This window comes from Anarhichas minor, unplaced genomic scaffold (assembly GCF_050575085.1).
Source record: "Anarhichas minor isolate MPS153535 unplaced genomic scaffold, ASM5057508v1 ptg000030l, whole genome shotgun sequence".
Classification (NCBI taxonomy): Eukaryota; Metazoa; Chordata; class Actinopteri; order Perciformes; family Anarhichadidae; genus Anarhichas; species Anarhichas minor.
The window spans coordinates 7,136,719-7,207,725 of NW_027466476.1; the positions used below are offsets into that span (position 1 = coordinate 7,136,719).

General features: G+C 39.8%; 6 protein-coding genes and 1 non-coding gene across 7 annotated transcripts in view; 1 reads left to right on the plus strand and 6 right to left on the minus strand.

Annotated features, from left to right (window-relative positions):
• Positions 1-2,267: 2,267 nt before the first annotated feature.
• trnas-uga (transfer RNA serine (anticodon UGA)) lies at positions 2,268-2,341 on the minus strand. The gene has a single exon. It is a non-coding gene; the product is annotated as a tRNA-Ser (tRNA).
• A 7,551-nt stretch (positions 2,342-9,892) lies between these two features.
• Positions 9,893-42,204, plus strand: slc4a5a (solute carrier family 4 member 5a). The gene is given in 27 exon segments (XM_076104675.1): positions 9,893-9,960; positions 11,357-11,517; positions 12,873-13,031; positions 13,497-13,601; positions 14,434-14,489; positions 16,036-16,193; positions 16,302-16,389; positions 17,359-17,513; positions 17,865-17,993; positions 19,126-19,300; positions 20,716-20,849; positions 21,203-21,540; positions 24,164-24,342; positions 25,740-25,853; positions 26,357-26,518; positions 26,708-26,886; positions 27,086-27,158; positions 27,816-27,884; positions 28,470-28,643; positions 29,029-29,143; positions 38,737-38,906; positions 38,996-39,107; positions 39,214-39,352; positions 39,445-39,499; positions 39,610-39,867; positions 39,947-40,063; positions 41,506-42,204. Coding segments are annotated over 27 exon segments (3,885 nt in total). The 5' UTR covers positions 9,893-9,907; the 3' UTR covers positions 41,764-42,204.
• Positions 32,684-37,415, minus strand: ogfod2 (2-oxoglutarate and iron-dependent oxygenase domain containing 2). Its single transcript, XM_076104704.1, has 7 exons — positions 37,154-37,415; positions 36,988-37,044; positions 36,372-36,482; positions 36,179-36,278; positions 35,778-35,902; positions 35,101-35,358; positions 32,684-34,297 (listed from the first exon to the last, which is right to left on the minus strand). Exons 1-7 carry the CDS (start codon positions 37,286-37,288, stop codon positions 34,031-34,033), a joined length of 1,053 nt encoding a protein of 350 aa, XP_075960819.1. The 5' UTR covers positions 37,289-37,415; the 3' UTR covers positions 32,684-34,030.
• Positions 42,205-43,920: 1,716 nt separating the features above from the next.
• LOC142964604 (uncharacterized) lies at positions 43,921-52,979 on the minus strand. Its single transcript, XM_076104999.1, has 7 exons — positions 52,707-52,979; positions 51,512-52,540; positions 50,352-50,528; positions 48,834-50,185; positions 48,284-48,338; positions 47,787-47,963; positions 43,921-47,641 (listed from the first exon to the last, which is right to left on the minus strand). Exons 1-7 carry the CDS (start codon positions 52,876-52,878, stop codon positions 46,227-46,229), a joined length of 4,377 nt encoding a protein of 1,458 aa, XP_075961114.1. The 5' UTR covers positions 52,879-52,979; the 3' UTR covers positions 43,921-46,226.
• An 884-nt stretch (positions 52,980-53,863) lies between these two features.
• LOC142964158 (uncharacterized) lies at positions 53,864-56,338 on the minus strand. Its single transcript, XM_076104353.1, has 2 exons — positions 55,896-56,338; positions 53,864-55,773 (listed from the first exon to the last, which is right to left on the minus strand). Exons 1-2 carry the CDS (start codon positions 56,065-56,067, stop codon positions 54,809-54,811), a joined length of 1,137 nt encoding a protein of 378 aa, XP_075960468.1. The 5' UTR covers positions 56,068-56,338; the 3' UTR covers positions 53,864-54,808.
• Positions 56,339-57,073: 735 nt separating this feature from the next.
• Positions 57,074-59,581, minus strand: LOC142964159 (uncharacterized). The gene is made up of 2 exons (XM_076104355.1): positions 58,849-59,581; positions 57,074-58,743 (listed from the first exon to the last, which is right to left on the minus strand). Exons 1-2 carry the CDS (start codon positions 59,018-59,020, stop codon positions 57,794-57,796), a joined length of 1,122 nt encoding a protein of 373 aa, XP_075960470.1. The 5' UTR covers positions 59,021-59,581; the 3' UTR covers positions 57,074-57,793.
• A 110-nt stretch (positions 59,582-59,691) lies between these two features.
• LOC142964605 (uncharacterized) overlaps positions 59,692-71,007 on the minus strand; it is a 15,317-nt gene continuing 4,001 nt past the window's right edge. Inside the window, 11 exon segments of the mRNA XM_076105000.1 lie at positions 59,692-61,150; positions 61,282-61,454; positions 63,687-64,659; positions 64,802-64,978; positions 65,098-65,125; positions 66,100-66,243; positions 66,245-67,065; positions 67,513-67,708; positions 69,535-69,565; positions 69,969-70,053; positions 70,056-71,007. The exon segment at positions 70,056-71,007 is cut by the window's right edge and continues 161 nt beyond it. Of these exon segments, the coding sequence (XP_075961115.1) occupies positions 60,063-61,150; positions 61,282-61,454; positions 63,687-64,659; positions 64,802-64,978; positions 65,098-65,125; positions 66,100-66,243; positions 66,245-67,065; positions 67,513-67,708; positions 69,535-69,565; positions 69,969-70,053; positions 70,056-71,007 (4,668 nt within the window). The 3' untranslated portion in view covers positions 59,692-60,062.

Sequence of the window (71,007 nt, forward strand, 5' to 3'; positions counted from 1 at the left end):
AATAGCCGTTCTCTAGTGTTCTCCGCTCTATGATTTTGCACAATGTGAGGAGAAGCAGAGGGGTTATGATCGAAACAATCGACTGAGCAATCTTTAATTTATTTGTTGCTAAGAGCTGAGAGGGTTTTTGGAGCAAAAGTCATTTGCCATTTTGAAAGATTAAAGTGTCCCCCTCTCACGTACTAACTCAGTTGGAAATCATCTGTCTTCTGTGTTCGATAGATTCAAGAGTTATTTTGTTATTGTAATTTACTTTCTGTTCGTTGAAGCTATATTTTTACTCAACATGTCCTCTCTTCCGCCATTACAGTCACTGATTTTCTCCCAGAAGGCCTTTTGACAACACAGAGAGAAGGGTGTGAATTGATAAGAGTTGAGTATATGACCATATCATACATCTAAAGCAATGAGCATGTTTATATTATAATTGTGGCACTACCCTAAGGTCAAAATGGGAACTAGAACCCAGTATCTCCTGTTTACTTGACAGGAACATTAACAAACTAAGCTAGCACGTCCATGAATATATTTTACACTGATAGTAAAGCTCAAATAATATCAAAGACATGTCTGGTCTGAAATGATGAGGATGTTAAAGATTGATTCATTAATAATCAAGCACTGTGTGGCATTGCAAATATTTTTTCGGAAGGAAATGGATTTTACATGTTTGTTAAACTCCAACAATTCACACATTGAGTTTTAATCTGCCTATACACATAGTTTTTTTTGTTTACAAGAAAACTCCACAGGGCACGCTCACAATCTCACCATGCTGCTGCAGTCATGTAGATGTGTACTCCAGGACCCTGTGACTTCACTGTTGGGTGTGTTTCAGGCAAATAGGCTTAAAAGAGGATTCACAGAGCCATACCGCATCATATCATCGGGGTACAACACATGCGCGGTAAAAGCACTTGCCGAAAGGATCACTAGTTGGCACACGATCATAGAACATGAGGATGATTGATTCGTTACACTGGGGCATCTGCATGGAGGGTGTCAATGGAAGGTTGAGAATTGCAATTCATGCTAAAAAAACAGGTGGCCCACGCAGCTCTGGGTCCCTGCTCCCAGGCGCTAGGAGACTACAGCCAGGAGGAGAGCAGATGGCCGCTCTGGAGACGGAGATACAAGGGTTTGCACTGGCTGAATTCCCATTGGTTTGTGGCCGTCACTCCTCCGAGTTCCACATTTTGGCCATTACCATCTTGGATTTTGGCCCAGTGCCATCTTGTTTTTTTGCAACCAATGAACAGAAGTGACCATATTTGGGCGGCGGAGGAGTGACACCGTGATAGAGATGTTGTATAGGGCTATGATAGCGACCTGTCAATCACAAGGTAGCCACGCCCTTAGGCATATTCTGCTTTATGGTCTATTTCATTCTAAATGGGACCATAATTTACAAAATTGACATCATGCTGTATTGAAGAAGACTTGGAACTAGTGATTGAGACAATAAACTCATATTCACATTATTTACTGAAGTAATAAATCAAGTGAGAGGTAGGGTCATTAGAAGTTGTTCTTTTTGCAACCAGAGGAGTCACCCTCTGATGGCCAGTAGAGAATCAGAATCAGAACCATTTATTGCCACGGCATGTTGCACATACAAGGAATTTGACACGACGGGTGGTGCCTAACTTTAAACAATCAACAACAATCAACACAGTGCAAAAAGTAGAAACATATTAAAGAGAGAATGCAAGTTTAAGGCACTTCTACATTGGCTTCACTTCTCAGATCCTGAGATTACTGCCTGCTATTGCCCAAGCTGCAGAAGCTAGCTGTAATCAGCTCTGGCTGCCATGTTTGTCAAAGATGTGTAGGGGCTTTTGTCATTGATGGGCGTGGTTCCATCGCATTCCCATGCCCACTTTTTTTTGCATTTTTCAAAATGATGTAGTGGGTGGACTTAGGCTGGGTGCTGGGGGTGAAGTCACACTTTGACTAATTAGTTATTCTACCTAAAATAGCAGGGGATTAACACCAGAAACTTAATTTCCGAGATAATTTCTGTAACAACCAAGTACCGCTGGGAACTCAGATTACCTTATCTACAATACAGGCATTTTGACTAACTAAGCAAAAGCAACTCCTACAGTTGTTGCTCCCTTTTGCAAGAAGACAATGAGTTGATATGACTGTAAAAAACACCGGATTTAAATGAAAAAAAAGAAGATTTTAGATGAAGAGCTCACTATGTGAGATTATTTTTGACAGATGATGGGCAAATAATGTTTCTCGGATATTCATTGATAATTAGGCACTGCTGGGATTTGAACCCAGGATCCCCTGTTTTCAAAACAGGTACTTTGAACCACTAAGCCACAGCACCTCCTACAGTAGTACAGTAGTCCCTATTGCAAGAAGACAAGGAGGCTTTACAGATGTGAAACAAACTTGAGTTTGCAAATGTAATTTGTGGAAGGAAATGGATTTGACATGTTTGTTAAACTCAAGAATCCATAAAATGAGTTTTAGTGAGTAATACTGAAAACATAACTTCTGTTGTTCACAGGAAAACCTGGACGCCTTTAAGTTCTCACCATGCTGCAGTGATGTACAGGTGTACTCCAGGACCCCTGACATCACTGCTGGGTGTAGTTTTAGATGCATGTGCTTTGATTTGAAAGCTCAAACCAGATCAAAGAGCTCTTTCTACAAAGCAAGGAATCTCAGTCAGTATATGTATGTCCTTTGCTTCGCTGGAGAATCATCTGTTTTTATCCATGACCAAGAGTGAATTTCACTGTCAGTAGCCGCTACTTGGGTATGCTTTTTCTTTCCAACCAGAGTGTATTTCACCGGCGTTTCTGACTTTTGGGTGTGTTTTATTTATAGCCAACAAATGCTGAGACCAGATGTCTATAGATATCAGGGTGTGGGATAGATTCAGTCTCAGAACACGGGTATAGTGAGGAATGTGTGTTCACTTATGGATGGATTGAAGACCTGGACCTTGATGCCATCCATAAGGGAACCCACATTCCATGCCTTTTTAATGTTTTCTGAGATAGTGTTGGTACTGCAAATACATGCTAAATCTTTGCTTCACGTTGTCAGGCAGACATTAAGGCACATCCGACGAATGCAGACACACCCAGTTCTGCATGGTAAGTATGTGGCTTTTATCTAATATAGATAGACGTACACAAACACAAACACACACAGCCACAGCAACACCAGCATAAGCACTGTAAAAAGTAGATCTTTTTAATTCACAGATAGCCGTGCTCATCTACTGTCATTGTGGACTGAAAGCTTTTTGGCTTTCTTTATTTTTCATATCCGGTAAATACCAACAGTTCTTATCCAGGAATGTTGGAAAAAGCCTGATATAAAATCTAGGATATTATAAGATATTGAAACGGTGATCAGGTGATCAGATAAGGTCTCACAGTGTGTTTTTACAAGCGGCACCCTGTAATTCTTTATCACTTCTTTCATGCTATATATTAACCAGCTGGTACAGTATATTGAGAGTTTTTCCATTGGTGGTTGGTGTCAACTGTATTCTGAAACAATTTTGTGCCTGGGGCCCTCTGCTGAGTCCTAGTTTTGATCATTATTGAACCAGCCATGAGAGAGAGAGACACAGAGCGAGAGATAGACAGAAATAGAAAGGAGCTTTCCTCTTTGCTGAGTTTGTACCATTCGATAGTTAGTTGAAGCTCCAGTGGCATGTTTTCATTGATGCGACCCAGCGAGCAGCAAAGGCCTTTTCTGCTTTCACTCATTCCAGCTGACAATTAATCCAGGTAGGTTGTCTTACCCTTTTGTCCTATTGTCCCATACTGTTTTGTTATGTTTTGTTTTCCTCTCTCTGCACCATTGGTCGCTTGTCTTTCTGAGCTCTCTGGTCTGAATGGTGCTTTTTCATTTTCTCAGCCTGTTGAGTCAGAGAGGACATTTCGATTCTCAACTTTACCTTCCTTAGCGCTGAATGAAAATGTCTGTCTGTGATGGAACGGGAAAACAAATATAGACACTTTGGAGAATTGTGGGCTCTCGAATATCAACTTCAGACCGATATTCCACTTAAACATATATGTCTGAGGCCTGAATGTGTCAAGTTGAAAGTATCAATCAATTATTTTCATCAATAAGAGTTGGGTGTGATAGTTTAATGTTTGATGGTTTGGTTCCCCTGCTTAAAAACATACAGTGGCATGTGACCATTCTGTTAAGTTTTTCTGAAACAGTTTGACCACATTGTCTTATGTGGATGAAAGTTAATTAACAGACTTTTAAAAATGCTTTGAGAAGTTGATGAGGCATACAGTAATTTCTTTAAACTTACTGAAGCATTAATGAGCACCACTTATCCTAATAACTGTAATCTCTCTCACTGTATCTCCACATACACGCACACACACGCACACACACGCACACACAAATCCCTCAAAAGTTTTAGGTCTTGTGCAGCTGGTTAAAACTGCTAAGTGCTATCTCTGATATATGTGCAGATGTGTGTGTGTGTGTGTGTGTGTGTGTGTGTGAGTGTGTGTGTGTGTGTGTGTGTGTGTGTGTGTGTGTGTGTGTGTGTGTATGTTTATCAGCTTGTGGGGACTCTGATTACACAGTGTCATTGTGGGGATTTGTTTTAAGGTTAGGTTAATATAATGTCCCCAAAAGTCATGAAAACACAACTGTGTGTAGGTATGTGTGTGTGTGTGTGTCTGTGTGTTCATATCTAGAGTGCTGTATGTACCTTATACGTGTGAGGAGTTCACATACATTTATGCTTGTTTATTGTGCATGAATGTTGTGATTTGCAGAAATTTGGAAATGTTTGATGTTTGCACGTGTGCATGTTTATGCGTGAGTGTGTGTTAGTGCGTGCGCATATCTCTATCAAGCTGTGTGGGGGTTTTGGAGGCAGGGCGAGCCCATCGATCAGGTCGTGAGAGGGGCTGCCTGCAGCTCTCGCTCCAGCTGCCCACTGGGTGTGAAGGACACTGATGTGACAGCACTAATTACAGAGGCAGGAAGCCAGCGCTACAAACATTCACAGCAGCAGCTCAACCGGGCTCTGCTGGGCTAAACCCATCCTCCACCAGTCACTTTGCACATCTCATCCCTCTGGGATGGATTGCATTTTAAGAGAGTCATTGCAAAAAAGAGACATTATACCCAAAGCCAAGTGAAAAGAAGCACAGGTTTGACTTATGGGATGTAGAAACCAGAAATACTTAATACTTACTAAATACTAATCACAGGGCACACTCAGTAGTGAGACTCAAGTGAATTCCTTTGCAATTTTAAAACAGAAGAAACCTCGGTAACAAATACACAATTTTATTTTATTATGTGGTGTTACTTCTAGCATTGTACAATTTTGGAGCCATTTAAACTAATTAAGTGATTGGGATGGATTTCTCTAGGTATAAAAGTAAATTGTATATTATAACAGCAGATGTTTGTGCACTCCGAGAACTTTCTAGTTTATTAACGGACCAAGAATGACCACTTCACTTTGCTTTACATTGCTTTATTAAAGCTCATTTAGACTTACAGCCAGAGACACAAAAATACCCCAAATGATGTCTGAAGGCAATTGAATGGAAGCACATTAACCGCAACAGCTTTATACGGTCATAATATGTCAGACCTGTCTGTTAGCTTGTGTTGAAGCCCTTTCCACTAGCAGGCAAATTTGTACTAAAGCTTTAAATATATTCAACACAATTCTCACGTTTCACATCTAAAGGACATATAGGCAAATTCCAAATGGCATTTTGCTTACAATTACAGTAGCTTAGTGGACATAACGCTGTGAAAGTATGCTCTCTCTAACCTGTCACCAGCAGGAACAGGGTGGCCTTAAACTTTGCTGGTGGTGTTCAATGTATGAATCATTGCCACGTGCGATAAGTTACCCTCACATTTGTTTTCCATTGATTATGGCCTCTCTTTTAATTATTTCCCCATTGATCTGCACAGTAACCCAACATGCAAACATGCAGGTCATTGAAAAAGAGCTGCTGCTGGAGTGTTCTATGTCAGAAATAAAGTATTGATGATGCACGCACACACACACACACACACACACACACACACACACACACACACACACACAAGTCACTCAAACACACATGCAGAAATGACAACACTAATATACAGTGTCCATGAAAATGGAAACACAAGGTGTACAGGTAAACACACACATATGAGCATATATTGCCACTGTGCATTCTAGAGCAAACACTAGTGGTTCTCAACATATTTTGTGTCAAGGACCTCTGATTGATACACATTAGGTCACAGACCCCATTAGATTTCACTTCAGGGACCTCCAACTGAAAAGATTTTGGTTGTTGGATCTGATTAAGACCCGATTTCTAGAGTTGCCAACAACAGTTGAGGAGATAACCTTGGAGGAATGATCAGAATAGTCACTTTTATGACTCTTAGTCACACTGGGCTCACTAGTTAAATAATCTAATAGTGAAAGTAAGCTATTATCTGTTTTTCTGGGGACCCTCTGGAACTCCCACAAGGACCCCTGGTTGAGATCCACTGCCATACACGCAGACAATTACATACCACACACACACAGTCTAATGCTGCACATACCTGAAGTCTTTCAAAAATTGTCTTTCGTCCTCTATACCAGGATGGACCATGGAGACCGAGGAATGGGCGTCTCTCACCTTCGCTATGAGGAGGAGGAGGGTGAGTGTGTGTGCACATGTGTGTGGTTCATGTCTATGGAAAATCCATCATGGATTTGCCCTCTGTTACAGTAATAGAAACAGGAAATGACGCCATTACGCCCACTTTGTCTCTTACTATTATCATGAGACAGTTGATTCATCACACTAACTTATAGTTTCAAATTTGTTCTGAGAGTTTGTGTGGGTGAATGCTGTTAATGGACTAAAAATAAGGAGTGAACATTGACATGAGATTGTGTGGTTTTGTATGAGTCTGTATTTTGGGGGGTTTGGGAGTTGCATATCCTTGTTTGTGTGTTTTCTGTCTTCACACTGAACAGCAGGCTCTGTTCTTTTTACAAACATCCAATATTGGTTTGCGTCTCCCCGTTGTTTAGTTATTTCACATGGGGTTTAGTGTGCAATTAGTTTTTAGAGCGACACTCTAATTGCCTGCAGATGATCAAACTCACAGAATCCAGGTTTGTTTTTGCAAAACAGGGATTTCAGGAGCCAAATGCTAAGTCGAAGGAAAGCTGCTACCCTGAGTGATTCTAAATAGACTTGATTTGCTTTTATCTGTCAATGAGCAGACATGGTGTGAAACATAATAAATTCAGAGTTTGTTAAAGTTGTTGAAAACACTTCTCTGAGTATGAGGAATTAATGAATGATCTAATTAAACAATCTGCCAGTGTTACTCGCTGTCAGTCAACTATTTGGAGGCCTTTCATGAAGCATTCATTTAAGTCACTTGTTTTGGAAAAACTGTGCTCTCATTCTTTGGGTAAATCCGTGTGCTACAGGAACCCATATTGGCACTTTAGTTTTGCATTTTACAGTATTCATGTAACGATCCACGAACCGTATTTGTCCCCAGACCATCAGTCCATCTACATAGGTGTGCCAGTGCCTCGGGGATATCGGCGAAAACGCAGGCGAAGACGCTCTAGTCGTGAGGCGGCTGACATGGACAGGGACAGACACTACAGTCACCACAGACAGCCAGAGCACAGCCGCTACAGAGACATAGAGGAAGGACTCCTGGATTCAAACGAGCAGAGTCTCCAAGACATCAACCGCACAGGTAAGTCAGTGCCCAGAGAGCCATAAAGTTACATGAGAAGATAAGCAAGAACCACAAATTGTTATGACGTGAGGCCTGATCAGTTTTCCCATGTATCACTCTTCCTGTGTCTGTTGTGCTGGAACATTTTGATTAGCTGCGCTGTGTCAATCACCAACCTCTATTAGCCACAAACCTTGCGAGACTAACCATTAATGTCGTGTGTGAATCTCAATCCACTAGACAACTTAAAGACAACCTTTTTTTCTACAAATAAGTTCAACTAATACTTTTGTACTTGTTTTAAAGGGACACTCCAACTATTTTACATGTCTAAGGCGGTTTACTTAACCTGGTTAGTGTTATTCAGCCTTAGATAACAGTCCTATAATGTCTACTGTGGCTCTGGGGGGGTTTTTATCAAATCTGAGAAAAAAACAACTGATGATTATGTCATCTCAGGTTGGGCTTTAGATACACATTGTTATCATAAAACCTGTGGCATGTAGAGTTTGACGATGTGGTCGCGTAGAAGGCAGTAGAAGTCAAACAATTGACACTACTTGTTGCATTATGGGAATTATAGGATTGAATGTCTTTAGGATTTGAACCTTATAGGAACCAAAAGTCGGGATATCACAGCCTCTGCTTTATTGATTTTTTTACCATTATTTTTTAAATCGCCTCTTACGAGTCCGACAACTTGATGGAGTGCAATCTTACACTGCTGGAATGCCCACTCAGAACCGCTGGGGACCGATGTGGTCTATGACCAACCAAACATTGAATCTTTAATGAATTAGGTGCTGACATTGTGTTACCATGCGCCTGTCTTAAAGTTAAGCATAATATAAAACTGTTTCTGACTGTAAAGGAAAATGAGTAGCCTCTAATACAACTTCTGCTAATATAGGGAAGTAGGGCTGCACTCTTGTAGAAATTGTTCCAGTGACGTCTGGTGTACATAACAAGTTTTCTGCACACCGCTGCCAAGGAGGCTTTTACTTCAAACATTTAAACACCTTCCAAAGAATTGGCACAGACATTATCCAGACTTTGTCATGTATTACAATTTTGTTGCACTCTTCTACCTCATGCTTTGTATTTGATTTTGCTTCCTTCCAGCAGTTTTAACAGAGAACAGAAGGAGTCTGAGACACAGCCTGAGACTGTGTAGCTTCTGTTTCAGGTTGGAGTAATGAGTCGCCTGGCAGAACACTGCTGCTTTGGCTTTCAAAGACTCTGCCTGGGAACATTGTCAACCTTGCTAAATCAATTTGGTGCATGCAGTGGCGAGTGCAGCAGAGGTGTTTAAATTATCTGGACTGTATCAACGCACAACTATGGTCTTTTGGAATATGTGCATGAATATCAATGTTGCATATAGTGCCATTACCGGGAGGAAGTTTGACAAAAATGTTGACTTGGAGAGCATTGGAAGGAAAATAAACTCAACATCAAATATGTTGTTTGAAAGGTGTAAGTGGTCATGAATGTTGTATTTCTTAAATTTGTTTCACTTGCCTTTCAGACAAAACAACATATCAGTAGAATTCATAGTTTGTTCAATATAATTGACTCACCCCGTGTACAGTTACTACCATACAGCTCAGTCCATGGGTTAGCATGTCAGCTGACAGCTCATTACCCTGCAGCACCACTGATGAACATTGGGTTCAATTCAACTTCCATACAATAATGAAATGGATTGTACAGTAGGCTCACAATTGAATACCTATAATCAGATAGAAATGTGTGATCTGGATGTACGCTTCAATACTGCAATCAATACTGCTAGTGCTGTAGAGTAAATACAACAGTTGGTTGTAAACAAGGTGTAAGTCAAAATATTTATAGTTTTAAAGTCTGTGTCTATTCATTCAGATTTGAGATCACTATTTACATTCATAAAGAAAAGATCGGTTTGATTTGACCTCTCAGCAAAAGGAAAGGGGACATCCTGTTTGTCTCGTAGAGAAACTGTCGGCTTATCTTTTTAATATTATGACTTAGGTTGCATTTAATAATCGTCAGGCCCGTAAAGCCTGTTTAAACTCTATGAATGCTATAAAATGTCAAAAAACTATTCTTTCATTCCATAGTGTCTCCAGCGGCAGAGCGGCTACGCTACATCCTGAATGAAGATGATGACATGCCCAAGCCGACACTCTTCACTGAGATGGACACTCTACAGCGAGAAGGAGACGAACTGGAGTGGAAGGAGTCGGCCAGGTGGATGACTATACTCACAAACACATGCACAATCACATTCAGACACAGACATGCTTCTAGCACTCAAAAATACCATTGCTTTTGTATTTTGTTGCTTTGCTTTTGCTTAAATATTCAGAAATCTGAAGGATATCCACTTGAAAAATGATGCAGCCTGTCCAAAATACATATCAGTGTCCAGCAAACTATGTTCACATTATGACGTGACTCAACACTGAACTATCAGGAAGGCAATCCAGACACCAAAATGTAAGAACGACGATGAGAGATATATTGAAACATTTTAAAAATAGTGGCTAAATCATTAAATGAGCTGACATGTTTCAACCACTGTATGTCTTCGTTGAGGAATTACAAACAAAACAGGTGTTACTATATAGTGTAAACAGCCAATAGGAGGCAATCACATGACCCAGGTAATACAATATCAGGTGAAACTAATTTAAATAATGAGAACACTAAATATCACGAGAAGAGATTGTGCAGAAAAAAGTTTGTATACATTATAAATGGGAGAGAAGCAACCATAGATCTTCAACATAGGTTGCAAGAAAAACAGAGAAGCCTACACAAAAAGTAAAATCACAGAAAACATGTCAAGTTTACATCCCATCCGTACATGACCAGGACACGTTAATTAATCCATCGATGGATCCTCTGGTTAACTTTCTTTATCCTGTAACCCCCCCCCCCCCCCCCCCCGGACCAAGGGTTTAATGTGCTAGACAAGGCAAAATATCACAAAAGCTGATTGCAGATATACAGTGATATTATATATATAAAAAGGCAGATATAATATCTCATCCTAAATTATATTTATAAAGAAACTGCTTTGCTAAATAGTTTAGATGACATTTGATGTTTCAGGAGGAGCTGCGCTATTTATCAGTTTGAAAAACAGATATTTAGGTCAATGTCAACTCAAAAAATTGTTATTTTGCACAATCAACCAACAATGTAGAAAGCACTGTCAACTTTCTATTGCACAGCCTACTCAAATTGAATTTTGGATTACATTAATGAAAAATTAACCCTCAGACCACATAAGCCAAAATGAAAATAGTTGGCATTGTCAGACTGTGGACTGTTGCAAGACAAGACTGAGTTCAAAATTTTGGAAAGGTCATAAAAGTGATTATTTGACATGAGTAGCAGCAACACTTTTCCTTCATGAGTGAACTGAGGTCTCTGCTCTTCTCCACAAACACCCGTCTGCTTCTTATTCGTAGCTACATCAGTTGCCAGCATCATGCCTGGCAGCTGCAAGGTCAAACCACAGACATCTACTGAGTACTGGGCACCACCAGCAGAGCAGAGATGCAGAGCTCAATGAAATCTCGACAGTTGTGTATTCCTCACCCGTGTCTTCTGTCTGTGTGGTTTTTGCTGCCTTCAGGTGGGTAAAGTTTGAAGAGAAGGTGGAAGAGGGAGGAGAAAGGTGGAGTAAACCACACGTGTCCACGCTGTCCCTGCATAGTCTTTTTGAGCTCAGGACGTGTCTCCAGACTGGAACGGTGCTTCTGGACCTGGAAGGCTACTCACTACCGCAGATAATTGGTGAGACATCCCGCCACTGAGTGGTCATTTTTGGTCAGATACATTTCTGTGTATACACAATGTCAGCTTGTAGCATAATGTTAGCTAATATCTTGTTAGCAAACCAAACCCTTCCCTAGTTTAGTGGTGAGCTGCACAGAGCCCATGAGTGCGATATAGTAAGGTGTTGTCTGCTCTGGATTGTACCTCTGCAACTACAAGGTCTATTTGAATCAAATTGGAACACAATCAAGGGTCCAATTGTGAGAATTCTGCAGAGGTGTAAGCATATATGTTGCTGTATTCTACTGTATATGAAACTTTTACTGCATTCACAACCAATGTAAGGCAAACCCTCATATTATTCTAATGCTAGTTTAATCTAAATAGTAGGTATTAGGTACATGGTTTGCTACTGTATGCATATTCCTACCATAACAACCTTTTAACTTTCCCTATTGACATTTGCGTGACACAGCCGCCAACTCATGCTTTTCCCACTTTCCCCATACTACTCACCATACGCCAGAGTGGAGGCTGCAGACGCATTAGTATGGTGTGGTCAATAAATCAATTAGATAAACAATAGAAAATGAAACAATGACAGCAGTTACAGGGTTTCCTAGTTTGCAGCAAAATGGTTGCAGCTCCATATAACATATCTTTATATGCATATACATCGATGTTGTTGCTTATACCTCAATTTCCCGTTCACGTTACTCGGTCAAGTGATCGGTAGATTACCTTTAGACCACCTCCTATAAGGTTACCTTTGGCTCTGTAGTCTTGAGATTAAATTCAGATTTTGATTGGGCTTTTATTAGGCTTAATGAAGAATTTGTGTTATTGCCTGTTCCTAGGAAATCCCTGCTTGCTGTGAGCAATTCTTCAGCAAATCACAATTATGATAATACACAGAAGATTCTTAATTCATTCATCTGATATGCACAAACACTGTCTATTGCTCTTAACATTTCCCAATGTTAGGCCGAAAATCACCCAGTACAGTCATTCTTGAAACCAAACACCAAACAGTGCTTTAGTGCTGCTCAAACTCGTGCAGTCTGATACTATCACAGGATGTTGTATATAAGCTGTGTATATATTAAAGGGCATTTGCATGCTGTTTCCATATTAAAAGTTTTACAAAATGCACTCAGTTGTGAACTGCTCTACACTGTGTTAAATTGAGACCAATAACTTGTACTTTACACAGGACCAGCAGGACTGTATACATGTTTATACTCTCAACATAGACAGCAATGTATGATATGGTAACAAACTACAGTAATACAATGTGTGAATGCGTGAAATTGGGAACACTGGATCCCAATGCCAATTTTCCTCATGTGAACTTTGAATGTGTCCATTTCCAGATGACATCATTGAGAGGCAGATAGAGGAAGGCATGATATCTCCTGAACTAAGAGATCAAATCAGTTTTGTCCTGCTGAGGAAACATCGACACCAGACCAAGAAGCCAATCCATCGCTCGTTAGCCGACATTGGCAAGTCCAGCTCCTCCTCCAGTGAGTGTCCAGTTCTATAGCTTTTGGAAATGATCTAACAGAAAAATATACATTATGGGACCACCATTTCCATGATTGATAATACTACATACAATGTTGGACAGCATGTACTACAACATGCCATCACATAAAATGACACTGTGTCCCTGATATATAGCAATTTATTTTCTTTATCAATGATTACTCCACTCTAGTCCCATGTAGAATTTTGCAGCCTCTGATGAATTTATTATGCATATATTGGACTCACTTAGTAAATGAATGAACGTACTCCTGCAGTCAACAAGGCTCATATCCTCCACAAGGGATGTATTAATGTTTGATGAGTTAATTACCGCTGTAGCATTTCCTCATCTCATCCGGGCAGGACACCTACTGCTAGACAAATCATAAAGCATCACCGCCCACCCCTCTGTTATTGTTTGTGTCTGTTTCTGCATGTTTCCCTTCTCTTGCCGGATTGTGATGTAGGGCCCCGAGGTGGTGCAGGGACAGGTCCAGGGCCAATAGCTAACTTTAATCGATCCACAGAGGACCTCCGAATGAAACAGCAAGCTGCCAACTATGGTCGCCTGCGTGAGTGTGTGTCTATAAGTTCACAGTTTGTGGTTTGCATGCTTCACAATCATATATAGTTATACTGACTAACTGTCATCAGGAACAAACCTCCAGTCTTCAGCAGGGGTGTGTCTAAAGGAGGGAGGTACAGGGTGCCCCCCCCCCCCCAACACATGATTACATTACATACATGGACATTTGGCTTGAGTACCAGGGGATTTTAGGTCTAGTGCACAGTGCAACTTTTACTGTAAGATTACATGTATTAGGGCACAGGGCATTGCACAAGAGCCCTGAAAATCATGGCCAATGATTTCTAAGCCAATTTCCAACGCTATGTTTATTTCTGATAGAATTTTCTGATTTCCCATGGTGCCCCCCTGACTTCTTGGTCTCTCCTGTGCCACCTCATTTTTTTTTTTTAAATCCTGGAATTGCCCCTGCTTGTCAGAGAGGAATGGCATTCACTGCCCAAAATCAAATTGACCTACTTATCTACTCAAAGGCCAGTGTCCGCCATATTGATCTGCAATTCATGAATGCTGGACTCAACCCCTTCACCCACTCATCCCAAAACACATGAACCAACATTTGTTTACTGTCCCCAATTTAAGAGTTATTAAAGTCCTCAAAATGTAAATAGTGCTCACTACCTTTGGGGTAAAATAACCTATTTTAAGTAACAAGTCATGGATTTTGGCATCTCAACAATTTAGTATAAAACAGTTTGGATTGAACTGGCTTTTCCCAGAGCATTTTACAGTTAAAAAAGTTGGATCATTAATGATCTAAAATATATTGCATGCAATTAAGATGTTATAACTGTTGTTGTTGTTGTTTTGAACTCTAGGTCACGCCCAGAGTAGGAGTATGAATGATATTGCAGATACTCCCAGCACAGACCAGGTGAAGACTTTAATCTGCTGCATATACTTCATCAGTTTGTACCATACTAACACATTAGAGAGTGATATTGACTGAGGTAATAAACAATCATTTGGCTTAACAACCTCAAAATCAACATTTCCTCAGGGTTTTGGCTTTATCATTAAATTCATGTTTTATCTTCTATAATAGCAAAATGTCTATTAATCTGCATCAAAGCTATCTCAGGAGTCTATACTCATTTTCCACTTTGTGGGTTTTTATGACTGCAGAGATGACCTATCTCATGTCTCAGTAAGGCGTTATGTTATGTTGAATTGATGTTTTACCAGAGTGGCGAGAACCAGCTCAGTCGTAAGTGTCATCAATCTTTCATTGCTGTTGCTGGTGAAGGTGACAGCTAGTGATGCATGCAAGCACATAACTCACTCATTTGTGGGGCTGATGCAATAATGTGGCTTAAAACTATGACCGATGCAAGGACGTGCTGTTATTGCTTGGATTAGGCTACCAAGCTTTTGAACAGACAGGTCAAGATTAAGTGTCCTTCACAGCGATGACTAATGTTCAAAAACGAACGAATGAAAATTTGTTATTTGTTGGTGCAACTACGGCGACGAGCACTGGTTGTCCAGTTCCAAGTAACCCAGTCATGAGTGGTTGGCTGGATGTTCAAATTGTATTTACAGGCCTACAGCAGGTCACATGTGACAATGGACAAGTGCTAGTTTGTTACTGCATGTGTGTGTGTGTGTGTGTGTGTGTGTGTGTGTGTGTGTGTGTGTGTGTGTGTGTGTGTGTGTGTGTGTGTGTGTGTGTGTCAATATTGAACTTGCACCTGGAAAAACATGGATGTCTTTGTCCAGTCCGCGTGCTTGGGCTTCACATGAAGCCACAGATTTGGGCTGTGTGTTATTGGCAAGGCTCTTCATCACTGAGTGTTATTGTGCTGTCATCCAATATCCTGCCACACCTTGACATGCAATCAGACAGGTCAGGTTAGCTTGCCAACCCTCTTTCAGTCTTGTTTTGCCTCTCTGATTAATGCCGTTCAATGCTCGTGAAATATCACAGGGTTGTTATCTTGCAAAATTCTGCCGATTTAACGACACCCTCCCAGAATCACTGCCTGGTTTAGAGAGACTGTTCGTGACAAATGATAAAGATGACGCTTTAATGATCAATGTGGGGAGAGCCAGTCATTGCAGCCGCAAATATACGGCTGCAACTAATAGTTCATTTTACTATCGATTTATTGGCCTATTGTCTTCTTGCTTCTTGTCTTTTTTTCATAAGATAATAAAAAATCTATCACATATGACAAAAGAAAAGCAGCAAATGCTGACATTTTAGAAGCTGGAATCAGGGAATGTTTGCCAATTTGGTGTTGAAAATGACTGAAACAATTAATTGAATAGCTAATTAGTTTGCACTAATGTTGCAGTATAATTATGTCTGGAAAAGTTAGAGATAGAAGTGAAAAAAAGGACAAAAACAACATAAATCAGACGTGTACTGATAAAAGATGTCTTAACTTGTTCTCTCTTTGTCTCTCTACTTTTTGTAGCTAAGAAATAAATTCATGAAGAAAATACCCAGAGATGCAGAGGCATCCAACGTCCTGGTGGGAGAAGTTGATTTTCTCAACAAACCCTTTGTAGCCTTTGTCCGTCTGGCCCAGGCTACAACACTAGGAGGTCTCACCGAGGTCCCTGTTCCCACCAGGTGAAATGATCTGCAGTCTTTTGCTTCTTCGCCTCCACACAACAAAGGCCTTGTCAGAGACACCTGCCATCCCTGCTCATGCCTCACATTTGTCTCATTACCATACAGATTCTTGTTTATTCTCTTGGGACCCCTAGGAAAAGCCAAGTCATATAACGAGATCGGCCGAGCCATAGCAACCCTAATGGTGGATGACGTAAGTCCATGATATGCCTTATTTATTAGACAGCACATGCTGACACTGTATCTGTCTCACTAAACGTGTTGGAAGAGAACGTGGCATTTACTGAACTGGAGGTGAAACTAAAATGTATGTGCCATGTGTTTAAATTGCATCTGGAAGTGATGATGATTTTTAAGCATCAGTTAGGAGCAGGGCTTCTATTGGGATAATGAGTCACCCATGGCTTGTTAATGGTAGTCTATTTGAATAACAGATGCAAGTAGTAAATAAATAATAGGCTGTTATTTTAGATTGCCACAGTTTTGCACAAAAATAGTATGTTTACCTGCCACAATCAAACACCGACTGTAAGGTTAGTGGTTAGGGATCTCGGGTTCATCACAATTGTAATCTGGCATCCTAATAGGAGTTCAAATTAACTCGCTAAGCTAAGGACATGGTATACCTGCTTAACATTGTCATTGGGATCATGTTAGCATGTTGACATTCGCTTTTAGCTCAATTACAGCCTCACAGAGCCGCTTTTGTTTGTTGCTTTAACATGGATGTATACTAATGCCTCCTCATCTATCCAATGACAAAATGCCCACTGGGTTTGTTTCTGTGCTTACTTCATCTGTATGTGCCCGCAAAATAGCTAGCTGAAAAAGAGGCAGGAAACCAAAGATTGCAAAACTTTAATTGTAAAAACATTTATCGCATTAAATAGTTTCATTAAGCGCCCACGTAATCATTTAACATACAGTAACACTGACATCGTCTGAATCCCTATGCAGTTATTAGCTTGATTTAAGTCATTCTAGAAACTCAGCAGCAAATACTCCAACACAAGGTACCCCCAAGGTACCACATACCACTCTTGGGGGGAAAAATATAACAGTTTTCCTAGTTATTAGAGCAGTCCAGAGACAGATTACTATCACCGTGATATAAACTGATTAAAATGGTGAAGTTCTCTCTCTCTATCTCTCCATCTCCCAGCTCTTCAGTGATGTAGCTTACAAGGCCAGAGATCGTGAGGACCTCATCGCAGGCATAGATGAGTTTTTGGATGAGGTGATTGTGCTGCCGCCTGGAGAATGGGATCCCAAAATTCGGATTGAGCCACCCAAGAAAGTCACCTCGGCTGACAAAAGGTTGGAGTTTTTTAATCCACATCCGCAATGCACATTGAGCTCTCAGCTTTTTTGTCTATCACACAATGAGCTATATGCTTACAACTGTTGTTCAAAGTCAAACCTTCACTAAAACCAACTTGTTTTGTCAAAGATTTAGACGGTAGTTAAATATATTGATTCCAGAATGAAGCTTTATGCAGGGTGCAATAACACCTTTGAGTCAGCAAGCACCAGCCAAAGCTTGCAGGGGTGAAAAGCCTCTAAAACAGCACTGATAACATCAGGGAGTAGCCCGTTAATAATCACACATGAATATATTGATACTCTCCATATTTACTCCCATCTGTGTTGTATATATCTTTTCTGCAGAAAGTCAGTGTTTTCCGTAAACGAGCTGGGGCAGGTCAACGGTACAGCTGGAGGAGGAGGAGGCCTGTCTGAGGACGAGGAGATGCCACCGCAACATGAGCTCGGAGAGGAGCTGGCATTCACTGGACGGTAGGTAGTTCAGGCCACATGGTAAACTGCTGAGAGGTTTGGATTAAGCTTAACCTGACTCTGGCATATGGAAATTAAATTTGAACGTGAATTCATTCAAATTTGGGAAAGTGTAAAAATGATTTGGGTACAAATTCCACTCACCAAAAGAGGCAGATGCTCCTTAATAGGCACTTTTCAGGTAGAAGCGAACTCAGAAACAGTAATCAGAGACTATCGTTTGTAATGAGTTATTGAAGGAGGGTAACGGAATGAGGGTGTGGAGTTTTAGCTTATTTTGCAACTCGTTCCAGTCGCTTGAAGCAGCAAACTGGAACGAGAAGCAGCTGAAGGCGGTGCAGACTTTTGGAATGACCATGTTGATTAAGTTGATAGAGTGTAAGTTGCTGTTGGAGATGATGAGTAGAGAGCGGAGATATGTGTTTTTTTTTACCAATGATAGTTTTATAGATGAATTGATACAAGTGAATTAATCTGCGGGTTTGGAGCGATGGCCGGTTCAGTAGAGAGTATAGGCTGCAGTGATGAGTGTTGAAAGGAGCAACAGTGACGAAGCGGATGGCGGTATGGTAGATGACATCCAACTTATTATTTATACATCTACATGCGACTAACGGAGCCGGGGATTGAACCGCTGATCCTCTGATTGAAGGACGGCCCTGCTCTCCACTTAGCCACTTAGTATTTTTATTTTCCATGATTTTAACAGTTTTCCAAAACGGTTTGGGGTGAGGGCCGCTGTAAAACAATTGTTGTTTATATAATTAGATTTTGCTTCTCTGATCGATTGGGTGCATTTGTTCCTTATAGCCCTGAAGGATTGCCAGTCCAATGTGCTTTTGGACGCCTTTGCTTTACGCCAGAGGTGTTTTTGGCGGATCAGCTTAGACAGTTCAGTGATAAACCAGGGGAGGAAGCGGTTCTTGATTCAGATTTTCTTTTTTGAAGGAGCGTGTCTGTTCAAAATGGATACAAAGAACAATCTTGGGTCAGTGCAGCAGTGATGGACTACCAGTTTCAGTGCTGTGCCTAAAACAGAATCAATAAACCAAATGTGATTTTATCCGGATCTAATTCAGTGACACTTTTTTATTAAGCATACTGACCAGTGTGTTTTTTCCATGTACGTTAGCTTCTGTGGTGGTCTGTACCGGGACATAAAGCGGAAATTGCCATGGCTGCCTAGTGATATCTATGAGGGTTTCCACTATCAGTCCATCTCCGCAGTGCTCTTCATCTACTTGGGCTGCATCACCAACGCCATCACCTTCGGGGGTCTGCTGGGAGATGCTACCGACAACTACCAGGTAAAATAGAATGAGAGCGCCAAACTCAAGCAAGTGATTTATGTAAACTTGGTTTATGAATTAGATTTGCACTTCTGACACAAATGGTTCTATACATGATGGCAGGCTGTGTTTCTATGGCTTTACATCAGAGCATAAATCATGGCGTTGTCCAAGATAAACCATACAAAAAGCAAAATGTGAAAAAACACCAAGTTGCAGTTATATGGGAGGGGTTATATGTGTTTTCTTGGATGGGAGCAGTCACTTCCTGTAGTCTTATAGTCAATTTGAGGTTGTCGGGCATCCAGCAAAGACTTCAGGACGTCACTGCTCCAGTCCAGCATATAACCCGCCGTAAATCCAGAGTTTGCCCTTTTATATTTGTTTTTTTTGCTAAGCTATTTAGCTGCTCCACAGCTTCATATTTATTGCACCAAGAAAGCAAATAAGCATATTTTACAAAATGTCAAACTATTCCTTTAATAGAAAACAAGAAAATCCAGCTACAGCAGCAACTATTTGAGATGTAACAATTTTTGTATTCAATACATATTAGTTAAGCATGCATGATCCTTGATACTAAGTCGGATTGTCCTTGACGCATATAGGTGTCCAGTGCCAAAGCATGCCTAGACAATATTGCTGTAGCACACAGGCAAGTAGCAGCCCTAGATTAAAATCAACTGGTGTCATTTAAGGAAGTTTAATTCGTGTGTCATATTTATCAGGTTATATAAGATATATGTACGGTCTTGACCTATGCACTGCTAGCTTGACATACGTTTTCCTGTTTTAAAAGTGTATTTGTGCTGAATTAAAACTATATTTTCAGCATTTCAGTCATCTGAATGTGTTTGCATATTTGAACAACTGAGAAAAACTACAAGACAATATCATTAATTCAATCTAAACTTCTCAGTCATAAAACAGTGATACTGTTGACTCTCTAATATGAACTTCCCCTTGCCAGAGAGTGTCTGGCTTCATAAATATGCCTCAGGCTCCACTGCACTGTGAAGTCAGAGTATTTTTAGCTCATTGTGGTTTTGCATCAGACTAGGTCCCCTTTTTCCTATTCCTGCATCAATACCTTTGCACCAATACAAGCATTGACACACTCATGCACACAAACACACAGATGCGCACAGGAATCAGTTCAGGTAAGTGCTTTGACTGGCACTCGTTCCCTCCTCTCACTGTCAAGTTTAAATAAACCATCTTGTTTAATGTCTGATGCAATAACACACCGCAGTCACTTCCACGCACGCCCTCCAACACACACACACCACAACGTTTTCTTTTCAAATCAGTCCCAACTCTCCCAGCTATTTTCGGTGGCACTTTCATTTCCCACCAACTTGATCTGTGAGTCTCATTCCACAACAATGTGTATATTAACTCCCCCCATTCCCTTTCTCTTTCCCTTCCGACAGGGTGTAATGGAGAGTTTCTTGGGAACAGCTCTGGCTGGCTCTGTCTTCTGTCTCTTCAGCGGTCAGCCCCTCATCATCCTCAGTTCCACTGGACCCATCCTCATATTTGAAAAGCTCCTTTTTGAATTCAGCAAGTGAGCTTCTTGAGAGCCAAATGATCTTGCAGTAGACAGACAAAGTGGGAGTACTGTACCTGACACCCTTCTTAGTGTAATTTAGAGGATTATTATATAATCCCATTATAAAGAAAAAACACGACTGAATCTCCTGCTCTACACTGTATGACCCCTCTTCTTGATAATGATACATATGTACTGGTTTTCAAAGTCTATACACTTGGGTTGCTGCATTTGTTATATGTTTCTGTATGTTCATGTTATAGATACATATGATATATGTGCAGAAGGCTATTGGATATGTTGGTTGTATACATGAATTCCCTTCATCAATGCATTCACCATGCTTCTCTGACCTCTCACTGCCAAAGGAACAACAACATAGATTACATGGAGCTCCGTCTGTGGATCGGCATGCACTCCTGCCTGCAGTGTTTCATCCTGGTAGCTACAGATGCCAGTTACATCATCAAATACATGACACGCTTCACCGAGGAGGGCTTCTCAAGCCTCATCTCCTTCATCTTCATCTCTGATGCCATCAAGAAGATGGTGGGCTCCTTCAAATATTACCCCATCAACACTGACTTTAAGCCTGACTACGTCACCACCTACAAGTGCGAATGCCTGGCTCCAGACCTGAGTGAGTTCACCCCTTGGCTCAGGGAGATGTAGGGGGCTTATCCACAAGGTGGCAGTGTGGCTACAAGTGGCTCTTTTTGGGCTCAGTAGACTGATTAATTAATGTATTTATTTTGTAGGAACCGAGCATGTTATTGAACATCACTATAAAATACAAGATAAAAACCTGCCGGAGTTAGCAAGAATGCTAATTTACATCCGAGGCAGGCAGATTGTAGAGGAGACTAAAAACGCCTGTATTCACTTTACCAAACCTTTGGTTGTGGAGAACATTTTCCCCACTTTTCATGAGCGACACTTTCACATCTGAGTATAGAGTCAGAAAGTCCACAAAAGACAGATGGGATGGGAGGATTGGATGGGTCAAACAAACATGGGACTTTCAGTCAGAAGCCACCGTGTGAAACCAAGTCAGTCGAGTTGGGAGTGAGAATGTTTTGTCATGACATTAAAGCCTAGTTATCGGAGAGCGTTGAAAAAACTGTTAATTTTCAAGCTGCACTAAACCGATTTTTTATCTTAAACAACATTTATCATATCAGCCTAAGTATGAATGTAGTGCTGCATCTAAGAAGAAAGTCCAGTTCTCATTAGTGAAGGGTGGTAGCCTTCCTTTTCCAAATCAAATTATGCCGCCAATTACGTACTAATTACTACCAACCATTTTCTAGAGCAGTTTGTGAGTTAATGTCCTGCCATACCTCTACACTATAATACTAACTTGAAGAGTCATTTGAGATCCATCACAGTGAGAAAAATTAGCTGGAATGTATATTTTTCCTTTAATTGGGTTGAAACAGTTGCAAGCAGAAGCTGCTTTGTAAACTGTCCCTTTTGGTGCATTTGGCATCAGAATGATAAACTATTCACAAAATTGACAAACATCTTTTTCCCAATTATTCATGTTTACTCATTGCTCTGGATATGAGTTCATCATCCAACAGGTGCCTCTTAAATCCATTTTAGGAAGCTGATGTCAGATTAAAGAAAAATATCAATTCATAGTTTTTTTAGTTTAACTACATTTTTACATTTATCTGTGGTTACTGTTGGCCAGGACAATATACTGTATTGACTGCTATTAGCTGATACAGATATACAATATTGTCTTGTATGCCGGCAAAATAAGTAACACAAAATTGCAGTACAGAAATGTCAAGTATATGTTTAAACTAGTGTAGAAACAGTTTCACCATTACATAGTTTGTCCACCAGAGAACTCTCCCTAAGCTTATTTTTCAACTATAAAATGTACCGTTCAGTACATACCTTTAATAACCAAATAGAATGTGTCCTTTTAAGAAAACATTGTTTGTGTGTTTGTGTAGAAATATACATTTTGAACTATTTCTCTTGGGCTTGCATGGCTTCATGGTAATCTAATGTAAATGAGATTCCTTCATTGTACCAATTCACAGATGTTATGTAACCTGTTGACTATCTTTGAAAATGGCAGTGATTTGCAGTCATTTTTGTAAACATTGATTTCTGTAACTGACTTGTCTCTTGTTTGTTTTCGTCATGCACAAATAATTTGGCTACCGTCTCTTGGAAGTGAGTACCTCTTTGTTTGTCTGCATGAGCCTCGAGTGCTCTCTGCGATGCCCAGCCGCTGGATTCTCATTGTGTTTTTTCTTCCTTTTGTTTCCCTCCTCACCCCCTCTTCCTTTGCTGTCTCATTACCTCCCTGTTTCTGCCTGTCTCTCTCCCATCCATAAACAGTGGCTGCAATGATCTTCAATGGTTTAGTTCCAAATCCAGATAACAGCTCTAGTTTCTCTGGGGTAAGTACTTGTTTTCATTCCCTTTTCATTTTGTTGCCTCTATATACAAACCTGTCTCCTTCAAAAATATGTTCCCATACAACTAAACTGCACCCTCAATTACGAAAACATTTTCTTCTCGACGGAACAGTTGCCGTTTTAAATCGTTTCAAACATGTGGTAAACAAACAATGCAAAACAAAAAACTATACAAAACGACTTAGTTAGTTTAATAAAAAGCATCATAGTTTGGCTTAAAATGCTTACTAAGTTTAAACAACAACAAAAAAAAAAGTACTTGGTTATGTTTGGGCAACACAAGTTCTTCATTCACACAGGGCACAAACAGTCTTCTGGGTTAAAGACCTCTGTCTTGTGGTCCATCCATCACTCCGACCTCATCCTTGCGAGGACTAATTTAAAATGTATTTGTGATTCGTCCAAAATAAACGTAATCCACGACAAAATATGTTTCCCTCAAAACGCAAATCACAATGCAGTTTCGTTGTATGAGAACGTCATTTTAAGAAACAGAGCTGCTATTTTGGTGCATTGTCGTTCAAGCTGAAGGTTTAAAGGGTCGGAAACATCAGCTTTTCCCAGAATGAATTACTGGGGCTGTATTTAAGCCCATATGATAGCAATGTTAGAAAAGAGCTACCTGTTTTGTTTACAGCCAAACCAAGTATTATCAACTGTGTGATAAAGAAGTCGCTTTATTCTCCTCTTTCTCTCCTTTGTTTGTTTCTTTCATCGAACCCATCGTCTCGTCTCACTCTGGATTACAACTTCACATCTGTGATGACAATTTTTTACTCTGTCTGTGTTTCCTTTTTTCTCTACGTCTGTGTCAAAAACACTTCACTCTTCTTCATCCTCTCCTGTCTCCCCACCACTGCCAACCACCACCCCAGTTGAATGTGACAGGTTTGGACTGGAGCCAGCTGAGCAAGAAGGAGTGTCTTAAGTACGGAGGCTCTCTGGTGGGAAAGACCTGCAAGTTCGTCCCTGATCTGGCCCTCATGTCCTTCATCCTCTTCTTCGGCACCTATTCCATGACTGTCACCCTCAAGAAGTTCAAGTTCAGTCGCTACTTCCCCACCAAGGTGACGATATGATCTGTCAGTCTATCTGTGTATTTTCATAAATGAATAAAACATATATATTACAACATATTTTGCAGAATAAGTAAGATGAGTCTAGTTTAAATTATACTGGACTCATCGCACTTGAGTGGAATTGGACTTGAGTGAAATTGGACTCACTAAATCCTCTCAACAAACGTTGTCAGGCTGCTTGTTCCGCTCTATTTGTGGCCAAATTTATTCACAAAAAACTTACCAAAATGAAGTTCAGAGCTTCAAGTCCTATTGTCAAAAATCTAGTTTGACTCACCAGACGATGGTAATTGCTTTAATGAAATACAAAAAAGCTAGGGTGCTTTAATCCTCTCTGAGAATGTCAAGAAACAAAATCAAGAAATCCCAAAAGAAAATAACCGTCAAATTTCTCAGTAAACTGGCAAGTTTAAAATGAATATTGAATGAAAATGAAATGAATGTATGTCATCACCATGTGATGAGGTTATGAACTACAGAATATTCATTTTGCATTAAGTTTATTTTAGTTGACTTTAGTAGCAACTGTTTGTATAAGTGGCTCTTGCACATGGCCCACTGTGAGCATCCTTCAGGTTAAACAAACGAATTCAATTGTTAAGTGTTCCATTCACGTTTGCTAGCTTGCAGTCTTATCCTACAATGCCTTTGTTGGCCTATTGCTATGCTTTGTTGCCGTTACTGCCACCAACTGTCGATCAATACAACAGCAGGAATGTGTAATGTGCTTGTGTGTGCATGATACAAACAAAACAGGGGCCCATCAATAAAAAAACATTGCTCCACAGCACTACTAGTGGCCAAGAACTGCACAGGGTACCTTTTAAGATGAATTTAAAGTGAAATAGTGAACAAATAATGAAGACTAATGCACCAAATGTCCACAACAGTGGAATACAATACCAGAAATTTGAAGTCAGTGGGGGCGGCTCTGGCTCAGTGGGTAAAGCGGGTCGTCCTTCAACCACAATGTCAGCGCTTCGATCCCTGACTCCGACCGTCAGAAGGTCTGTCCTTAAGCGAGACACTGAACCTCAAGTTGCTCCCCCAGCACTTCAAAGCAGCCTACTGCTCCTAAAAAGGCTTACGACTTCTAATTGACTTATTGTCACTTTTGATAGTTAATGTATTGATTGTATAGCCGTGTTGATACAATACCCTCAGACCCAAAATGGCACTGCTGCTGACATCTGTCCTGTTTCTGATCTCTAACAGAAAACGGATGGTCAAACAGACAAACACAAGGATGATACTTTGACTCAAGTGAAGCAAGCACTAGCTCAGCTTTTTATATATGAGTTGCTTCCTATCAGTCTGTGTCTCTCTGCTAAGAAACGTTTATTTTTCTATTTTTCTAATTTTGTTTTTTCTCTGTCTGTTGTCAGTTGAGGAAACTCATCAGTGACTTCTCTATCTTCATGGCCATCATGACGTTCGTGGGGCTTGATATGTTGTTGGGACTCAAAACTCCCAAGCTAATCGTCCCCACAGAATTTAAGGTACCTATTTTCAAACTCTTTTCAAAATAAGATTAAACATGTTAATAAATTAGCTATATGAATTAGCTGCTCTCACAAAGTTTTTGACAGCACAAACTGAAGCAAATCATTGTCATGTATTTACTTTAGTTGACAAACAAGTGCTTTCCCAGACTGGATGATCCATGCTATAAAGGAATAGTTTCAAATTTTGAGAAATATATTTATATGCTTTCTTGCTGATAATTAGATAAGATCTATACCTCTCTCATGTCTGTCCATTAAATATGAATATATACGGCCAGGAGACAGTTAGCTTATCTTAGCGTAGGCTCATTCCAAAGAAAAAACAAAATCTGCCTACCAGCACCATAAATCAAATTATCTGCAAGGAAGCAGATGACTGTCCCAAAATGTTGAATGATTCCATTATAGATAGTGATTTCTGTCTAAAATGTGCCCGTACCTCTGTGGAGACGGGCTGCTCAGCTGTTGAAGTAAAGTGACCTCTCATCTCCCACTAGCCAACTCGGCCGGGTCGTGGCTGGCTGGTGATGCCGTTCGGTAAGAATCCGTGGTGGGTTTACGTGGCCAGCTTTGTCCCCGCGCTCCTCGTCACTATCCTCATCTTCATGGACCAGCAGATCAGCGCCGTCATTGTTAACCGCAAGGAGAATAAACTCAAGGTAGGGCATATTTATGGAAGATACATATCTTTCATATTTATCATGAAGTGGTATTATTGCATGTTTCCACCTCTGCTATATCGCACTTTGTTTGATTGAATCAATTTATCAATAAAATGTATTTCTTAAAGAAAAAACATTACAGCCAGTGTAACATTCAAACAACAGCAAATCACATTTCCCTGGCAGAAAGGCTGTGGATATCACCTGGATCTGTTCTGGGTGGGCGTCCTGATGGCCGTCTGCTCCTTCATGGGCCTGCCCTGGTACGTCGCTGCCACCGTCATCTCCATTGCTCACATCGACTCTCTGAAGATGGAGAGTGAGTCAAGCGCTCCCGGAGAGCAGCCTCAGTTCCTCGGGGTCAGGTCGGTCCTCAATAAGATAGAAACACAGAAATAAAAACAAAACTGTGACTTAATCCCTCGATGCTGCCACTGGCAATATCACAGTATGAGAGACACACTTTGTTAAGTCCTCTGTAATTGAAATTTTGAAGGAGAGAAGCCTAACTTGAAATTAACTTGACCGTCTCTTGTGTGTAATTCCTCAATGTTCAATATACAGAGAACAAAGAATGACAGGGATTTTGGTGTTTGCCCTAACTGGAGTCTCCATCTTCCTCGCTCCAGTGCTTAAGGTAAGAAGTATAGTGAATGAATCACGTGTTTGTCAGGTGAAATTTTTATTTTGTCAGGATCATTTCAGAGTTCGTTGTAGTAATACTCCTAGGCTGAAGTGCCCCCGGCCGAAATTATTATTACAACAAATGTGACAGATCATGTGACACTTGATCAACAACAGTTGGACTTTATTTAACTAATTATGTGACTTATGAAGGTGATTAATACCACCAGATCTTATTGTGGGGCTTCATGGCGAAGAGGGTGAATACGTGCTGCCACCAATTTATAGTTTTATATTTTTTAGATATTATCGAAAAACATTTAATTTCCCTTTACCAATTTTGACAATTTTTTCGTACGTCTATGACATAAAATCCCCAAAAAATCATTCAAATTGAAAAACAAATTACTTAGAAAAATGATCCTGGCAAAAGACAACAACAATAAAACCTGTTTAATGAATCATGTTTTTTTTAAGGAACTTTGAAATATTATCCGGCAAAATCCTTTTTTTTCACCTGTTCTTAAGTCATTAACACAGGAGAGAAAACAACTTAGTTCAGACTTCTTACTTATGTAACACACATCACTGCCAATCGTGTTAGCAATCTAGAAACCTGTCTGAGTTGTGACTGTAATAACATGTTTTCTGGCCTTCTTGCTGCTTGTAGTTCATCCCCATGCCTGTGCTGTACGGTGTTTTCCTCTACATGGGCGTAGCTTCCCTCAGTGGAATCCAGGTAGGCCTACACTGTGTGGCAGCTGTTGATGTTGTTTATCATAATAAATTGAGTTATTGTGGCTCTACATCTTACTTATGGCATTTCTGACAGCAGGCGGGAAGCGGCTTATTAAAGCTGCCAAGTAAACAAACAAGCAGGCAGGCAGACGTGATCCGTTGTGTCCTTACACATAGCAGAGAAAGCAGAATTACAAGGGGGATAAAAAAAGGATTTGTTTTAAGCTCCCAAATTTTGTAAATGTGCAAATGTGGAATGGATAAAGAAGAGATATCAAACCCGGGGCTGAATACATAAACTGTACCTGCGGGTGGCTGTACTGAATGTGTCAGTGTAGGCTTCTGATGGCCAGGTATCTTATTATAATAACCAATATCTCTAGAGTAACAATTTAACAAATACATTCAGATGAGTTCAAAACACTATATCTGGGGACTCAGTGAGTTTGTGCTGGAGCAGGTGCTCCTAGGTAACTTTCCTCCAACTCGAGGAAGCTGCATTCATGGAGCTCTGCATGTAAGTAACCTGTGCTATTAAGACATTTTTCTCATGCATTTTCCCTCTTTGCCTGGCCTTCGTCTACAGTTCTGGGACAGGATTAAGTTGTACATGATGCCGTCCAAGCACCAGCCCGACTTCTCTTACCTCCGTCATGTTCCTCTGAGGAAGGTTCACCTGTTCACACTGGTCCAGATCATATGCCTGGCTGTACTCTGGACCCTCAAATCCACCTTCTTGGCCATCATCTTCCCTGTTATGGTATGTGACAAAATGCTCACAGTCGTAAGCACAGCATTCGATAAATCCTGTGTTGTTGTATCTTGGGTGGAGGACGAGAGGCCCACGGAGGTAAAGATCTAACTTCAAATAATATATCCATTTCAAAATGTATTGTTCGGATGTTAGTGAATGTAAAGAGACATAACAGAGGCATCATGTCACTTTTAAAAGAGTCTAACTATTAACTATCATTAAGAGGAAGTGATCTGATTGCACTGTGTGTACCAGTGATACATGTTAATGTCATCTACAAATGCCATCCAGCTAAATCATAATCAGACCATAACTTGGATGTGAGATGAATGTTGATGGGAGTTCAAATTAGGCTTGTGTCTCAAGTGTATCTCTGTGTTGAACCCTTCAGATTCTGGGTCTGTTGGTCGTCCGAAAGATGCTGGACATGGTCTTCTCCCAGCACGACCTGGCTTGGCTAGACGACCTCCTTCCTGGGAAAGAGAAGAAGAAGAAGAAGCATGACGATAAGAAGAAGGGGAAGGGGAAGGAGAAGGACAAGGAGAAGAAGAAGTCCAAACCAGACGACAGTGAGGAGGAGGTGAGGAACAAGAGCTTCTGCTGCCCCCTGCAGTAAAAGCTGGATCACGACACAAGTTTCTGATGATTTGGCTCTCTATTGTGTGTTTGTGTTTGCAGGACAAGTGTCACGTCTACTCCAACCACTCAGCCAGCCCAGATTCAGACTTGGATCGCAGGTACTGTGTCCTTAAACTGCACATCCCCTACAAAGATCTAGTCTCTCCTGATGTTGCACAGTCTCAGTGGGGAGCGTACTGCCAGGGTGCTGCGACACACAGTGGTCTTTAACACACACACACACACAGACACACACACGTGTGCATGGGAAAAGTTTGTCATACACAGTAAATGTGCACAGATTAAAGGGTCAGTTCACACAAATTCCAAAAAGAAAAAAAGGGACATAGTAAATCTAGTTTTAGTTATATCTCAGTCAACCAAGTAGAATATTATGTGAATGTATAATATGTCTGGATATTTAGCGTCTAGGCTCTGACTTAATCACTTGCCACAAGGAAACACCAGGCGAGGAGGAGGCCAGCGATAATAATTCCCCCCCCCCCCCCCCCCCGGAGGACTTTAGAGCCTACAGGTGGATGCCGGGGTTGAAGTGAGGTTTCAAGTGAGCAGTGTGGCAGCGGGCATGGCAATAAAAGAGCAATCAGACCACTGATGATTTAAGTACATTACCATGGTTAAAGGGACGCTTCAGTGTGACGAGTGTAGTATGTGAGTGTAGCAGCAATCTCCAGTTGTTATTTACTTCCAAATTAATCAATTATTTTATGACAAGCCATCTAATAATTCAATGCCCTTGTTACTTTCATATTCCTTCATTCATTCTTTGTCTGGTTTTAAGAATAAATATGAATTTAGAAAATTGTCACTTTTGTTGGCAGACATTTGCATTTACAATTGCAGACAGATTATTTACACGTAACATATGTATCATAGTCCAGTTTCCCCTCATTGTCATGTTTGAGCTCAGTCTCCTCTCCATGCACTTTAAGGCAATGCAGATCGTTGTGATGTTATTATATATATTATATGATTATATATTAACTGCATACTCCTGCTGCTACTCTTCCTGTGTCATGTGCTAAAGCCACATGGCTTACAGTATGTGCACTGCGCTATACAACTCAGCATTTTGTAATTCTTCATTGATGTGTGTTGTTAGTTTTGAAGTTTTCTGAAAGGCAGTGACTTTGAGGTTAAGTATAGTTTGCTCTGTGTCACAAAGCCATTGGTCAGGGTCCTTTGTTTGGATTCACATTTATATATGAAATTGAATTAGATGAATAAAAATAATGTGTGGTATATTAAGCCTGTTGTATAGTACATGGAAAGGATTTAGTTTGTCTACAAATGTATAATTATCAACATGCAGCAAGCATCATTGTTTTGGTTGTTTCTTTTTCCTCCATGTGATGAATCACTTTCGCAAATCAGTCTGTGACGCTCACACCTGCATGTGAAATGTAGCCTGACCCTCGCTTTGCAGCAGTTTCAATGGAGATGTTTGCATTGAAAAAGCAGCTGGTGAGGCTGTTTCTGGTAACTTTTTCTCAATCAGCTGAACATTTAACCACAAATACTTAGGCCTAGTTTGACCCTGTTTCTTTCCCTTTGTGGGAGATTCAGAATTTCTAAATTGTGCTTTATGTCTGCATTGCTTAGAAAGAGGCATGGTTTGGATTTGACTGTGTAATTTATTATTGATTAATTTGAATTGGTTTCGCAAGATGTTGTCAACTGTGGATTAAGATGAAGAAGATGTTGCTATGTGATTCTCTTTTATGCGTTTATACTTGCCTTAAATGCATTTCTTTCACCAAAATCCATCTGTTTTGATAAAACAAAAAACAAAAAAAATACCGCCTTCAAATAAGGTTCTGCATTCAGTCATGTTACAACATGTACTGACTTAAACAGTGTAAATGGTGTAAGGTTGAATACAAATTTGCTTAGAGGGCAACTTCAAAGTCTTGTTGGATGTCAGACTCAAAGGGAAATCTGTAGTTTTGTTTTGTGAACTATTGAAGATTTATATATAAAAAAACAGGATTTGCTCATTTAATAAAGTGTAGCCATTTAGTCAAGGTACTGTAGGTTACATTTTTATTTTATCACTATTTACATCACATTGTCTTGATAATATAAGGGTCCATTTACTTTTGGCATCAGAACTTCCTCAGTTTCCAGTATACATAAAGTTCATAAGGTAGAAATGGACTACTAAAATACTCTCAGCTCCATTGCAGTATTAAACGTGTCTCTCTTGTAAGGTTTACAAAGGGCCACAACAAACGGATTCCCATGTTCACGGTATAAATTATTTCCCTGCCTTAATTAAAGTTACCTTTGCCAGTCACCAGTCCCAGTCTTAACCATGAGGCGGTGTGGCCACAGACAACCACTACAGCAGCTCATTTCACTCATCAGTCATGTTTCTCCTGTTTATCACTGACATGAGCTCTTGTAGTGGGAGTCATGATGCCACATGGCTGAGCTCCTCCACCCTCCCCGTTCTCCTCCTTCAGCCCCTAATTGCTTTTGTCTGTGGGTGTGTTTGGTAACTGGAGCTTGCCCTTCCTCAGCATCACCCTCCACCTGAAGATCTCCTGCCCGTCGTCTCCGGCCATGCCTATGGGCCGAGGAATGGCCTGCCCGGTGCCCCAGGTCAAGATCGAGATGGAGTCAGACTACGACTCAGACACCGACCACCTCCGCCCTCGGGACATTAGCAGCGAGACCACGTTATGAAGCTCAGACTCTACGTCTTGTTGACAGAACAACGCACGACTCAGTGTGGGCAAACTACTCAACGCAGCCAGTGCTGCCCCACCGACAGTACAAGGTTTGCGGCTGTGAGCAAACTGACTCCTTAACAGACCGACTGAAATGGGACTGATCCAATCAATGCAGTTTGAGAAGTTTAAGGTTTAGCTTCGTCTGCTTTTAAATTGGTGCAGTTTTGACAGATTTTGCTTTGAATAATATATTAAATACAACATTTATTTGTTTACTTGTATAATGTAAATGGCCACAATACCAAAGGAATTATTTATTTGTATGTGCTGTATAGGATTATATATTGAATGTGAAAATATTTATCTTTATACATTTAGCTAGGTATTGATATTGTACTATTAATGTGGTTGCTCCAAATCCAAACTAATCTTGAAATTGGTACAATGTCAAAACTTATTGTACGATCATCAGTCTGTGTGTACAGGCTGTGATTTTGAGGCAGGAAATGTGAAAACAAGCACCATTTTAGTGACAGAACTATTGACCATGAGGTTGTAAAGTCTACTGTTTTTTACTATATGGTAGCATTTGCATATTTGTGTTTGTTTGAATATGCTGTAGTGTGCCTCTGACCCCAGAGAACCAACTCTCCTTTCCCTGTTTCCCGCCAGTTCAACACTCCAAATTGGCACATTAACCTGGAGCAAAAAGAAACAACCAAAAACTCCTGATGTTGTTGAAAAGGATCGATTTATTATGCATGATGTATCGTACGGGTTTATATTTGTGTTTTCACTCTCGAAAACTCTGTATCAAAACATAATTAACTTCCACCACAACACTCCATGCATATGTCAATAACAAAAAATTGACAGATATAATGTAATTAAAATGCAGTTACTCCAAAGCATGTGGTTTGTCTTGTGTTGAACACAGGGGCTTAAACACACATCATCACAAAAGTGTGTTCACTTCTATTCTTCCTGATCTACCAAATTTTGCAAAAATAGTAAACACAGTTGATCAAATTGGAAACACAAGATTACAGCCAGCCATTAAAAATATGCACAAAACAAGCACATTATACCGGTTTGTATTATCAATGTTGACTTCTGGACTTCTGGCGCCAAAATTAACCTAATGAAGTGGATCGGGCATCGGCCAGATCATGTGACTAATCCACCATATCACATAATTAAAGGTTTCCGGTGGAGTTTGCTTCTAAACAAACAATGTTTATTTTCAATGTCTCTCCAAAATGCATTGTGTGCATTCTTGTTGTTTTAAATCCTCCATTGTTTTCATCCATGTTAGCTAGCCGGCTATCTTCTTCTTCGCTGGCCTTTCTGGAACATTGCTACGCTTCTTTGCTCGTCACAGCCAGTGGAATAGCATGAAACCTGCACACACATTGCGTTACCCTCGTGTGTGCAGATTAGGATGTAATGACACGCGGTAACCCGTGTCTTATGGTGTGACATCACTTTGGCCCTGCGGACACTTGCGACGCTCACGGATACTGCAAGCATAAATCAAGCTGAAGGAAACGGAGCAGTGAATGTGTAAAGTAGGCCGAACTCAAACATGAATTGTAAATAATTGTCCGAACCCAGCCGGGTCGGGTATCCACACTCTCGGACAGATACAAACAAAACAGGGACCTACTCTTAAAAACATTGTGAATGCCTCAGCAATCCCTGGCCTCATGTACAGATTTGGGGTGTTTGGTAATGAAAGAGACACATTCAGAGTGGTGTATCACTCATTTTTCATTCTTTGGCAACATATAGTACAATCATACTGTTTATAAAGACGGGGGTTTGATAATATTGGAGTAATATTTGAGACAATAAAGTCACACAATAGGACTCTACACCAAACGTCCGAAACACAGAATTTGAGTACCATTACCATTAATAGTACAAATAATAAATATTAATATTATTACAAATTGGAATACACTCAAAATGTGTCATTTACTCTACAATGACAAAAGTAAATCATTTTCAAAATCTTTTGAAATTTAAAGTGGCTAATTTCCAATCCTACAGCGGCTTTATTAAAAGCTGATAGCAGCGTCACGTCAACACACATGAAGGGTTCAGCGGAGCATCGGAGTGTTTGGTGAACCCGTCAGCGAAGCCCTCCCCTTCCACCAGCGTCGGCCTCCGGTTGCACATGGGGCACAGTTCGTTGCGTTCCTGTGAGGCTCTCATCCAGATGATGAGGTTCCAGCGTTGGCCAGAGGAGATGGGCAGGGCCCCGTGCATGTGTTGGCCCCGGTGGAGGAGGCCCTCGGTCACCCTGTGTTGAACCTCTGAACACTCCATCTCACTTAAAGGCACCTGCAGGGGGGATACAACCGCTAACTTTAGACATGATTTAGCTGTTTTGTATGGAAATTACATCAAAAATTGTCTCACCATTACGGCTGTTATAATACATTTAAAATATTAGGTTGTTTAGTTTTAATGAGATGCAATTACAGTAGCTCTAAACTGCCAGAAAACTTTACTCAGGCTTTCTTATCTTAGAAAGTACGTTCACAACTTGTCACTACCGTAGGACATACGTCTGTGATCTTTCCAAACATGAACCTTTTCTTAAAGGCAATTCCTCTAAGAGAAAAAACTAAAGGATTCAAAATACACAAAGAAGCATTGAAGAAAATAACTTTTGCGACATAATAAAATCTCAACTACAGGAAAATCTTTTCAGAACTCACTGTTGAAAGATGGTCAGTATAATCTTTTAAAGTGTTTGTTGTTGTAATACTCGTTTTGGCCACAAGAGGCCAAGATGCCCCAAAAGCATTCATGTTTTGTTCCAGGTGATTTTTAATTTACATAACTTGCTAACACACAATATCATTATGTTACTTGTGTTTAGAGTGCATTGAGAAATCAATAAGCAATTTTTTTTAAGGAACATATAAAGTTTATCCTGCAAAACCTTTCTTCACCTGCTTTTAAATCATAAACACAGAAGAGAAAACTATTAAGATCAGACTTAGAAAATGAAAACCAGAATTTATTTTTCTCACTTGCCTTTTAGAGCTTCAGCATAGATAACCTAGTGGTGGTTGTATGTATGCTAATAGCAGTAATAACAGCAGCAGTAGTAATAGTGTCATAGTATAGTATTATACCTGTCTCATATCACCAAAATAAAGGTTGCCCTCGGTGAAGTCCCTGCCCAGGGAAACATTAAGGGTGACCTCTGCATTGTCGTAATGGTAGCTCAGGTCCAGGTCTTCATTCATGTCATATTTAACAACAAAGGCCTTGTGGCTGTCCAGACAGCCTCCCCCACAGTCCGGGTACAGCAGGGAGGTGAGCGGATGCAGGTAGAGCTCACGGAAGGGTGTGATGAAGCCCTCGTCAAAACCCAGTTCATTCAGGAGGATCTGGAAGAGAGAAAATTAGAACGTATAACTCATGTTTTATTTCCTGACCTTCTTACGACCATACATATTTAAGTTAGACCTCTTTCGTGGCTTCAACATTTTAGATCTTCCTAATTTAAGGTTTCAGCTGCAGCGCTCCATCTTGGCTAAAAAAAAAGATATAATGAATATTTAAATGTTACTGTGAAATGACCTTTGAATTTCCGTGACTTATTTAGACAATCTATCAAAGTTCCTGCAAGTACCTGCTTGGAATACACCTCCCATGTTTTACAGAGTTCTACTTATTTCATGGCTGAGGGACCACGATAGGCCAAGGATCCAAATGTCATGGCAGAATAAAGATGAAATGTGAATGACTGAGTGAGGTTAATTGGTGCTTTTTCAGGGGTTTCTGCCTGTAGAAACACATACATTACCCCATAATGGTTCATGGTGTTGGGTCTTCCTTTAGGGGCGGAGGACTGCTCAAAGTGCTCCAGCTCCTCCATCAGCTCCTCACAGAAGCGTTTCTCAAACACAGGGAAGCGATAAACCCTTGCAGCTTCAACAGAAAGACGGGAATTACTTAAATATGCACCATGTGGCATTTTAGTACATCAATATATTGTTATCTAACTGGGATGATGTGGTGCAATCAATATAAACAAATAAGAGCAGTCCTCATTGTCCTGAGTCAAAGTTTACGACCATTCTTAAGTCCACTTCTTAGAGGTTTTATACATCCTTGTACGCTAATATGAGGTGTCTGAATGGCATTATGGGTACTCTTTGATGTTAACCCAAAACTGAGAGGAAATGAAAACACCCTCCAGCTAACCTGCCTCTTCCTCCAACATGTCTCCGAGACCTTCTTCACTGATGTTGCTGCTTCGACAACACTCAACAATCTGCTTGAACTTTGGTGCGAGGAAGGACTCCTGAGGAGAGGTGGTGTGCAAAGCGTGTCTCAGCAAGGTGTTGTTAACACATTATTAATGACGCTATTAGCAGTGGCCTGATGCAGAAAGTACCTGCAGATGGTAGACATGAGGATGAAGAGGCTGGTACATGTCTTTAATAGCAATGGCTCTCTCAGCAGAAGTCACACTTAGACGCCGCCGCCTGTCCACTTCCTGTGAAATCTAAATAGAGTAGTCATACAGTTAAAGGCAGCGTTGGTAATCTAAAAATGTTAAAAACATTTTTGATATTTGTTTGTTTTTTAATTCTCATTAAATCCTGAACTTGTCTTGTTCTGTAAGACCAACAGTAAACAGTAAAGCCAGAGATAATAGGTTAAGAAAACAAATATTCACTTTGAAGAGCCAAAAACTAGAGAATTTAGAGCATTTTATTTAGAAAAAGAACTCAAACAATTATCGAGTGTCATCACAAAAAAAGGATTATCAAATATTCAGATTAATTCTCTGTTGATCAATTTATCAATTCATCTAATTGTTGGAGCTCCGTGTGGGCGTGTTTCAAATGTATGTGGGTTAATAAAGTTAGTGAAATGTTTGAGGTTTATTTCACACCTAAAATTAAGCGAACCAACCAAATGTAAATCATGTCAGTACTTTATTAAAAGTTTGTTGGTATTGTTACTCACTTAAACACACAAACAGACACACAGACACTCTTCCTCACCTTGTTGAGCACATCTTCAAACTGTTGGTCCGTCTCGCAGCCAAGCCTCCGAAGTATCTGGGCAGCAATAATTAAACACAACAATACACACAATAGAGTTCACAAACCGGACATTTCACTCAAAATATATATTTTTGTTTTAAAAACGTAACTAAGATCCACTCACGGATTGGTAGTCCAGTCTGAACTGCTGCTCGGAGGAAAAGCGGACATGGAGCTTGTAGTCCTCCAGGAAAACATTATCAGTGGTGAAACAGTTACAGGTGTAAAACCGGCGACTTCCGTCTTCCTTGTTTGTCATTACTACCAGTTTGAAAAAGGAAACGCTTCAATCAAACACACAGACGTGTAATAAACGTAGTAATACCATCAAGACTGTTTACTAACAAGCTACACGGCTGATTCTGTGTTAACGCTAGTTACACAGCAGCAACACACACACATAACACTTCCGGTTCGAAAGTCTTTAATAATAAAAGTGTAATTTCCTCAAATCTTAAATTGGCTAACGTTGCACACCTTTTTTTTGCTGAATAAATATAGTAGCCATCAACATTAGACTTTATATTTGTATACTCCGTGTACTTGTACTGATGTTGGTATTGACAAACTGGCAGCTGCGTTTACAAACTGTGACCACTAGATGGCAGACTCGCACTATTTTTACTATTTTACTATATTTAATGAATACAGTACGGCAACTTTTGAGGGATTGACGGCAGGTAATCAAAAACATTTTCCAAAAAGATACACATTCCAATGTCCGGTTTCAGTATTCATAATGAAAGATATTTCCCATATAACTTGAAAACTAGACATTTTTTTAATCGACTGGCAGGAAGTATCAGTCGTTGTCCAAAAGGGGGCGCTAGTTATACAAATGTATATCAAACACATACATACAAACGTAGAAGAAGAGAGCGAATACAGGCATAAGCTTTGTAGCTTCATTCCGAGTGTTTTTGTTGTGGATTATTTGCTATTTGTCTTCAATAGGATTAGCTAGCACTGCTGCTAAATATGCCGATTGGCAGTTAGCATATTTTTTTTTGTTTATTGATAATACAGACGTTGTGCATTGTACTGCTTTGTAAAGTCTAAAGCGGAAATGTTAAGCGTGGAGTCGTTGCAAGTGGCTGAGGAGGAGGTGGTTGAATCCAGCTCCAATAAACTCGGTGACATTTACACTTTTGTGGCGAAAGGCTGCTTTCCTCAGACGATGAATCCCTTACGAAAGAAGAATCTAAAAAGATACGCCCAGAAATTTATGATCGATGGTAAGGTTTATTTTAAAAACCTTAAAAACACTGAGAATGCGCTGCTTTCATCATGCACTTCCATTTTCAAAAACCCTGCAAATTTCAAATCAAGGACATAACGTAATGTATCAAATGCATCTGTAGGAGCCTGTAGAAATGAATCACTAAAACCTGCACTCATAAACCGGCTCTAGTACTTGTTCAGGTAACTTGTGCTTTGTTGGAAGATAATTTATAGGAATAACAATCGAACTACTTATAAAACACCACATTTTCTGAAGATAAGTGGCGTTTGGTAAATAATGCCAAACTGATAAACCATGTTGTATCTGTATCTCTACCATCAAGATAAGCAAGACAACAGTAAATACTAAGTATGGTGGGACGTTGTCTCCATTCTCCACAAGTCAGAATAACACAAGTGATTCACAGCATGTCCCACTTTTAATTCGTTTCTACATTCAAGAGGGAAAGCTGTACTATGTGGGACCAAAGAAAGAAGAGAAGAGGGAGGTGGTAATAGAGGCGGAGAGGAAGAGGCAGGTTTTTCTCGACTGCCACTTCAATGACATCGGTCATCACCTGGGCCAAAAGAAGACCGTCCACAGGATCCAGAGCAAGTACTACTGGCTGGGGATCATCAAGGACGTAGTGGATTGGGTACTCACATCTTTATGACTGCATTTTTATGTTAAGATCAATGAGACGTGACGATAATAAAGTTGAACCTTCTGCGATAACTGTTTCAGATAAAAGTCTGTGAGACCTGTCAGCACACAGAGAGGAATAAAAACCTGGCAAGGATTGTTCGGCCTATAAAAGTGGACGCACCGTGGGATATTGTTGGGATTGACATAACAGGTTTCAGCCTCAATTCATTTGATCACATTTTTTTTAATATTCTGTATCATTTCTTTCCACACGTTGAGACCTGCTGCCTGTTTTTCTCTTCTCTTCTCTTAACCAGGGCCTTTCCCAGAGACGCAGCAAGGCAACACCAGTGTTACAGTCCTCATTGATTATTTTAGTAAATGGCCAGAAGCTTTTCCAGTGCAAAAGACAGACGCTCTCTCTGTTGCGAAATGTATTTCCAAATGCATATACAGGTAGAAGCATTTCACAAAATCGTCAATATTCATCTTTAGGTTGAAACAAAGTTAACCTGCAGTATAATGTATTCTGATCTCTGTTCAATCAGGTTTGGTGCCCCTAAAGTAATAGTGTGTACACAGAATGCTGACTTCTGTGATGAGGTGAGATGTGAGTCGCAAGGTCAATTAGAATAAACCGATCAATTAAAGGATTAGATATTGTAACACTGTCGTGGACCAGTTTTATCAGTGCCTGTATTGGTGTTTTCTAGGTGACAAAGCTGCTGTGCGGCAGGTGGAGCATTGTGCAGAAGGTGTCTCCTCTGGATCAACCTCAGCTCAACCCGCTCCACGACTGCACGAGTCCTTTACTGAAGGAAGCCATTTTGCAGATGGTAACTGAGAAGCAGGCGGAATGGGACGACTTCCTGGACCCAGTGCTGTTTCTCTTCAGGACGTCCACCAACCCTACGACCAAGTTCAGCCCTTACTCCCTCATGTTCAACAGGAAAGCTAATTTACCAAACGAGGTAGGGCTCCCTTGTCAAGAAAAACAAATCTAACTCTGTGGTTTGTTTTTGCATACTAATTTGACTTCCTTTGCTCCAGACTACTTTGAGCCTGCTCGGTTATGACGACCAAGAGCAGGATATGTATTCCACGAAGGAGAAGGCCTCGGCATATATGACCATAATGCAGGAGCAGCAGAACTCTGTGAAGCAGCTGGTAATTGTTTTGTCTTACTCTATTACAATGGATGTTGGTGATGGAGATAGTTCTTTGTTTATCTGATTGTCACATGCACATCATCCGCTGCTTTCTGGGTTTTGACACAAAACCCACAAATGGGGGTTGGGGGTATAGAAACTGCATATAAGAAGTAAACGTAGTCCCCCATTAGTTTGTTGACTGACGTTTTACAGCCTCGAGTTTGAGATTTTGTCTGTCACCATCTTGATTTTTATCTGTTGCCATCTTGGTATTTTGCGACCTAAAGTGACACAAGACAGTGGAGCAAAGTACAGCTCAACGCTAAATAAAGCATCTATAAGCGTCCAAAACGGTGACATTTTACTTTCATGAATTGAAAACACACAGTGAAAGGGTTAAAGATGAAAGAAGAAAACACAGACAACACCCAGATCAAATAACGCCATGGTAGCGCCCTGTCAATCACAAGGTAGTCACGCCCTAAAGTATACCCTGCTTCATTGTCTTATTTGACTCTAAATGGGACCATGAATTACAAAATGAACATCATACTGCATCGAATAAGACTTGAAACTATAGCGATTTAGGCCATGAACTCAAGCTTACAATATTTAATGAGGTAATATATATCAAATGAGAATTTTCTCATAGATTTCTATACAATCAGGTTTGGTGTGCCTGGGCCTTTAGGTTTGCAACTGGTGACCTGTGTGAGACCCTATCAGACAGAAGTACAGTCATTTTCTGCGAACTGTTGTTGAAGTTTCTTAGAATACATTCTCTAAACTTGCTAAACCTGTATTTAGTCTCTTACAACCTCTCCCTGTCCTCACTCCTGAACGCCTCTTCCTTATGCAACCGCTCCTGTCTGATTTTAGCTGTGAACTTATAGTCATTGTTGCTGACATCGACATATTATCACCTTTTACAAGGTTTTTACAGCAAAAACGTTAGCAAACAGTTGTCCTTTTTACATATATTGGAAGAGCAGAGCTACATTTGCATTATTTCGGTGTTGTATTTCTGTCCATTTGATGACTATAAGTCACATTTTTTCATGCTAAAATGAAGATGTTGCATGCTAAAAGAAAAGAAAAGAAAGCAACCAAACCAAGAAACCATATATTTATTTAATAATTTATTAAATGACTTACACGCCACAGTTTCCTGTCATTTAAACTAGAAAGTATCAATTATAACTGGTACAAAGTTCATACTGGTATTACCCATGTGTTATGCAACAACAAACTTGTCTAAACAATATTCACAAATGCACACATTTATGGGATTAATTGTTAAACTCATAAACATAACTGGCTGTGTGTAGCATATGGTAGATGTGAAGAGAAATTATTCAGCTCAGATGTTTTATATTTATTTTGTCCTTTTTTTTTTTTAACCCGAAAAGACAAACATCCTTTCTGTTTTGTGTCTGAATGTGTTTCTTCCACTTCCAGGTGATCGCCAATATGAACGCTGCCTACAAACAAGAGAAGAAGAAGAACACCAAGCGGAGAACACATAACATGCGCTCGATGACTTTTAAAATCACAGATCCTCTTTTCTGTGCAGGAGACTCGCCCTCCCCGAAAAGACTGAAAGACGGTATATATTTATCTTTTCCTGTTGAGACGGTGCTGGCCACCGAGCAAAGCAGCTCAGAGGACATGAAGACTGAGTTAGAATACCACTTAGCTGAGTCTGATGTCCACTGAGGAGGACTGGGAAGAGAATTGTAGAGTGGACAGATCGGTGGAGCATGACGATATGTTGTCACGAGCTGCCTGAAGTCTTGGACAGACGATGGAAATCCAGATGTCAGTGAAATGAGTTTGATGCTTATTGCTGCTAACCGAACGTCCGTTGGTTGATATTTCACTGGTGTTTAGAACCAGAATACACGGAGCAAAGAAATTGCTGTGAACATTGACCCACATTAATTGTTGAGCTTTTACCTGATTTCCCTACAAACATTGTTTCCCATAAAAATGATGTTAACTTATTTTTTTCTATCTGTGTCATACAATAGATTTTTAAGCTGCAATACTTTACAATAGAAGTATTGTTTGATTGGCGTGGCCTTGGTGTATAGTCATTACCTGATGGGGAATCAGATATTGCTTATGAGGATTTGTTAAATAAATGAGTCGGATGCATTTGCAATAGTGGAGTTTCATTTTCCAAATTCTAAAATTGTAGTTTCTTTACTTTAGTTTCAGTTCTTTTTTTAAAAAGTTTTTAAAAAGTCATAGTTTAACATGTTAAAAAAAATCATTAAAAAGTCATAGTATAGCATGACTTTTTAATGATTTTTTTTATGATTATATTTCTTTAAGATGTTAAATGATGATTTCTTTTTTTTTATTTTTACTTTTGTCCACATACTATATTACCTTTTTATAACTTTTTCCAACACACCATAGCATATTGAAAGTCATAGTATAATACAAAAGTCATAAATCCATAATATAGTATGTAAAAAAAAGCTAGAAACAAGTCATAGTATAGGTTGTTAAAAAAGTTATGTAAAAAAGTCATAGAAAGGTAATAGAATAGCATATTGAAAAAAAGTCATGAAAGTCATAGTATAGTATTTAGAACAATGTAATAATTTAGTATGTAGGAAAAAAGTGTCATAGTATAGTATGTCTAAAAAAAGTCATAGAAAAGTCATATTGAATAAAGTCACAGTATTGTATAACAAAAGACGTCATGGTAAAGCATGTCATTAAAAAGTCATAGTATAGTACGTCAAAAATGTAATAGTGTATGTTTTATTCATTAAAAACAATTATGTACAGGTGTGAAAAGGTCATAGAGAGTATGCTACAAACTACAAAAGTCACAACATGGTCTCTCAAATAATTCATTAAATAAGTCCTAGAATATTAGTTAGTTCCAAGTACGCCTGGCATCGGCGGCGTCGTTGGTTAGTTAGCAATGCACCAGTACTGGGTTTTGTAGATATAGAAGGAAGGGGTTATTGAACAGATAACCACCCATTTCAATTAAATCTTTTTATCAAAAACCCCTCTGAGTACATTCATAAGGTAAAAGAAGACAACGAAGACATGGTTAAGGTGAGTGAAGTAACTTGTTCATCCTCAGTTTAACTCCGCAATCATCTGGGAAGAAGAGAAGGACGACATTAGAATTTGAATCACATTCATACATTAGTGCCTACGACTACAACAACGCCTTTTACAACTACTACTGTAATGTCAAATACAACAACAACTGCTACTACAACTACAACGGCTACTGCAACAGGCTTTCCAAAAGTTTCGATAACTAATTTCTAATTAAGGGAGCCAGCATATGATTTAGGGTCGCACATGAAAAGTGTATTATGACATTTCTTTATGAAACTCTATACTATAAAGAGTTATTAGCTTTTTTTTTCCCTCCCCACCAGCGATGAGTCCAATGAGGGTGATGTCATCCACAAGCCAAGCTTCAGGAGCTTGAAGGACTGGTGACTGGAGGTGCAGCTGTAGGTGTAGAAGGAGAAGAATGCAGCCTTGAGGGGAACCGGTGCTGATTGTCTGATTGTCTGAGACGTGTTTCCCCAGCTTCACGTGCTGCTTCCTGTCGGACCGGTCTGTGCTCCACAGGTGCAGCTGGGAGAGCTTGTCCTGCAGCATTGCTCAGTGGGGGAAGTGCTTCAATCCACAAAGGAAAGGAAATGTGGAACTCTTTAATAAACTACGACTTGCAAATGACAGATGTGGTTTTTGTTACTTCGCATATATTGATTTTGCATTTAATATAATTTTTAGAAAAAAGTCGGAAGCAATCAGACTGTTTTAGTAGAAATACGAGTGTAATGGTGTATTCAAAATGATAATTAAAAGAACGTAAGTACAAACAAATGATGTTTAAATTAACAAAACGTTTATTCATGAACACAATGCCACATAATTCCATGATATTTAAATATTTGGGGATAAAAGGTGGTGATGTGGATGTGGTAGTCTTAGTTTCGTTCATCAAAATGCATCTAGATCAGCGTTTTGGTGATTGCAAACTAAAACTACTAACAAAAAAAAACACAAGATGCTGGTCTTTTGAAAAATATAAATCTATTGCAATTTGGCAAATGCTCTTATCCGTACAACAATCACTCCTCCGCACACTGGCAAGTTCTGTGACTGGAAAAGGGGATACGGGTTTGTTCCACTTAGCATCATATTCTTTAAAATCAACTGGAAACTAATTTGGTATGAGATCAATCATCTGTCATTTCAGGGAAATGCCAAAAATGTGGACAGACATTAGACGGGAAGTGTATAACAATAGCAAAAAGAAGGCACATTCACATTTCATAGGACATCTCGTATCGTATAAAAAAGTGACGTCATTTCTTATTTTTTTGCATGTTTGTCACACTTAAATGTTTCAGATCATCAAACAAATTTAAATATTAGACAAAGATAACACGAGTAAACACAAAATGCAGTTTTTAAATGAAGGTTTTTATTATTAAGGGGGGGAAAAAATCCAAACCTACATGGCCCTGTGTGAAAAAGTGATTGCCCCCTGAACCTAATAACTGGTTGGGCCACCCTTAGCAGCAACAACTGAAATCAAGCCTTTGCGATAACTGGCAATGAGTCTTTTACAGCGCTGTAGAGGAATTTTGGCCCACTCATCTTTGCAGAATTGTTGTAATTCAGCCACATTGGAGGGTTTTCGAGCATGAACCGCCTTTTTAAGGTCATGCCACAGCATCTCAATCGGATTCAGGTCGGGACTTTGACTAGGCCACTCCAAAGTCTTCATTTTGTTTTTCTTAAGCCATTCAGAGGTGGACTTGCTGGTGTGTTTTGGATCATTGTCCTGCTGCAGAACCCAAGTGCGCTTCAGCTTGAGGTCACGAACAGATGGCCGGACATTCTCCTTCAGGATTTTTTGGTAGACAGCAGAATTCATGGTTCCATTTACCACAGCAAGTCTTCCAGGTCCTGAAGCAGCAAAACAGCCCCAGACCATCACACTACCACCACCATATTTTACTGTTGGTATGATGTTCCTTTTCTGAAATGCCGTGTTACTTTTACACCAGATGTAATGGGACATACACCTTCCAAAAAGTTCAACTTTTGTCTCGTCAGTCCACAGAGTATTTTCCCAAAAGTCTTGGGGATCATCAAGACGTTTTCTGGCAAAACTGAGACGAGCCTTTATGTTCTTTTTGCTCAGCAGTGGTTTTCGTCTTGGAACTCTGCCATGCAGGCCATTTTTGCCCAGTCTCTCTCTTATGGTGGAGTCATGAACACTGACCTTAATTGAGGCAAGTGAGGCCTGCAGTTCTTTGGATGTTGTTCTGGGGTCTTTTGTGACCTCTTGGATGAGTCGTCGCTGCGCTCTTGGGGTAATTTTGGTCGGCCGGCCACTCCTGGGAAGGTTCACCACTGTTCCATGTTTTCGCCATTTGTGGATAATGGCTCTCACTGTGGTTCGCTGGAGTCCCAAAGCTTTAGAAATGGCTTTGTAACCTTTTCCAGACTGATAGATCTCAATTACTTTGTTTCTCATTTGTTCCTGAATTTCTTTGGATCGCAGCATGATGTCTAGCTTTTGAGGATCTTTTGGTCTACCTCACTTTGTCAGGCAGGTCCTATTTAAGTGATTTCTTGATTGAGAACAGGTGTGGCAGTAATCAGGCCTGGGTGTGGCTAGAGAAATTTAACTCAGCTTTCCAAAGATGTGATAAACCACAGTTAATTTATGTTTTAACAGGGGGGGGGGGGGGGGGGGCAATCACTTTTTCACACAGGGCCATGTAGGTTTGGATTTTTTTTCCCCCTTAATAATAAAAACCTTCATTTAAAAACTGCATTTTGTGTTTACTTGTGTTATCTTTGTCTAATATTTAAATTTGTTTGATGATCTGAAACATTTAAGTGTGACAAACATGCAAAAAAATAAGAAATCAGGAAGGGGGCAAACACTTTTTCACACAACTGTAAATAGACATTTGGCAAAACCCACAACCATTAAAAGCCCCGACTGTAAACTCACACGCTGTACTGTACAGAAATAGTCACATGAAGGGAAACTTTACAATAAGATATTGCCACATCACACATTCAGTTACAGAGATGAAGCTGCTGCACAAGTATGTAAGTCAGTTAGTAAACATGTCTCCACAGGAGTTTCTCCTTTGTGTGTGGTGCTACGTTAACGGCTTCTCCCCAGTGTGGGCTCTTCTCATGTGAGCCAACAAGCCAATGTTTTTTCTGAAATCTCTTCCACAAGTTGTGCACGAATATGACTTCTGGGCTGCGTGGGTTTTCATGTGACTCTTCAACGATGATCCCCGAATGAATGCTTTCCCGCATGTTTTACAAGAATGTGGCTTCTCACCTGTGTGGATTTTCATGTGACTCTTCAACGATGATCCCCGAATGAATGCTTTCCCGCATGTTTTACAAGAATGTGGCTTCTCACCTGTGTGGATTTTCATGTGCCTTATCAACGGTGAAATATCACAGAATCTTTTCTCGCAGGTCTTGCAACTGTACGGTTTGTCGCCTGTGTGGGTTCGCATATGGATTGTCAAGTCACTAGCACACTTGAAACCTTTCCCACACGTTTTACAAGAATAGGGCTTCTCACCTGTGTGGGTTCTTGTGTGAATCTTTAAAGAGGATAAATGATTGAATCTCCTCCCACATGTTTTACAAGAATGTGGCTTCTCACCTGTGTGTGTTCTCATATGACCCTTAAATATGGAGGACTCGCGGAATCTTTTCCCACATGTTTTGCAAACAAAGGGCTTCTCACCTGTGTGGATTCTCATGTGAACTTTCAAGGCGTTGCTACGACTGAAGTGTTTCCCACATTCTTTGCATGCATTGGGCTTCTCACCTGTGTGGACACTCATGTGTCTCTGCAACTCTGACTTATACTTAAACTCTTTTCCACATGTATCGCATTTGTTAGTCTGTTTACCTGTGTGAGTGATATCGTGACTATCTAAGACGTTGGAGTTGTTAACATTGTTTCTTCTTCTGCTTTTCTGTTGTCTTTTCTTTGGCTCTGAATCGCTAGTTGATTCTGAGTCTTCATGCTCGCTTCCTTTCTGATCTTGGCTCTCAGCTACATGAGAGTTGTTGGAGAGGAGCTGCTGGTCTCTTGTTGGTTCTGGTTCATTTGTTGGTTCTGGTTCAGTGTGGTTACTTTCCTCATAAGAAGGAGTCAACATGAAGGTCTTTAACAAGTTGTTAATATCGTTACAGTGACTTCTGATTTTCTGTTGTCTTTTCTTTTGTTCTGGCTCTGAATCGCTAGTTGATTCTGAGTCTTCATGCTCGCTTCCTTTCTGATCTTGGCTCTCAGCTACATGAGAGTTGTTGGAGAGGAGCTGGTGGTCTCTTGTTGGTTCTGGTTCAGTGTGGTCACTTTCCTCATAAGTAGGAGTCAACATGAAGGTCTCAGTCTCCTGCTTCAGTTCGAGTTCCTCCTGTTCCTCTTTGATCTGTGGAGGATCTGGGTCCTCTTGGCCCAGACTGGAGTTCCTCTCCTGAATACAGAGCTGCTGGTCAGAGAGAACCTCCTCCTCCTTACAGACATGTTGCTGTGGGAGCTCTGGAGGAACAGAGAACAACATAAAAAAGATAGTGATGACTGAAAAACAGATAGAAAAATGTGTATTTAAACCATTAGGATCCTTTATTCATTTACAGGTCATAATGCCCTGTTGTTGTTGTTTTACCATATAAGTTGTACTCACCTAGCCTGTGTAACTTTATTTCGGGTTTCCAAAAAATATTCAACAGTTTGCTCTGACGGTCGATCTCTTTCTGGTACTCGACGATAGTTTTTTCAAAAACTCCGAATATTTCTTCAGCAGCAGCAGATAGTCGCTCGTTGACGAACTTTCTCAAACACACAACTGACAACATTGTTGCTTAAATACAATTACGGTGACTGTTTTTAAGTTTGACTGATGTGTACTTCCTTCACGCGACTAGCGCCCGTCTTCTGTTTACTTCCGCTAGATGTCACGCTGTTAAGTTCCGACAGTGGAATGTCTTCTTCTTCTCTTGAGGTTTATTGGCGGTTGGCAAACAATTCATTGGAGCATTACCGCCACCAACTGGTATGGAGTGTGGATCAGGATGTCTAGTTCTTACATTGTTTCATACAAATAAAAAGCTCCATTTATTAAACTAAACCTCCAGCCAGCGAGCAGCAACATCAAAACACCTCTTGCATGTTAAAGCTGACCTGAACACTTTTCTTCACTAAAACTACTTTTTCTATTGAAGACAGTCACACACATCTGCAGACTCGATAAAAATGTATTGTTTATAACTTTAGACTTCAGCATGAATCTGGTATTTTTACATCAACACCGTATGTAACTCTATTGTTAGAATACATGCATTACATCAAATAACAGCAGATGTAGAACAACATCGACAATGTGTGTGTGCGTCAAACTCTAAAGTCCCCTAAAACAAAACATATATCAAGTTGAACCAATTACAAAAAAAAAAAAAAAAAAACATAAAATAAAATGGCATGCTGCAAACAGAAAAGACAATACTATAGTAGGTGTTTTTTTTAACAATGTGATTGGAGTAAAATTCTTCCCTCCAGTGCTGCAATCATGTGGCTCCTCATTTCTGAGTTCTTGTGTGTTTTGAGCATTAAGCACTAGAATCGTCTCCCACATATTTGACAAATACAAGGCTACGTGCCTGTTGTCTTCATCCCTTATCTGACACGTTAAAATACATTTCCTTGCAGATATTGCAAAATTACAGCTTTAAACCATTGTGTGGATTCTCATGTGAACTGTCAAGTCACCATTAAGTCTGAAATCTTTCCCACATATTTTGCAAGAGTATGGCTTCTCACCAGTATGGACTGTTGTATGAGTGTTCAGTGAAGATTTCTGACTGAATCTATTCCCACATGTTTCGCAAATAAAGGGCTTCTCACCTGTGTGGATTCTCATGTGAACTTTCAAGGAGAAGCTACAACTGAAATCTTTCCCACATGCTTTGCATACATATGGCTTCTCACCTGTGTGGGTTCGCATGTGAACTTTCAAGGAGAAGCGACAACTGAAATCTTTCCCACATGCTTTGCATACATATGGCTTCTCACCTGTGTGGGTTCTCATGTGAACTGTCAAGGTGAAGCTACGACTGAAGTCTTTCCCACACGTTTGACAAGAATATGGCTTCTCACCTGTGTGGGTTCTCATGTGAACCTTCAAGGCGAAGCTACAACTCAAACCTTTCCCACATTCTTTGCAAACAAAGGGCTTCTCACCTGTGTGGGTTCTTGTGTGAATCTTTAAAGAGGATAAATGATTGAATCTCCTCCCACATGTTTTACAAGAATGTGGCTTCTCACCTGTGTGTGTTCTCATATGACCCTTAAATATGGAGGACTCGCGGAATCTTTTCCCACATGTTTTGCAAACAAAGGGCTTCTCACCTGTGTGGATTCTCATGTGAACTTTCAAGGCGTTGCTACAACTGAAGTCTTTCCCACATTCTTTGCATGCATTGGGCTTCTCACCTGTGTGGACGCTCATGTGTCTCTGCAACTCTGACTTATGCTTAAACTCTTTTCCACATGTATCGCATTTGTTAGTCTGTTTACCTGTGTGAGTGATATCGTGACTATCTAAGACGTTGGAGTTGTTAACATTGTTTCTTCTTCTGCTTTTCTGTTTTCTTTTCTTTGGTTCTGGCTCTGAATCGCAAGTTGATTCTGAGTCTTCATGCTCGCTTCCTTTCTGATCTTGGCTCTCAGCTACATGAGAGTTGTTGGAGAGGAGCTGCTGGTCACTTTCTGGTCCTGATACCACAGAGCTTATAACAGGTAAGTTGATGGTGTCATCAGGATTGAGGTTTGGAGTCTCTTGGTCTCTTGTTGGTTCTGGTTCAGTGTGGTTACTTTCCTCATAAGTAGGAGTCAACATGAAGGTCTCAGTCTCCTGCTTCAGCTCAAGCTGCTCTCCCTCCTGACTGGTGCAGGGTTCCTCCTGTTCCTCTTTGATCTGTGGAGGATCTGGGTCCTCTTGGTCCAGACTGGAGTTCCTCTCCTGAATAGAGAGCTGCTGGTCAGAGAGAACCTCCTCCTCCTTACAGACATGTTGCTGTGGGAGCTCTGGAGGAACAGAACAAAAGAAACAGGATACGACTGTGATGGTAGAAAAACAGATATTAATCAGAAAAATACTGGTAACGTTTTGTATTTAAATCATTAGGATCCTTTATTCATTTACAGGTCATAATGCCCTGTTGTTGTTTTTTACCATATAAGTTGTACTCACCTAGCCTGTGTGACTTTATTTCGGGTTTCCAAAAAATATTCAACAGTTTGCTCTGACGGTCGATCTCTTTCTGGTACTCGACGATAGTTTTTTCAAAAACTCCGAATATTTCTTCAGCAGCAGCAGATAGTCGCTCGTTGACAAACTTTCTCAAACACACAACTGACGACATTGCTGCTTAATTACAATTAAAGTGACTCGTTTTAAGTTTGACTGACGTGTACTTCCTTACCGCGACTAGCGCCCGTCTTCTGTTTACTTCCGCTAGATGTCACGCAGTTAAATTCCGACAGTGGAATTTTGTCTTCTTCTCTTGAGGTTTATTGGCGGTTGGCAAACAATTGATTGGCAAATTACCGCCACCAACTGGTATGGAATGTGGATCGGGACGTCTAGTACTTGCATTGTTTCATAAAATTAAAAAGCTCCATTTAAACTACCAAACGGTATCACATCAAACTTATAATTTAACCTCCAGCCAGCGAGCAGCAACATCAAAACACCTCTTGCATGTTAAAGCTGACCTGAACACTTTTCTTCACTAAAACTACTTTTTCTATTGAAGACAGTCACACACATCTGCAGACTCAATGAAAATAAATTGTTTACAACTTCAGACTTCAGCATGAATCTGGTATTCTTACATCACCACCGTATGCAACTTTATTGTCAGAAAACATACATGAGATCAAATAACAGCAGATGTAGAACAACATCGACAATTTATGTGTGCGTCATCTCTAAAGTCCCCTAAAACAAAACATATATCAAGTTGAACCAATTACAAAAAACAGAACACATCAACATATAAAATAAAATGACATGCTGCAAACAGAAAAGACAATACTCTAGTTGACAGGATGACAACACAGGTCACCCAACACCACTAGAGAGTCAACAACCCACTCATATAATCCATTATTGCAACAATGTGTAGGAGGCTTCATATAGAACTGTCAAATACTACTTGAGGTACATGCATCTTGAGTTCTTGTTGAATATTACACTAAAAGTGAACTGACATCCATCGCAACCAACAAGATCACACCATTAACAGCAACCACTGTGAAAGTAACACGTTTCCTTGATTTAGGAGATGATAATTGTTCGTCCCTTATATGACACATTAAAATACTGTTCCTTGCAGATTTTGCAAAATTACAGCTTTATATCATTGTGGGTTCTCCTCATGTGTACTGCAAGGGCACCACTACGTCTGAACGTTTTCCCACATAAGAGGCAAGTAAACTGCTTCTCACCGGTGTGGATTCTCATGTGGACTGTCAAGTCACCACTAAGTCTGAAATCTTTCCCACATGTTTTGCAAGAATGTGGTTTCTCACCTGTATGGATTGTTTGATGAGTGTTCAATGCTGATGTCTGACTGAATCCTCTCCCACATGTTTTGCAAGAAAATGGTTTCTCACCTGTATGAATTCTTATATGAGAGTTCAATGCTGCTTTCTGACTGAATCGTTTACCGCAGGTGTTGCAAGAATACGGTTTCTCACCTGAGTGAGTTCTGAGGTGCATGAGTAAGTTTGACTGATAGATAAATGCTTTTCCACACGTGTCACATTTAAAAGTCTTATATGAATGAGGCCATTCACCTGTGTGTACTCTCAGATGCCTCTGCAAATGTGACTTGTACTCAAAACTTTTGTTACACATGGCACATTGGAGAGTCTTTTTACCCGTGTGAGTATTACTGTCACTCTTTGACGTAGTCGGGTTAGATTGACTCTTTGTGAGACTCTTCCTTTTGCAACGTCTTTTCTTAACTTTCGGCTCTGCATGTTTAGTTGATCCTGAGTCTCTCTTCTTGCCTTGTTTGTGATCTTGGCTCTCAGCTGTATGAGAGTTGTTGGAGAGGAGCTGGTGGTCACTTTCTGGTCCTGATACCACAGAGCTTATAATGGGTAAATTGATAGTGTCATCAGGATTGAGGGTTGGAGTCTGAGCTTCAGTGTGGTTACTTTCCTCATAAGTAGGAGTCAACATGAAGGTCTCAGTCTCCTGCTTCAGTTCAAGCTGCTCTCCCTCCTGACTGGTGCACAGTTCCTCCTGTTCCTCTTTGATCTGTGGAGGATCTGGGTCCTCTTGGTCCAGACTGGAGTTCCTCTCCTGAATACAGAGCTGCTGGTCAGAGAGAACCTCCTCCTCCTTACAGACATGTTGCTGTGGGAGCTCTGGAGGGACAGAACAAAAGAAATAGGATACGACTGTGATGGTAGAAAAACAGATATTAAGCAGAAAAATACTAGTAACGTTTTGTATTTAAATCATTAGGATCCTTTATTCATTTACAGGTCATAATGCCCTGTTGTTGTTTTTTACCATATAAGTTGTACTCACCTAGCCTGTGTAACTTTATTTCGGGTTTCCAAAAAATATTCAACAGTTTGCTCTGACGGTCGATCTCTTTCTGGTACTCGACGATAGTTTTTTCAAAAACTCCGAATATTTCTTCAGCAGCAGCAGATAGTCGCTCGTTGACAAACTTTCTCAAACACACAACTGACGACATTGTTGCTTAAATACAATTACGGTGACTCTTTTTAAGTTTGACTGATGTGTACTTCCTTCACGCGACTAGTGCCCGTCTTCTGTTTACTTCCGCTAGATGTCTTCTTCTTCTTCTTCTTATTTAAATTTGACTGGCGGGTGGCAACCAACTTGAATAGGTGCATACCGCCACTTACTGGAGTGTGCAGTTTCAGGGTAAAAATGTTCATCACTGTTCTAAATGATAATAATAATAATAAATAAATAAAATTAAAAAATATATATATAAGTAAATAAACCTAGACAACAACTTATGGAAGGCCATTTCCACCAGCCCAAAAAAAAAAAAAATCCACTCTCAATATATATTTCAATTTGTTTTTTGCTGTTGGTGAAAAAAAGGAAAAGAAAATCTGTTTTTTTATTTTTTTCGCCAGCAAAAAAATTATAATAATTAGAATTCTTTTTTTTTTTTGTGACCTTTTTTTTGCTTGCGGAAATGGGCTTCCATAACAACTACTAACAACTAAATCCTAAAGTCTAATCCTGTTTCTTTAAGAAATCGCAACAGTGCCCTGCAGCACTCACGACATTCTTCGTCCGCTGCAAGAACTCCCTCCAAACTTCACCTCCGTCCCAACTGACACATTTTTTGCTTCAAGATGTTCCTGTCTGAATTGTATCTTCGACATTTTAGGATAACACGCTCCACGTCTTCAGTAACATTACAAATAGTGCACTTATGCCTTAACTTCTTTAATCCCCAGTATCTCTATGGCTGCCTCTACGATTGTCTTAATTCTGTCACTTTTTCTCTTTTGTTGAATTACCAAATTCATAGTTTTGCAGATGAAGGCCACGAAACAGATTTTATCTACAATTAGCGTGTCCTCATTTATCCAGCCGGCGAGCAGCAACATCAAAACACCTCTTGCATGTTAAAGCTGACCTGAACACTTTTCTTCACTAAAACTACTTTTTCTATTGAAGACAGTCACACACATCTGCAGACTCGATAAAAATGTATTGTTTATAACTTTAGACTTCAGCATGAATCTGGTATTTTTACATCACCACCATATGCAACTTTATTAGAATACATACATGGCATCAAATAACAGCAGATGTAGAACATCGACAATGTGTGTGTGCGTCATCTCTAAAGTCCCCTAAAACAAAACATATATCAAGCTGAACCAATGACAAAAAAAACAAACATAAACATATAAAATAAAATGACATGCTGCAAACAGAAAAGACAATACTAGTTGACAGGATGACAACACAAGTCACCCAACACCACTAGAGAGTCAACAACCCACTCATATAATCCATTCTTGCAACAATGTGTAGGAGGCTTCATGTAGAACTGTCAAATACTACTTGAGGTACATGCATCTTGAGTTCTTGTTGAATATTACACTAAAAGTGAACCGACACACCTCGTGAATCGACATTCATCACAACCAACAAGATCACACCATTAACAGCAACCACTGTGAAAGTAACACGTTTCCTTGATTTAGATTACAATTGTTTGAATAAAATAGTTTGCTAACAGAAATGTCAGTAATATAGTTGAATAAAGGGATACTTTTGATTAAGATATGGTCATCTCAACATTATTTAAAACATTTTACATTGTTACAGAGATGTAGTTATTGCAAAAGTGTATTTCATTCAGTTAGTGAACACGTCTCCACGGGAGTTTCAACTCGATGGTTTCTCCTGTTTGTTGATCCTCAGGTGTTTTTTTTAACAATGTGATTGGAGTAAAATTCTTCCCTCCAGTGCTGCAATCATGTGGCTCCTCATTTCTGAGTTCTTGTGTGTTTTGAGCATTAAGCACTAGAATCGTCTCCCACATATTTGACAAATACAAGGCTACTTGCCTGTCGTCTTCGTCCCTTATCTGACACGTTAAAATACATTTTCTTGCAGATTTTGCAAAGTTACAGCTTTAAACCGTTGTGGGGTCTTCTCATGTGTACTGCCAGGTCACCACTAAGTCTGAACGTTTTCCCACATAAGAGGCAAGTAAATGGCTTCTCACCGGTGTGGATTCTCATGTGAACCGTCAAGTCACCATTACGTCTGAAATCTTTGCCACATATTTTGCAAGAATGTGGTTTCTCACCTGTATGGATTCTTATATGAGAGTTCAATGCTGATTTCTGACTGAATCTATTACCACACGTTTTGCAAGAATACGGTTTCTCACCTGAGTGAGTTCTCAGGTGAATGATCAAGCTTGACGGACAGATAAATTCTTTTTTACACGTGTCACATTTAAAAGTCTTATATGAATGAGGCCATTCACCTGTGTGTACTATCAGATGCCTCTGCAAATGTGACTTGTACTCAAAACTTTTGTTACACATGGCACATTGGAGAGTCTTTTTACCCGTGTGAGTATTACTGTCACTCTTTGACGTAGTCGGGTTAGATTGACTCTTTGTGAGACTCTTCCTTTTGCAACGTCTTTTCTTAACTTTCGGCTCTGCATGTTTAGTTGATCCAGAGTCTCTCTTCTTGGCTCGTTTGTGATCTTGGCTCTCAGCTGTATGAGAGTTGTTGGAGAGGAGCTGGTGGTCACTTTCTGGTCCTGATACCACAGGGCTTATAATGGGTAAGTTGATAGTGTCATCAGGATTGAGGGTTGGAGTCTCTTGGTCTCTTGTTGGTTCTGGTTCAGTGTGGTCACTTTCCTCATAAGTAGGAGTCAACATGAAGGTCTCAGTCTCCTGCTGCAGTTCAAGCTGCTCTCCCTCATGACTGGTGCACAGTTCCTCCTGTTCCTCTCTGATCTGTGGAGGATCTGGGTCCTCTTGGTCCAGACTGGAGTTCCTCTCCTGAATACAGAGCTGCTGGTCAGAGAGAACCTCCTCCTCCTTACAGACATGTTGCTGTGGGAGCTCTGGAGGGACAGAGAGCAACATAAATATGATACGACTGTGATGTTGAAGGAAAAGTCCAGAAATGCAAGCATTTAAACAATTGTGAATACTTTGTGTTATTAAAAAAACAAGTTGTACAAACCTATCCTGTGTAACTGTATTACAGGTTTCCAAACGATATTCAACAGTCTGCTCTGACGGTCGATCTCTTCCTGGTACTCAACGATCGCATTTTTAAAAACTCTGAATATTTCTTCAGCAGCAGCAGATAGTCGCTCGTTGACAAACTCTCTTAAATACTCAACTGAAGACATTGTTGCTCAGTTAAAAACCACTGCAACTGAAATGTCACATCTCAGCTCATACCATAGAGCTGAAGACAATAGCAGCTGTGTCGTTTACCGCCTTGTTTTCCTTCTTCTTCTGTTTCTTCACTGGGATTGTATTAAGTCCGCTATACTGTATTGCTGCCCCCTGCTGGAACTAGTCAGTTACTACGCCATCTTATTTCTTTCTATTATATATCATATTTATCCTTTTTATGAGGCCAGTGCGTCTCTCAAAAAAGTGAAACATCCATCTCGCTCCTCTGCCTTTCCCTTCATGCTCTACAACACTTATTACTGATATTTCTGTCAATCCCGTTTTGCTTATTTCAGTTAACATCACCTCTCTTTCTTCCCCTAAGAACAAACTGGGACTGTCCGGAGGGACAGATAATCACAGAGCAGTAACTTGGTGCTTTAATACTTAGTGCCTTCAAAATAATTCTCATGTAAAAACAGTCTTAACCATTAAAGTATAAATTTAATTCTGTATAGTTCCTCATGTGACCTAATATGTTCCTCTCTGTGGACGTCTGATTTAAAATATGTGGAGTTTATGACAATAACTTCTCTATGCAACCATCTCCTGTGTGCTCAGAAACTATGACACATTTTTCATAGAGTACTATAATAACAAAAAACGACCACATTTACAAACCAGCAGTGACTAATATGTACATTTGAATGATAATGTAACCTAGATTATGTGTTATTCTGGCTACTTAAATTGTAATGTAATCCAACCTGCATGTTGTATTTCGTGCGTGACTTGAGGGGTTGTTCATAGCGTTTTCACAACATAAACGAGAGCAGCCAGTTCAACACTCTCGTCCATAAACTACCATTTGAACTGAAATATGATCCTGAACGTAACTTTTCTCTTTAAAATGGCAATGTTATCCATTTTGTGGAGCTCTAATGGATATCCTTGTAATTCATTCTCAGCTAAAGGAACATAAAATAACGTTGAAATCATTTTCCAGTAAACACAAGATTTTCCAGGACATTTTATTTTTCCTCTTATTTTCAATGACTGGGAACTTGGTCAATTTTTTCAGATATTTTCAGGTGTTCAAGGATGTGTGGAAACCCTGATTATGGATACAGTATGTCTGCTTAGAATCTCATTTGTATGCTATCTATCATTTATATCTCTGCTACTGAATATTGAAAGAGCTTTACTTACAGTCGACATGTTGCAGACGACAAAAGAGAAAAGACTAGTTGACAAGAAGGCAACATAAAGTGACCCAACACCACAAGAGAGAGAGAGAGAGAGAGACTTCCTCAGATTCAACAGAGTTCACAATCAACTCATATATCTGGGGTGGTGTATAAACATTGTAAAAAGATAATAATTGAACAGGTCAAACATTTGTAAGAACTATGCACTCATTGTGCAACAAAGATGAGGGAGATGTTTTTACAGAAGTATTGTTTCTGACAAAAACGAGTAATATGAAGGAAAAAAACAAGATTAGTTCAACCAAACTTGATGGCATTGTTCATAATCTCCTACTTCATTACAATAACATATTGTGACCTCTTTTCAATTGGAAAACGTGTGTTTGATCATGAACCACGAGAACTGAATTGTCTCCCACACGTTTACCGCAGAGGTGACGGCTTCTCACCAGTGGGCTCTTCTCATGTGGACCAAGCAGCCACTGGGCCTATACCTACGCCTCGTGGAATCTGCTTTGTTTGTTTGTCGTCATGTTTTGTGAGAAAGTGCCTTCTCACCTGTGTGGATTCTTTTATGAGTGTTCAATGATAATGACTTACTGAATCTCTTCCCACAGACGTTGCAAGAAAATGCCTTCTCGCCTGTGTGGATTCTCATGTGGACTCTCAAGTTACCACCGAGTCTGAAAACTCTCCCGCATGTTTTGCAAGAATACGGTTTCTCACCTGTATGGATTGTTAGATGAGAGTTCAGTGCTGATTTGTGACTGAATCTATTCCCACACGTTTTGCAAGAAAATGGTTTCTCACCGGAGTGAGTTCTCAGGTGAATGATCAAGCTTGACGGGTAGATAAATTCTTTTTCACATGTGTCACATTTTAAAGTGTTACACGAATCAGACCTTTCCCCTGTGTGTACGGTCAGATGACTCTGCAATTGTGACTTATACTTAAAGGTTTTGTCACACGTGTCACAATGAATAAGCGTCTTATCCGTGTGAGTATTACTGTCACTCTTTGACGTAGTCGGGTCAGATTGACTCTTTGTGAGACTTTTCCTTTTGCAACGTCTTTTCTTAACTTTGGGCTCTGCATGTTTAGTTGATCCTGAGTCTCTCTTCTTGGCTCGTTTGTGATCTTGGCTCTCAGCTGTATGAGAGTTGTTGGAGAGGAGCTGGTGGTCACTTTCTGGTCCTGATACCACAGAGCTTATAAAGGGTAAGTCGATAGTGTCATCAGGATTGAGGTTTGGAGTCTCATCTTCACTGTGGTCACTTTCCTCATAAGTAGGAGTCAACATGAAGGTCTCAGTCTCCTGCTTCAGCTCAAGCTGCTCTCCCTCATGACTGGTGCAGAGTTCCTCTTTGATCTGTGGAGGATCTGGGTCCTCTTGGTCCAGACTGGAGTTCCTCTCCTGAATACAGAGCTGCTGGTCAGAGAGAACCTCCTCCTCCTTACAGACATGTTGCTGTGGGAGCTCTGGAGGGACAGAGAGCAACATAAATAGGATACGACTGTGATGGTGAAGGAAAAATGCGGACATGCGAGCATTTAAACAATGAATATCTTCTTTGTTGTACAAACCTATCCTGTGTAACTGTATTAATGGTTTCCAAGCGATATCCAACAGTCTGCGCTGACGGTCGATCTCTTCCTGGTACTCAACGATCGCATTTTTAAAAACGCCAAATATTTCTTCAGCAGCAGCAGATAGTCGCTCGTTGACAAACTCTCTCAAATACTCAACTGAAGACATTGTTTCTTAGTTACATATCTCAGTTTATACCATACATCCATAGAGCTAAAAACAACAGCGGTTGTATCGTTTACCTCCTTGTTTTTCTTCTTCTATGTTTTTACCGGCTTTTACGGAGTCCGCTATACTGTATTGCTGCCCCCTGCTGGAACTAATCAGTTACTACGCAATTTTCTTTCTTTCTATTATATATCATATTCATCCTTTTTATGAGGCCAGTGCGTCTCTCAAAAAAGTGAAACATCCATCTCGCTCCTTATTACTGTTATTTCTGTCAATCCTGTTTTGCTTATTTAAGTTAACATCACTTCTCTTTCTTCCCCTAAAAACAAACTGGGACTGTCCGGGGTGCCTCTGAAATAAGGGCCTACATTTGAAAGTGTCACATTGGAAAAACATTTCACCTGCGTGAGTATTTCTGTCAATCTTTAAGTTACAGTTGTGTACATTGCTACTGTGCTTCTGCTTTTGTTCCAGCTCTTCATACTTGCCTTCTTTCTGATTTTGGCTCTCAGCTAATTTTAAATACTGATATTTTAACAAGGCATCATATCAAATAAGCTAACTAGGATTTTTATGTAATATCAATCACCAAAATAACTATAGCTGTGAAGGTAATGTAGTAGACATAAAAGTACACATCAAATGTAATCAAGTATAAGCAAAACAACTTATAAAAAACATACTTGTGTATTTATTTCTTTGTTTTTCACTGTGCATTTACAGTTGATCTTGAGTTTCCATGGTTGCCTTTGTTTCATCTTAAAATAGCTGGTTGATATTGTAGGTTTTACAATAAAATACATTAATTAAAAAAATTCACAATAACACAGCACAGGGTCTGCAATTTGTGTCACCTTATAAAACGTATCATGTTGAATCAATCACAAATTACATAACAATATGGAATAAATATTTGTGTGTATATACACAAGTGGCGAGCAGGATGAAAACATAAGTGACCTAACATCACTCGAGTGTTTATTCAGTAATAAGTCAATTATATTGAAACACAATCTTTCCCCAAAAGGTGTCATTGTTATTATGACTTCTCGCCAGTGTGGTCTCTTTTATTGTGGGCCAGCAAGCCAGTATCATATCTGAAATGTCTTCCACATATTTTGCAAGAAAATGGCTTCTCCCCTGTATGAATTCTCATATGGGCCTTCACTTGTGATCTCCGACTGAATCTTTTCCCGCATGTGCTGCAAGAATACAGCCTTTCACCCGTGTGGGTTGTCATGTGGGACCTCAAGTTATTAACGAGTCTGAAATCTCGCCCACATATTTTGCAAGAAAACAGCTTCTCGCCCGTGTGGATGCTCACATGAGTTGTTAATGATGATTTATGACTGAATATTTTCCCACAGGTGTTGCAAGAATACGGCTTCTCGCCTGTGTGGATGCTTACGTGAGCGTTCAATGATGATTTCTTTATTAATATTTTCCCACAGGTCTTGAAAGTATGCATCCGTGGCTTGCCATCCGAGTGAGATTTCATGTGGATTTTGAAGCAGCTACGCCATTTAAAACCTTTCCCGCATGTTTTGCAAGAAAACGGCTTCTCCCCCGTATGGATTCTCTTATGAGCATGCAATGATGCTGTCCGAGTGAACCTTTTCCCACACGTGTCGCAAGTAAATGGCTTTTCACCTGTGTGTATCATCATGTGTCTCTGCAACTTTGACTTAAACTGAAAAGCCTTCTCACACGTGTCACATTGAAAAAATCTCGAGTCTCTCTTTTTGGCTCGTTTGTGATCTTGGCTCTCAGCTGTATGAGAGTTGTTGGAGAGGAGCTGGTGGTCACTTTCTGGTCCTGATACCACAGGGCTTATAATGGGTAAGTTGATCGTGTCATCAGGATTGAGGGTTGGAGTCTCTTGGTCCCTTGTTGGTTCTGGTTCACTGTGGTCACTTTCCTCATAAGTAGGAGTCAACATGAAGGTCTCAGTCTCCTGCTTCAGTTCAAGCTGCTCTCCCTCCTGACTGGTGCACAGTTCCTCCTGTTCCTCTTTGATCTGTGGAGGATCTGGGTCCTCTTGGTCCAGACTGGAGTTCCTCTCCTGAATACAGAGCTGCTGGTCAGAGAGAACCTCCTCTTCCTTACAGACATGTTGCTGTGGGAGCTCTCGAGGGACAGAGAACAAAAGAAATAGGATACGACTGTGATGACAGAAAAACGCACCCCTGAGCAGAGACATAAACATGAATCCTTCTTGAGTAATAATATTCTTTAAAGATCATTACATGTTTACTCACCTATCCTGTGTAACTTTATTTCCGGTTTCCAAACGATATTCAACAGTCTGCTCTGACGGTCGATCTCTTCCTCGTACTCAACAATAGTTTTTTCAAAAACTCCGAATATTTCTTCAGCAGCAGCAGATAGTCGCTCGTTGACAAACTCTCTCAAATACTCAACTGACAACATTGTTATTTAAGTACAAGTGAAAAAAGTATCTGCCCCAGGGTTTCAACGGAGTCCCTTAACTAGACACACACGTGTAAACAGTTCACGCTGCTGGCTCTTGCATTATTTACTTCCGCCGGATGTCACACTGTTAAAGTTCCGACAGTCGAAGTGCGCGACCTTTTCTTTCCGCTTTGAACTGTTGGCATTTTATTCACAACTTGTCCATTTAACATCAGTGGAAATGATGGACATCTACCTCGCTTCAATTCACAATGAAATGTGGTACTTTTCAATGAAAGCTGAGTTTTTGTTTCTTCGAAGTTAGTACAAAAATAAATATCCAATATGATTATTTAAGTAAAAATAACTTATAAGCATTTTGAACGGTGTATTCAAAATGTTAGTTCGGTAAAAGCAAGTAATTATTAGGCTATTAACAAAATATACTTTAAGAAAGAAACGTTGAATTAATCATTATTTAGAATGGCCCAAGTCAGGGCTATAATCTACTATAAGTTATTTGTATCACTGTCCATTTCAAGAAAACCCCCAAAAGTTATATTATCACTCAAAACCAGATTTCAATAAATACAATTATTGGTTTGTTGCTTAAACCTCAAAGTTTACTGAGCACCTACACTTAATTGGGCTAAAAGCTATACAGCAGGGGTATTCAGTTAGAGAGAATTTCCTCATCCAAAGGTAAAGGTCGGGAACACCAAATAATGTCTTACGATATCCATATTATTTTCATCTTCTAAAAAGAGAAATTTGTGTGGAGGGACTTTATCTGTGGTTATTGAAACCACTCGTTTCAGCTCTATTCCTCTCTGTTAACATCATTTTTGGGCAGTGAATTGATGTGCTAGGATTCTGATCATTTTGGGCTCTTAGATCATTTATTTGTTGTACCTTCATTTCGCATTTGAGTGGGTACGTTTGCTCAAAAGATGTGTGCTTTGTCTCGTAGTGGCACTTTACATTACCGCCTCTAAACTCACTCCATATTCTCTGGACATCTATAAGAATGAAGATACACCAGTCTGTACATTGTTGGTTTAACATTCTGGTCTCTCTGGTCTCTTTGTTCACATTTCTCTTTAGAGACCATGTGAAATAACTTCTCTGACTCACGTTCTCTCCCGTGTGTGTGCAAATGTCACTGGAGTTGTGACGCCTATAGAATACACATATATGATTTACAACGCATGCAATTGGTCTGTGTGTTTCCTTGACCGGTGAACGAGTGCCGTAAAGGCTGGAAAAGCTGTGCCGGTAAAGATAGAAGCGCTCTGTTAGAATTTATTAATTATCAATTAAAAGCAAAGTATGTGTTCTACATTAGACCAAATTGATGTATTTTTTATGATACTTTTCAATAATATGGACAAGTCAGCATATTGAAAAAAAAAAAACGTTTTAAAAAAAATCAATATATTGATGTACAAGGGTTGGGAGGTGAGCTAACCATCCTCCTTCTACCAATATGAGGTGAAACTGTTGAATCCTAAGTGTGTTGATTATTAAACTTAATGCTAACTTTGATCAGTGTCAAATAATACTTCTCCTTCAACCGCTGAGCTGCAATGAAAAACACCTCTTGCATGCCATAACACTGGAAAGAACTGTGCTTCACTGAGACGCCTTTTTCTTTTGATGTCACTCACACACATCTGCGGCCTTGATGTAAAGAATGTGCTTATAACTTCAGACATAAGGATTAATCTGGTTTTCTTACGTCCTCACCTTACAAAGCTTTATTGTTAGAACACATACACATGAGATCAAATAACAGCAGAATGCCATGTAGCGCACCATATACAATGTGTGTGTCATCTCTAAAGCCCCTAAAAACCAAAAATCATATCAAGTTAAACAACTCTTCCAAAAAATACATATAAATATAAAATGAACGGACATACTGCAGTCAGAAAAGAAGTTACTCCAGTCGGCAGGATGATGACGTAAGTGACCAAACAACAATAGAGAGAGGGGATATTTCCTCTCTTTAAAAAACGATATATTTCATATTTGTTATATGTACTCACTGTGCAGAAAACATTTTTGAAAAATTTGGGATATTATTAGTGTTTTAAAGAAATACGATTGCAAACAAAAACATGAGTAATGCAGTACAAAAAAAACTGGTTAGTTTAACAAAACTATACGGCATTGTTGACAATCTACTACTTATTGTCACTAAGATCATGTGACCTCTTGTCCATAGTACAAATTGAGTACATTTAATCACAGTTTACCACCATGGTGGATTCTTTTTATGTGTAATCTCAGGAGACCAATTAGTCTGAAATACTTCCCACAGGTTTTGCAAGTATACGGCTTCTCACCTGTGTGGATGCTCATGTGGCTCTTCAACGTTGATGTCTGACGGAATCCTTTCCCACACGTGTCGCAAATATATGGCTTCTCGCCTGTGTGGATTCTAACGTGCCCTTTCAAAGCCGACATGTCACTGAATCTTTTCCCGCAGAACTTGCAATGGTACGGCTTCTCCCCTGTGTGCGTTCTCATGTGGAGTTTAAAGTTACCGTTACGTCTGAAATTTTTCCCACATGTTTCGCAAGTGTACGTCTTCTCACTTCTGTGGAGTCTCATGTGCCCTTCCAAAACTGAAACGTCACTGAATCGTATCCCGCAGGTCCTGCAAAGGTACGGCTTCTCACCCGTGTGCTTTTTCATGTGGAGTGTTAGGTGCCAAGTCCATTTGAAACCATTCCCACATATTTCACAAGTATACGGATTCTCATCCGTGTTGATTTTTAAATTATCATTCAATGACGATGTCTGACCTGTGTGGGTTCTCACATTATCTACAATGTTAGTGCAACTGTTGCTTTGGGGATGTCTTTCCTTTTGTTTTGGCTCTGCATTTCTGACCTGGTGGTCATTGTTTGGATCAGGTTCTACAGCGCTTTTAACTGAAATGTAACTTAGAAGCTTGTCCCCCACCACACTCTGAGTCTCAACATCACAGTAGTCACTTTCCTCATAAGTAGGAGTCAACATGAAGGTCTCAGTCTCCTGCTTCAGCTCAAGCTGCTCTCCCTCCTGACTGGTGCAGAGTTCCTCCTGTTCCTCCTGTTCCTCTTTGATCTGTGGAGGATCTGGGTCCTCTTGGTCCAGACTGGAGTTCCTCTCCTGAATAGAGAGCTGCTGGTCAGAGAGAACCTCCTCCTCCTTACAGACATGTTGCTGTGGGAGCTCTGGAGGGACAGAGAGCAAAAGGTGAAGAGTACTATTCTGATGGTAAAGGAACAAAACAAACAAACATGCAGTAGCGCCGAGATCGATTATATATAAATCCAATACCTCTTTGTGTGTTATTTAAATACTTGTGTTACTCACCTATCCTGTGTAACTGTATTGCAGGTTTATAAACAATATCCAACAATCCGCGCTGACGGTCGATCTTTTCCTCGTACTCGACGATAGTTTTTGCAAAAACTCCGAATATTTCTTCTGCAGCAGCAGATAGTCGCTGGTTGATAAACTCTCTGAAATATTCAACTGACGACATCATTGCTTAGTTTACCAATTAAATATATTTACCTACGCAATGACTGACTACAACACCCTCTCCAGCTAACGTTACATTCATACATAGAGGTGGGGTTAATGCTACAAGCTCTTATTTTGTCTACATCCGCTACGTGTTACACAATTAGCTTCCTACAGTGGATATAGGAGCTGGCTCAAAATGGGAGTGGCAGCTAACGGAGGCATTCCTGTTGCAAGCTCAGCTGGCAGCTGCCACAACTCGCCGCGGCAGTTGCTGGTTTTTTGCCTTTATTTTTAGTTATTTGACAATATGTGACAATGCATTAAGGTCCTTGAGAGTATGACTGTTAGTAGTTGTAATTGGTTTATTAAAAAAATGTCGAATTGTAATAGTATGGCCCCGTGTTTTTATTAAACTAGTATACAAACTGGAGATCAAATGACAGCATTTTGTTGATGCACTTCTAACACTTGGGTTCCTGCTGCTTGTCTTGAACATAATCATCCAATCCATCAATTTGGAAAGACCAGTCTGAATGACTGGAATTCCATTTTTTTTATTGTGAGCAAAATTTATTGAGAGCACCACGTCATCTACAATTTGTGGTTAGTGTCACTTCTAAAACCCAAAACAAACATATCAAATGGAACCAATCACAGAATACATAAGAAACATAAAATAAAGTTCAATGCTGTAAAAGAAAATACTTTTCGACAGGATAACAACACAAGGGACCCAACAACAGTAGAAAGAGGGGTCTGAGCCTAAATATCACAGTCCAAAAACCCAGTCATTTGAGTATTCAAATATATTTTTATTACAACTATTATTCATTTAACAGGTCTAACATTTGTAGGAACTATGAGCTCATTGTGCAGCAACGATTATTGAAAGATTTGGGAGATAATGATTGTGTCAAAGACATATTGTTGCAAACAGAAATGTGAGTAACAGTAATATGTAGGATATTAAAAAAAAGTTAGTTTAACAAAACTTGATGTCTTTGTGGACGATGCACTATTTCCTTAAATAAAGATAGTGTGATCTCTTCTTGATGGGAAATACTTTATAAACAACAAAGAAATTGCTGTAACAAAAGTGTATTCATTTTAGCGAGTAGGTTGGTGGTTTATCCTGTTCATGCTTTGTTTTTTTCAAGCACGAGTGCTGCATTTATGTGGGTCCTCACTTGTATGGGTTCAAAAACGAGGCTATTTGTCTGCATTCTTTCATGCCTTGCCAATTCAAACACTCCACACAATCGTATTCCGCAGGTTTTGCAGTTACGGTGGTTTCTCACCAGTGTGGGCTCTTCTCATGTGGACTTTCAAATCACTACCAAACCTGAAAGCTTTCCCACATGTTTTGCAAGTAAAGGGCTTCTCACCTGTGTGTGTTCTCGTGTGAACCAACAAGCCACTATTGAATCTGAAATCTCTCCCACATGTTTTGCAAGTGTATGGCTTTTCACCCGTGTGGATCCTTGTATGAGCTTTCAATACCGATGTCTGTCGGAATCTTTTTCCACAAATGTTGCAAAAATGTGGCCTCTCATCTGTGTGGATTCTCTTGTGTGCATACAAATTGGACTTAAACTGAAATGTCTTGCCACATGTGTCACATTTGCAAGACGGAATCTTTAACAAGTTAGAGTTGTTTATATCATTACTGTGAGTTCTGCTTTTGTGTTGTTTTTTCTTTAGTTTTAGCTCTGAATTCATCGTTGACTCCGAGTCTTTGTGCTTGCATCCTGTCTGATCTTGGCTCTCAGCTACATGCCAGTTGTGTGAGAGGAGCTGGTGGTCATTGTTTGACTCTGGTACCACAGAGCCTATAACTGGTATGTTGACTGTGCCATCAGGATTGAAGTACAGAAGTTGATCTTCACTGTGGTTACTTTCCTCATAAGTAGGAGTCAACATGAAGGTCTCAGTTTCCTGCTTCAGTTCAAGCTGCTCTCCTTCCTGACTGGTGCAGAGTTCCCCCTGTTCCTCTTTGATCTGTGGAGGATCTGGGTCCTCTTGGTCCAGACTGGAGTTCCTCTCCTGAATACAGAGCTGCTGGTCAGAGAGAACCTCCTCCTCCTTACAGACATGTTGCTGTGGGAGCTCTGGAGGGTCAGATAAAAGAAAGAGGATAATGCTGTGATGACAGAAAAACTGGCATTATACATACAACAAGTAATGTTATATGTTAAAACCATTAGGATCATATATGTCATACACTTAGTTTTACGGCTCTATGTGTTCCCTGTGCTGTTGTCCCGTTATTCCCTCTCTAGGACCGCTGCTCAGGTGTAACGCATTGCTAAACGAGTTGCACCTGAATTGGAAAGTAAGCGCTTCAAGCGCCAGTGCCAGCAGCCGAAGGGAGTGGCCTTTGGTGATTCGCTCCAATAAACCCAATTACTCAACCACATGAGACACTGTTAAAAAAAACAATTAAATCCACAGGAATGTATTAGACAATCCATTACTGACTCATCAACCACATGAGACACTTTTAAACAAACAATTGTAATACAATGTTAGTATTTTAAAGAATAAGTTTTACACACTTATCCTGTGTAAAGGTATTTTGGGCTTCAAAACGATATCCAACAGTCCGCGCTGACGGTCGATCTCTTCCTGGTACTCAACAATCGCATTTTTAAAAACTCCGAATATTTCTTCAGCAGCAGCAGATAGTCGCTCGTAGACAAACTCTCTCAAATATTCAACTGAAGACATTGTTGCTATTTTCAAATGAAATAACTAGCAATACAATGTTGTCCTCCAGCTAATGCAATTCACTCATAGAGAGAGAGAGTAATGTCACACAGCGCATGTGTTGTTTACTTTGGCTAGATGTCACACTGTGAAGTTCCGACAGCGGACAGGAGCTAAACTCTGGTTCCGTTTTCACCTACGGTCGTACACCTGTGCTTTTCACAGGAAAATAGGTAATTTCTCTCTTCTACTACATTTAACTTATGTCTGTTCGATTTATATACAAATATATATACATATCAGTATGGGTGGAAATACTTAACACAGGTTAGTACAAGTAGCAATAACATAAAAAATACCCATGCATTCAAAATGTTAGTAAACGTACCAAATTGTAATTATCAGTAAAATGTTATTTAAAGTGTGAAAGGCGAACGTACCTGTGCACAATAGGTCTGTGTTACTGAAGTTATAATGAGCAAATAGCATTTTTGTTGCAACTAGTCAAGTTGGACCTATTTCATTTTGGTTCACATACTGATGTATATCTAAACAAGGAATACTATTTAATAAGCTCACTACAAGTTCTTGTATGTAAGAAAAATGTTAATCAACAAAGTGACTTAAGCTGTCAAGTAAATAAAGTGAACTTTACTTCCTTATGACTACTTTTTCTTTCCTTGTCAGTCACATGCATCTGCAGCCTTGATGAACACCATTTCATAAAATGTTTAGACTTCAGAGTGAATCTGGTCGTCTTAAATCATCACCTTACTAAGCTTTATAGTTAGAACACATACATGAGATCAAAAAACTACATTTTGTTGCCATCGTCCATTTGAACACAGATCAATCACGACATTTTCGGCTGAATTGTTGATAGCGCTATGTAGAACTTCATCTACAATTTGTGTTTGTGCGGCACCTCTGAAACCCAAAACAACAAGTATGTTGTACTATATCCTACAATACACAAAGCTGTAAAAGTAACAGATATTCTGCAGTAAAAAGGGTAAAAGAAAAGCTGCTTAGTACAACTAATTTGTATTTAAATCAATAGGATCCTATGAGTCATATTCCCCTTGTTAGTTAATAAAAGACCATTCATATTTTACACACCTATTCTGTGTAACTTTATTTTAGGTTTCCAAACAATATCCAACAATCCGCGCTGCTCGTATTCGATGATGTTTTTTTAACAAAAGAGACTCAGACCTCCTCGGTACCATGGGGCAGACATACCAGTCTGTCGTGTGGTGCGGACGGGGCCTCACTTTCATTATATATATATGTACATTTTGTTATTAATAGTGTGTTCAGTTTGCAACTGTTTGGCTTCTGTAGTTATTAAATATCTTTTGTTTTGATTATAACCTGCACCAGCTGTCTTTTTGGCCCTGCCTTGCCGGAGGACGACAGAGCACATGGGGAGGGCCGGTCTTTCTCTTTGTTCAAACCTAATTACCAAATAGTCCTTTAGCTTTAGGACCTCCAGCATGATATCCATAAAATGTAAACCCAGACAAATAGTTAACTCTTTTCTTTTTAATACATAGAGCTGCCCTTACAAAGTACGTACTATTGCATGCATCTTGTGTTGACACAAACTTGTGCTTCAGGTCAATCGTAACATAGATAATTATATAGTAATAACTCAATGAGTCCCAGTTATACTTACTTGAATATATACATGTATTACAACACAAATCTGGCCAGAAAAGATCTTGGTACAGCATGCATAGAAACAGTCATATCAACATCTTTAAGTAACAGGACATTCACACAGCTTTATGCTTTATATCTCACATCATACAGAATATAATCACACATATCTACAAGGTCCTCATATTAGACAACAAGAGCCTGCTCACATAATGCATGCCGAGTGTGAACGACGTAGGCCTTTCACAATGCCAAACAGATACATATTATCATATAAACCTATATGACATTCATATATATTCTTTTTTAATTATTCCACAAGTCACCTTATATCAAATAGAACCAATCACAAAATTGTATACTGTTACTAACAGCAATATGAGTGATACTATACCATGAAGGAAATAAAAAAAATGATGCAGTTGTTGTTAATGTATTACTTAATTAAAAAAATTGTTGTGACCCCCTTTTTTTCATGTGAAATGTTTTACATACAGTTATACAAATCATGCCATTGCAAAAGTGTATTGATTTTACTAAGAGAACACTCAGGAGGAATTGATGGTTTGTCCTGTTTATTGATTGTTTTATCAGGTATGACATTTAAGATGAACTTTTCCCTCATGTTCTGCATTAATGTGGCTCTTTGTTTGTGTGGGTTTGAATAGAAGCCTTTCTTTTATGCCTTTTCCAATTCAAACAATACTTTCCCACAGATGTTGCTGTTATGACTTCTCACCTGTATGGACTCTTTTGTGAGTCTTCAGTTGTGATGTCCAACTAAATCTTTCCCCACATGATTTGCAAGAATACGGTTTCTCACCTGTGTGCACTCTTGAATGAGCCTTCAATAGTGTCGTCCAACTGAAACTTTTCCCACATATGTTGCAAGAATACGGTTTCTCACCTGTGTGGATTCTTATGTGACTGATCAATAATGATTTCCGATTGAATTTTTTCCCACAGGTTTTGCAAGAATGCGGTTTCTCACCTGTATGGATTCTTAAATGAGAACTCAAAAGTGATGACCGACTGAAGACTTTACCACAGGTTTTGCATGAATACGGTTTCTCACCCGAGTGTATTTTTACATGTCCATTCAATGTTGACATCTGACTGAATATCTTCCCACAGGTGAGGCAAGAATATGGTCTCTCACCTGTGTGTGTTCTCATATGAGAGTTTAACGTTGATGTCCGACTAAATCTTTTTCCACACGTGTTACACGAATGTGGCTTCTCACCTGTGTGGATTCTCAGGTGTCTCTTCAGTGTTGACTTATACTTAAAATGTTTTCCACATGTGTCGCATTGCAAGAACTCTTTACCTGTGCTTGTATTACAGTTAATTGTTGACATAGTGGGGTTGCACACATTGTTACTTTGACTGTTGCTTTTGTGATCTATTTGTTTAGGCCCTCCATTTTTAGTTGATTCAGAGTCTCCACGTTTGCCTCCTTTCTGATCTTGGCTTTCAGCTTCATGAGAGTTGTGTGAGAGGAGCTGGTGGTCATTGTTTGGTTCCGGTACTACAGCGCTTTCAACTAAAATGTAGCCGAGAGATGTTTCCTGTACCACACTTTGGGTTTCATCAGTACACAAGTACAGAAGTCCATCTTCAGTGTGGTCACTTTCCTCATAAGTAGGAGTCAACATGAAGGTCTCAGTCTCCTGCTTCAGCTC

Coding starts and splice junctions, on each gene's coding strand:
- LOC142964158 (XM_076104353.1), bottom strand. CDS start 56,067: ATGTCTTCAGTTGAGTATTTAAGAGAGTTTGTCAACGAGCGACTATCT. Junction 55,774..55,895: donor AATACAGTTACACAGGATAG/GTTTGTACAACT, acceptor CTGTCCCTCCAG/AGCTCCCACAGCAACATGTC.
- LOC142964604 (XM_076104999.1), bottom strand. CDS start 52,878: ATGTCGTCAGTTGTGTGTTTGAGAAAGTTTGTCAACGAGCGACTATCT. Junction 47,964..48,283: donor TAGTGAAGAAAAGTGTTCAG/GTCAGCTTTAAC, acceptor ATTGTATTTAAG/CAACAATGTTGTCAGTTGTG. Junction 47,642..47,786: donor AATAAAGTTACACAGGCTAG/GTGAGTACAACT, acceptor CTGTTCCTCCAG/AGCTCCCACAGCAACATGTC.
- LOC142964159 (XM_076104355.1), bottom strand. CDS start 59,020: ATGTCTTCAGTTGAGTATTTGAGAGAGTTTGTCAACGAGCGACTATCT. Junction 58,744..58,848: donor AATACAGTTACACAGGATAG/GTTTGTACAACA, acceptor CTGTCCCTCCAG/AGCTCCCACAGCAACATGTC.
- ogfod2 (XM_076104704.1), bottom strand. CDS start 37,288: ATGACAAACAAGGAAGACGGAAGTCGCCGGTTTTACACCTGTAACTGT. Junction 36,279..36,371: donor CTCATGTCTACCATCTGCAG/GTACTTTCTGCA, acceptor ACCTCTCCTCAG/GAGTCCTTCCTCGCACCAAA. Junction 34,298..35,100: donor ATTTTGGTGATATGAGACAG/GTATAATACTAT, acceptor TCCCCCCTGCAG/GTGCCTTTAAGTGAGATGGA.